Raw genomic sequence first — 50678 nt, forward strand, 5'->3', positions numbered from 1 at the left:
CACTGGGTTTACAAATCCATCTTTATACTCGACATGGAAAACCCGAAAGACTCCACCAAAAAACTGCTAGAACTGATACATGAATTCAGCAAAGTCGCAGGGTATAAAATGAACATACAGAAATCGGTTGCATTTTTATACACCGATAATGAAGCAACAGAAATCAAGCAATCGATCCCATTTACAATTGCACCGAAAACCATAACATACCTAGGAATAAACCTAACCAAAGAGGTAAAAGATGTATACACTGAAAACTATCTAAAGCTTATGAAAGAAATTGAAGAAGACACAAAGCAATGGAAAAACATTTCATGCTCATGGACTAGAAGAACAAATATTGTTAAAATGTCGATACTACCCAAAGCAATCTACACATTCAATGCAATCTCTATCAAAAGAACACCAGGATTCTTCACAGAGCTAGGACATACAATCCTAAAATTTGTATGGAACCAGAAAAGACCCCAAATACCCAAAGTAATGTTGAAAACAAAACCAAAGCTGGAGGCATCACAATTCTGGACTTCAAGCTGTATCACAAGGCTGTAATCATCGAGATAGTATGGTCCTGGCACAAAGACAGACACATAGATCAATGGAACAGAATAGAGAACCCAGAAATGGACCCACACATGTATGGCCAACTAATCTTCAACAAAGAAGAACAGCCAATGGAAAAAAGACAGTCTCTTTAGCAAATGGTGTTGGGAAAACTGGACAGTGACATGCAGAAGAATGAATCCGGACCACTGTCTTACACCATACACAAAAATAAATTCAAAAAGGATGCAAGATCTAAATGTAAGACAGGAAACCGTCAAAATCCTAGAGGAGAGAACAGGCAACAACATCTTTGGCCTCGGCCACAGCAACTCCTTACTAGACACGTCTCCTGAGGCAAGGGAAACAAAAGCAAAAATGAACTATGGGACCTCATCAAGATAAAAACGTTCTGTAAAGCGAAGGAAGCAATCAACAAAACTAAAAGGCTACGGATGGAATGGGAGAAGATATTTGCAAATGACATATCGGTTAAAGGGTTAGTATCCAAAATCTACAAAGAACTTACCAAACTCAACACCCAAAAATCAAACAATCCAGTGAAAAAATGGGCAAAAGACATGAACAGACACTTTTCCAAAGAAGACATCCAGATGGCTAACACACACATGAAAAGATGCTCAACATCACTCATCATCAGGGAAATACAAATCAAAACCACAATGAGGTACCACCTCACACCTGTCAGAATGGCTAAAATTAACAACTCAGGAAAAAACAGATGTTGACGAGGGTGCAGAGAAAGGGGATCTCTTGCATTGCTGGTGGGAATGCAAGCTGGTGCAGCCACTCTGGAAAACAGTATGAAAGTTCCTCAAAAAACTAAAAATAGAACTACCCTACGGCCCAGCAATTGCACTACTAGGCATTTATCCATGGGATAAATGTCCATCAACTGACGAATGGATAAAGAAGATGTGGTGTGTGTATATATATATGTATATATACACACACACACAATGGACTATTACTCGGCGGTCAAAAAGAATAAAATCTTGCCATTTGCAACAATGTGGATGAAACTAGAAACGTATTATGTTAAGTAAAATAGTAAGTCAGTCAGAGAAAGATAAATATCATATGATTTCACTCATATGTGGAATTTAAGAAACAAAACAGATGAAAATAGGGGAAGGGAAGGAAAAATTAGATAAAAACAGAAAGGGAGACAAACCATAAGAGACTCTTAAATACATAGAACCTAAGGGTTGCTGGAGGGAAGGTGGATGGGGGGGGATGGGCTAAATGGGTGATGGGCATTAAGGAAGGCACTTGTTGGGGTGCACCTGGCTCAGGTGGTTGGGCATCCAACTTTGGCTCAGGTCGTGATCTCACAGCCGGTGAGTTCGAGCCCTGCATCGGGCTCTGTGCTGACAGCTCAGAGCCGAGAGCCTGCTTTGGATTTTGTGTCTCCCCCTCTTTGCTCCTCCCCTGCTCGCACTCTGTCTCTCTCCTCTCTGTTTCTCAAAAATAAACATTAAAAAAGAGAAAAGGATGGCATTTGTTGGGGTGAGTACTAGGTATTATAGTTTAAGTGATGAAATCATTAAATTCTCCTGAAATCATTATTACACTATATGTTAACTAACTGGGATTTATTTATTTTATCTTATTTTATCTTATTTTATTTTATATTTATTTTATTTTATTTTAATGTTTACTTGTTTTTGAGAGAGAGAGAGACACACAGAGCACAAGCAGAGAGGGGCAGAGAGAGGAGACAGAATCTGAAGCAGGCTCCAAGCTCTGAGCTGTCAACACAGAGACCGATGCAGGGATCGAACTCATGAACTGTGAGATCATGACCCGAGCTGCAGTTGGATGTGGCTAAGCCAACCGGGCACCCATTAACTTGGATTTAAATAAAAATTTTAAAAAATTATACAAAACTTGTGGAAAAAGTGTTTAATCACCAAGAAATGCACATTAAAACAATAATAAAATACCTTATTTTACTTAAAAAAAAAAAAAAAAAAGAAACCCATCTTTAAGGCCTACTGAGAAGCTGATAATCAGGTTCTCAAACATCAGGTTCCCCAAAGTCCTGTTTCCTGAGAGGCTTGTGGGAACTCCTGTGGGGGTGATGAGGAGCTTAGACGAAGAGCCAGTGCTGGTGGGGGTCACTGGGATTGCAGGAGGCCATGGCTGGCTTTTTGTTCTCAGATGTCAAGCAGGTACCAGATCCTGAGTTCCTGATTAACTGGTCCTAAAAGATGACACAGTAAAGGGTCAGCCTGGGCCTCAGATCTCTAACGGTGCTACTAGGCGGGGAATTTGACAGGGGGCAAAAAATAAAAAGCAAGGGAAATGCAGCAAGGCCCAAAGAGGACATTTCCACATTTCTTTCTTTGGATGCCAGATACCCTGACGGGATGCATTCCTGAGTTTCCACCTGTAGCCAGTGTCAATTCCCCACTGCTGGCTTCAGCCTGAGCGGCTGGACTAGAGGAAGGCAGGACCGTGGGGCTAATGCTTTCGAGAACCCCTCCTCTGGACGGCTAGGCTCAGAGCCCTGAGCCGCTGCTGCATACCCCCACTTTCTGCCTTTGATCATATTTTGACTCTTCCCTTCCAGGCAGGCCCAAAATTAGGTTCCTTTTCCCCTAAGCCAAGGCCTGAAGATTGGGGTAGGGTGGGGTATGGAGGCTCACTGGCAGTGCTAGTCTGGGACCAGTATTGTAGAGATGACATTCGGTACCCTGAGGCAGTGTGGTGTACTAGAAAGAACCTGTGCTTTTAAGCCAGAAGGATCTTGGTCTGAATCCCAGGCCAGCTATTTACTAGTGATGGGGCTCGGGCCAGTCACAAACTTGCTGAGCTCCAGCTGGCTCATCTAGACATGTGGGGGCACCACCCACTTGGGAAGAGGGTCTGCAAGATTACCCACACCCAGTGTATGTACCGGCACACGGAGGCCAGGCGGGAACCATAAGCGACTTCACCTTCATCTAGTTGGGTTCGGCCTAAAAATACTGGAGCCACGACAGAGATGGCCATGGACCACAACTCCTAACCCCAGCTCTCTATCAGCCGGAACTAAGACTTCACCGGACGCTACCTGGGCCCTGAGGACCCTGCCTGTGACCGAGCCCGCTTTCTCCACACTCCCTCCGTCGTTTTGATCCACCACACGGCATCTCAGGCACAAGGTGCAGAAAACGAGGAGGGGGTGGGGGGCAGTCGCGGCCTCAGATTCTAGATTCTGAGCCTCCCGGGGCTGCTGACTCACCTGGGTCAATTCCCACTCCTCATCCTTGGGGACTTGGCTGTTTTGGCCAGTGAAGTGACAGCTCCGCAGGCCCAGAGTGCCGGCACTGGCGTGCAGACACAGCTGCTTCGCGATGTTATGGCGCAGGTCCCTCTGGGTTGTGTACTCAAAGTACTAGGAGTCAAGACAAGGGGAGGCGGAGAGTTTGCCCACTACCTTCCGGGGCCAACCGCCCTAAGATTCCAGCCAGAGATGGCCTTTGAGGGAAGAGAGTGACTGAGTGCCAAGACTGCCGCGATCCCCGCACCACCTTCGGGTCTCTTACCGTATCGAGGCTTTACCGGAATAATCATGGCTTAAGATTTTTTCTTTAAAATCATTAAAAACTGAACTCCATTTTACATGCGATCTGTGAGATCGTGGGCTTGATATGCTAGTTCCTTGGTTTAAAATTAAAAAAAAAAAATGCTCGCCAACGTACCACCTCAAATCATCACGCAGGCCAGCGGTACAGGAAATGGCTTATAATGATTTTGTTTGGATTGCGTATGTTGGCAGCCTGTTCCGTGTCCCTTGCCTTGCTTTGGCTCCGTGTCAGGTGCCTCTTGCTTACCAAACACTGAGGGACTGGGGGTGGGGGAGGACTGAGGACTAGTTATTGCTCAGGGAAGCTCTGGGCACTGGAAAGCACGGGGTACATTCCCAGGATGCCAGGTTATTGTGACATGTCGGTAGATGGTTGTTTTGGGGTCACTGCTGGGTGACAGAATCAGAGCGGTAGCTTCTGGGCAGGGGAGGCTTTGAAGCAGAGTGCGGGGGAGAGCAAGTGCTCAGAAAGTTTCCACAGTTCCTCTCAAACTTCGCTCGGTAGCTGACACCCTCCAGAAAGCCTTCCTGATTGACAATTGTCCCCTCCCACTCCCTCTCTAGCACCTACCACTGATGCCCAGTGCTCCTCAGATGTCCCTGCTTCATCCTTCAGACCTTGTCTGCCTGTATCATATATTCCCCCTCGGACTGGGAGCTTTCTGAGGGCAGGGGTGGTATCTCCTCCTTTCCCTGGATCTCCCCGACCCCAGTCCTCCGGAAAGGATGATTCTGAGTGGAGAAAGGGGTCTGTGAAAAGAGGAGTTGTTCAAGAAGCAGGCTTCTCTGGGGCCTGCCCGGTAAGGTGCGGCTGCGTACCTGGTTGCCACCAAGGCCGTGGCAGGTGTACATGATGAGGGGTTTCCCCCCATGGTTGTTCTCACCCACATCCAGGCACTGATCGACGCCAAGATTCCTGATCTGCAGAATGGTGAGGACAGAGGGGAATGAGGATAACACAGTTAGGAATTTTCTGGTGTGCGGTGTGGGGCTCAACTGGAATAAATTTGCAGGGCTGGATTTCCCCTCTGTGATTTTCCTCCTCTGCTCATCAACCCAGATGCCAGGAGTTCATAGCGAAGTGAGGTGCTTCGCCTAAAGGCTGGGCACAGTCAGGCTGGGCAAGCTCCCAGGCTGCCAGGTCCCTGGAAGAAGCCCCTCAGCACGTGCGAATTTCCTTATGAGCAATGGTTCTCAAAGTGGGATCCCAAGACTGTCAGTGCCACCTGAGGACTTGTTAGAAACAGAAACTCGGGGCGCCTGGGTGGCTCAGTCGGTTAAGCATCCGACTTGGGCTCAGGTCGTGATCTCGCGATTCGTGAGTTCAAGCCCCGCGTCGGGCTCTGTGCTGACAGCTCAGAGCCTGGAGCCTGTTTCAGATTCTGTGTCTCCCTCTCTCTCTCTGACCCTCCCCCATTCATGCTCTGTCTGTCTCAAAAATAAATAAACGTTAAAAAAAAAAAAAAAAAGAAAAGAAACGGAAACTCTCAGGCCCCATACCAGTCCTACTGAATCAGCATTCTGTGTGTGTGTGTGTGTTTGTGTGTGTGTGGGGGGGGTGGACAGAGGGAGAGAGAGAGAGAGACTGAGGGAGAGAATCCCAAACAGGCTTCGTGCTCAGCGTGGAGCCCGATGTGGGGCTCGATCCCGCAACCCTGGGATCACAGCATGAGCCAAAATCAAGAGTTGGATGCTCAACTGACTAAGCCACACAGATGTCCCAGCAATCTGTGTTGTAACATGCCTTCCAGGTGATTCTGATGCAGGTGAATGTTTGAGAACCACTGCTTATGGGCTGTTTTCCCCTTGCAAGGTTTGAGCTATCTCTAGAAGCCCCAAAGTGGCCTTCCAGTACTCCTTTGGATAAAGGAGTGTAGAGAATAAAAATCAATTCTTGTTTGCCATCCGTCTGTGGGGTAAGTGGTCTTGGACCACTCCCGGGGCTTCTGTGATGATGGGTGGGCAAGCTGGTTTTTAAGACTTACAGCTCCGTAGAAGGTGGGCTTAAGGTCGGGAACAAACATCTCTGGGTAGATGTTGTGCAGGAACCAGGAAAAGTTGCGACAATGTAGTCGTTCCTTCAGCTGCAGTCGTTCCGAAATGTCACCGAAGGATTTCTGTCAACCGAGCCAGCCCCCAAAGGGTGAGTACCACCAGCCTTGGCCTTTTTGTATGGTTGAAGTAGGCAAGAGTTTCTGGGGCCACTTTCTCCCAGAATGGGTCTCCTGCTCATCCCTGCTCAGATCCTGTTGGGGCTACTGGCTTAGCCCCACATCTAAACCCAAGCTCCCTGTCTTGGCTTTCGGATGCCCACCCATAGCTCCCTTCCTCCTGCATCTCCTGACTTTCCTATCAGTTTTCTCCCAGACCTCAGTACCAAGCCTCTCAGAGCAAAGCCCTTCTTAAAATGCCAAGACTCTCTAGGCGGGACCAACAAAAGCTCCTCCCATTCACTAGCCTTCAAAATCTGGCCTCTCTGGGCTCTAGCTCACAGGGTCTGAGGGGTAAAGGGATGCACCAGATGGTAGCGATGGGTGGGCCTCCACCACTCAGCCCTTGACTATGGTCTGGGATTCTGCACTTCTCTTCACCCAAACACGTCCCGAGCACCATTTCCTCTCACCTCTTGGGCCATCTTTGCTGCCTGCAGATTTCTCCGATAGAAGATCTCCTTGTAGCTATCCATCCAGACCTCAGCCAGGCGCACTTGGTTGCGAGCAATGACACTGATGCCCTTGGGGAAGGTGTGAGGGCTCTTGGTGCGGAACACGTGGCCTACCACAGAGCAGGGGATGATCTCCATTTGGCCCCCACACTGCCACACCTGCCACAAGAGGACACAAGATCGGGCCTTCAGGGGAGTAGTGGGTCACTGTCCCCTCCCCCAAGTAGCTCTGTTCTATTCCCAGGGTACTAGGGTCCCAGGTCTAAGAACTCAGGGCAATGTTGCTCTCTCTCCTAAGGGGGGGGGGGGGGCGGAAAGGACATTGACCAGGATTCTTCCTAGGCCGTGACTATGCAATTCCTAGCTCTAGTGTTAGTTCAACTCCGATTTAAGCAAATGGAGATATGTGGGGTCCTGAGGGTTGTCAGGGCCCACTTTAGAGAAAGGACAGTCGCCTGACTTTGTGTCTGAATACCTCCTCTAAGCTCTAGGCACTTGGCGTGCTGACCTGGGAATGCTGAGTTTATCCGCTCACCCAGGCGTTACTGAAAACTCAAGCTCCCTCAAACCAAGAGGCTTGTGACCCCATCAGAGCCCTGGCGCATCAATCATAGCAAGGGTAGTCAACTCCCGGGTGCACTGTGGTAGTCGCCCGGACTTCTAGCACATTAGCTGCCTAGGGAAGAGACTGAACAGAGATCTGAGGCTCATGGATGAACCTGCAATCAGAATCTTCTGATGCTGGTGACTGACCTGGCGACCCTTCTCTATGCCAGTGGGCTGGTTTAAGACATCCCTCCCACCCGTGTCCTCTCTTTTTTAGGTTTTAGATTAGTAAGCATGTTGTTATTCGTTTTAGTATAGCAGCGACAGAGCTCCATGCCCACAGTCACAGTCACACAGGCATCAATGATGTGATTAATCTGTGCAGGCATGGCGAGAGGTGACTTCATGAACGAGCTCATCTACTTGCTAATTACCTCTCCCCCGGTGCGGGGATCTGTGTGGATTTCACGGAGAGGAAATTCTTTCTTCCTAACCTAGTCCTGAGTTGCCTTTTCCTGGAATCCCTTAGAGTTCTGGGGTCCACGAGAGTTTGGGCCATCACCTTCAGTAACACAGAGCTTGCTGAGCAGAGGGTAGGAAACTTCCAAGGCTACCAGGGCCTGTGCCCTCTAACCTGGAAAGGGAAACCCAACTTTTCCTGAGAAAGGACAGAGACTGCTGACTGCCCTGTTCCACCTTCATGCTCACACTTTTCCCACAGACCTCACAAAAGATGTCTCCAGTCCCCAGGTGTCCAGGTTCTTTACCACTAGTATCCCTTCTCTCTGAGGAGGTCTGCCCAGTAATTTGGCCCACGTTGTCCAATCTGATTGCCACGGACGGGGGTGGGGGAACCGAGGAAAGGGGACAGACACCAGGACAGGAAACAGCCACCCTTCTAAGTCCACCTCCAGATGTGATATCCCCGAGGCTGCCGCTGCCTGAGAGACAGGGCCTCAGGCTGTCCCCCCGGGACACCGTGGCTCCCCCATGAAGCCCTCTTCACTCTCACCCGGAAGGACATTTCCACGTTCTCCCCTCCCCAGATCTCCATCTGATTATCATAGGTACCGATGTGCTCAAAGTAGGACTTGGAGATGGAGAAGAGGCCGCCAGCAAACGTCGGGGATCTGGGGAGACAGAGGGAGAAGCATCTTTTGGCGGGGACGACGCGTAGAAGCCTGGTGCGGAAAGCTGAGGACCCGGTGTTAGCTAAAGCCCGGCCACTCCCCGCCTCCTTTCTTCCTTCCTGGGATATGCAGCCCCTCTTCCATGGACTCATTCCTTCAGCAAATATTTACAGAGCTCTGTTGTGTTCTCTCCACCTTCTGGGACCAGGTCAAGGAGAGATGTGATTATCATCACTCCTTCTGAAAGGCACTGATGCGTTCGTTCGTTCAAGGTAGGATCTATTAAGCACCGGCCACCAGGGCCCAAGTGCACGTTAGTCACGCAGCCTAGAAAGCTCTGTCTGAGAGCTCAGTCTAGAAGCAGACGGCAGAAGCACCATTGTCTGCTTTGGGGCAGCAAAGTTCCTAGAGCACAGTAGTAACTCCGTTATCAGAAGCTGGGTGAAATGGTCTTTGGAAATAGGATTCAAACCACGAATGAACGAATATGACCTGGATGGACCCTCTTCTGTTTCAGAATCCCCGGTCCTTTCTAGGGATTAGAAAGGCGTGCTAGTAGGGCCTAGTCCTTCCGCACCAGAAATTTTAGCTTTCGGGAAAGCTGCCAGCTGCTTTGAACAAAGGAAACTGGTAACAGGTGCTCCTGGAAGCAGAGTAGGAAGTGAGGTGAAATTAAGCTCAATTTGGACTAACGGGAGCATTTGGAGGTTCCAAGGAGCTTCTGGCTTTCAGACAAAGGCAGGGAGGTACAGATCCACTGTAGGGGAAATTGGTAGAAACGTCCCATTTCTAGAATTCAGATACCACGTTGCTCATAAGACAGGCGGGGCCAAGAGTTGAAGGCAGGGTCGGAGCCTGAGGAAGACAAGGGCAGGAGTCTATATATAATCACTAGCTGTTGGCATCTGCACCCTGGCCAGCCTGGCTTGGATAGGGCTTTGCTGCCCTCAGTGGGTGGCTCCATGTGCTACAATCAAGCAGAAAGATCCTAAAACCTTCTCTATTCACCTAGAACCTATCAAGGTGCTTTATATGCAGCAGGGGCTCAGTCAGTGCTCACTGGACTGATTGGTCAAGGAGCCTGACCTTAGTGTTACCCTATGGATGCTCTTGCCACCCTGAAGTAGGAGTTGGCTCCCAGAGCCACTTTCTGGAAGGACTTTCAATCAGGAGTCATGCTCAGGCAGGCCTTCTGTCACTGCTTCTGACCTCTCCCAGGCATCCTAAGCCATCCCAAGTAAGGCCCGGAAAGCCTCAGAAAGCCCTGGGACTCAGGTGAGCACTTCGGAGCTAACCTACTTCTTCTTGAGGGTCTCCCTCAATTTATTTATTAAAATAAAATAAACCTGTGGTCTCTAGCAACACAACCAGCAATCCGGAGAGGGAAGGACAGGAGGTGAATGAGGGGCAGACCCAGCTGGGCATTAAACAGAGGGTAAACTTTTAAGCATCCACCCTATAGCTCAGGGGTGGGCAAACTATGGCCTATGGGCCAGAGCTGGCCTGGATTCACAAGGCTCTGGGCAAAGAAAGGTTTCTACATTTTTAAATGGCTGTTAAACGAAAGCAAACGAACAACAACAAAAAAACCCCAAACCAACAGAGAGTAACGTGCAACAGACTGCATGTAGCTGGAAGGTCCTAAACTATACGCTATCTGGCCCTTTACCAAGAAAGTTCAGGGCAACTGTACCCAACTGCAGAACACTTGTCCATTTTCTTTTAATACGTTTTCAGTCTTTTCAAAGGTAGTGACCTACAAGGGCTATTCAACAGTGACCTCTACCCACCATCTCTCAGCACCTCTGCAGGCGCCAGTCACAGCCTTCCACGTGTGGGGAGGAATAAACAGAGGACCTACAGAAAGCCTTCGGTCAGCGCCTGGCACACACTAAGTGGTGAGGAAGAGCAAGCAGCTACGGCGTGAGGCAGCGCGCGGTGTTGCAGTTAGCAGCATGGGCTTTGGGTCAGGCCGGCCCCGATGGCTTTCCTATTCCACCAACTGCTAGCTGCCTAATCTGAGGCTGATTGCTCATCACTAGGAGCCTGTACAACAGCCCGTACCCACCTCAGAGGGGGTGAGGATTAAGGAAAATATGTCAAGTGCTTCCTAGAGTGCCTGATAAATGTGGACGTAAGACGGTCCAGGTCCCCCGGGGCCAGCATGGGGCTCAGCAGGCCGTGGTCCTTACTTGATGGGGTAGGTCTCATCTTTGCGCCTCTGCTTCTCATGTGCGGGCAGAGCCTCCCAGCCAAAGGTCAGACTCCAGTCAAAGTTGCCACGGCTGTGGACCCTGCCCCTCGGGACGGGCTTGGAGAACTCGAAAGTGTTCAGGTCGATGGTGACGATGTCTGGGCTCACCACCACCGTCTCGTCCTCAGCAATGCGAGCCAGGAGGGGCTCCAGCCAGCCATGGAAGCACTCGCCTGCAAGCCGGGACCGGAAGACAGCAGTCAGGGTCGCACCCACAGCCACGCCCAGGCCCCACGCCCGCAGGGAGGACGAGAGAACCTTCCACACACTCCCTAGTGTTAGAGAAACGTAGGCAATCTCCACAGCTATAGGAAGCAGAGAGAGGTCTCCCGAGACCCTCCTCTCCGGCCCCCGCCCCCAACCAAAAGGCGAAGGTAACTCTGAAGAGAAGGATGGAGGGCTGGCGGGGAGTAACATGGTCAACTCAAACGATCCAAAGCACAGGGAAGGCCCCAGATGGGTGACTTCAGGGTTTCTAACTATCCACTGTGTGGATTTCAGAAGGGGGTGTCTCCTGTCCCAGAGGGACCGCACCCCAAGCTCCAGCTCCACTTGTGGAATAATAATCCCTTTCACTTGTCTGGCCCTTTGAGATCTTCAGGGAACTGCATAACTTTATTTGGACTTTGGAGTAGTAAATCTGTTGGTGAGTAAGGTCGACATCCTCGTTCCCACTTTACAGATGAGGAAACTGAGGCGGTTAGTGACAGAGTCAGAAGGCAAGCCCAGGTGTCCTGACTCCCAGTCTAGAGCTTTCCCTAATACATATCACCACTTCTAGGGAACAATTTCTTTCCAGACAACGGCGGGGAGGTGTTTGGGTTTGGGGCAATGGGGGGGGGGACCTTTTTGTCCCCATGTGGCCCTGCGGGAAAGCTCCACACAAACCGCTTCCCAGGGGTGACGGGAGGCCTGAGGGGCTGAGCTCAGAATGAGGTACAGAGCAAGCAAGGGAGGGAGAGAGGAGTCTGGGGCTCCAGAGCACAATGCCAGCAATTGTGGGGTCACCGTTGTTTTAAGGCCATGGGTGCCTGCTGATTAAACATCCTTGGGATTGGGACGAGAAGAGGGCACGAGAAGCCGAAGTGAATCCCAAGCCACCTCCAGTCCCAGAACGGCAGGGGCCTCGGGGATGCCCCGGCCCTGGCTCCTCGGTCCACCAGGGGGTGGGGGAGGGGAGCAGACACTCCCCCACCCCCACCCCCACCCCCTACCAGGTCCCCCCATACTCACAGTGGGCATCCAGGAAGGTGAGCACCTCCGCCTGTGCCACGCTGGCGCCCAGCAGCCGGGCAGTGATCAAGCCCTTCCGCTCCTCCTGCCGCACCACCCTCACAATCTGCAGCTTCTTTACGTACTGCTCCAGTTGTTCCTTCAAGTACTCTGGAAGGGATGGGGGCATCGGTGCCAGCTCACTGCCGTGTGGCAAACCTAACCCCCCTGTGAGCGCCAAGCCGGGCGCTTTCGGGCCCCCAGCAGGCCTGAACCCCTATCGACCTAAGCAATTCCACGGGCGCCGAGGATGGGAGGGGGTGGAAGGAGGAAGTCCCGCGTGTGGCCAAGCAAACCCTGCCACCCCGAGCCCACCGTGCCAGGAGACTGGCCATGCCTGTGCTTGTTGACCTAGGAACCTTCCCTAACCTCTGAGCCGGGGCCTCCGAGCTGTGTTTCTTTGGTCTCAAATCAAGTTTAAACTTCCGACAGAGGCTCCCAGCTGCCCCTTGGTCTCTGCATCCTCTGGGTCAGCCTCTCTGGGAACCGTGATTCCGGTCTCCTTTCCACACCTGGAGGTTGTGGCAGTCATGTCTCAGTATCTAGGACTCCCCGTCTCCCAGGCTCCTCTGAGCGAGCCGACAGGTAGAGCACACACCAATGTTGATTTCTGGCTTGCTGGATCAGCAGCCAGAATCGTACTCGAATCCTCCCTATTACCTCCTCTGCATGGAGGAATCTTTAAGAAGATGAAAAGACACTGAGCCGCTTTTCAATCAAATTTAAAAACCAGGTACCAAGGGCCGGCCCTGTGCTGGGCACAACGGTGAGCCTGTTACCCAGGGAAGTGGCGATTACAGGGCAGGTAATCAGTGACCTACCGGAGGTAGTGCAGGGCTGGGGGGAGCCTGCGGCAGATGCAATCATCCTGGATTTGGGGAGAGGTGGGGAAGGCTCTCTGAAGGGAGGGAGGGACGGCTCTGCTGAGATCTCCAGTTCCTTCTGAGTGCGGGCTTACTTCACGACCCTGTTATCCATTCTGAAATCCTCAGGGCTTTAAAAATAGCTCTATTCTGAAACAATCCATCCTGAAACCTATTCCAGGTCCTCCTTATGTCTTATTAACTGCTATACTGCAGTGGCCTACAGTTTCAGAAGAGGAGGTTGAAGGCAGATGTGACAGATGAGTGTGTCCTTTCTGTTTTGGGCTGTGGGATCAGCCCAGGGCTTAGGCCTTGCTTTACATGCAGTGTTATACAAATTGTGGGGCCCCAAATCAGTTTTGGGGGTGTGTGATTGATCTCTCTCTCTCTCTCTCACACACACACACGCGCTATGCCCAAATACCTGAGCGCCTACTATGTGCCAGTCATTGAACTAGGTGCTTGCATGCTGACTTTCTTACTTAATCTTTTCTACGAAGATTAAAATGTTCTGAAATATGGAGTACTGTCCCTGATGTTTATAAGTCAAAATTAGCCTCATTCGGCAGCTTGGGTCTAGCACTCACTCAGCAAACACATGCTAACACACTGCCCAGGTGTCAGACATTATCCAGGGCAAAGTCGGGCCTGGTGCGGCTCTTGCCCTCAAGGGGCTCCTAGACTCATCATCTAACCATAGCCCCAAGGGTCGGCTCTAACAGGAAGGAGGAGGGAGGAACCCCAACCAGGAGCCTCACCTTCTCAGCATGGCTGATGTTTCCCCTTAGAGCTTAACTGCGCTCAGAGGAAGTTCATGGTGGTGGAGATAACCCAAGGACAAAACATCACAGGAAGTGGGTTTTGTGGTAAGAGACTGCAAAGTGCTGAGCTGTGAACCCCACGGGGTGCTGAGCTCTACAAAGCCCTGCGCCCACGCCTTCCTTCCAGTCTCAGGTGGCTAGGCTGGACCTGGGGAGTCTGAGCATCACCCTCAGACCCTTCTAGGGGTGGGAGACAACTCCCCTCCTTCCTGTCATACCCTTGGACCCACTGGACACATGCCCCAGAGATGAGTATAGCAGAGCTGAAGGTGGAGACGCAGCTGAGCCCATCCATACTCTCTTACGTCCCCTAGACGTTATCCTCCTAATTCAGGTTCAAAACCCCACCACCCCAACCCAGCTCCATTCCTCATGGCTGGAGTCTATGAGACCCCTGTGACCTCTAACACACCTGCCTGACCCAGTCCCATGGTTTGAAATACCATCTCTCTGCAGATGGCTCCTAGGTCTTTTTCTCCTGGCCCTGCCATCTTCACTTGGGTGTCTAACAGAACCACAAACCTAACACGCCCAAAATGAAACTCCAGATTTCCTCCCCTCTCTAGTCTCCCCATGTCAGCATGTGGTAGCAGCATCTCTCCAGCTGCTTTAACCTAGGAGTCATGCTGGACTCTTCCCTCCTCTCACCCACCACAATCAGTGCATCAGCCAGTGCTGCCAGTTCTTTCTCTCCACCCCCACGGTCACCCCAGCAATGATGTCTTAGCTGGTCTCCTGGCCTCTGCTCTACACCACTCTTTCCAGTCATTCTTGACATAACAGCCGCAGTGAGCAGCAGAGTTATCTCTTCAAACTATAAATCAGATCATCGCACTGCTGGGGCTTAAAATTGCACTTAAAGGGGTGCCTGGCTGGCTCAGTTGGTGAAGTGTGCAACTCCTGATCTTGGGGTTGTGAGTTTGAGCCCCATGTTGGGTGTAGTGCTTACTTAAGAAAAAAAAATGCACTTAAAAACAAATCTGAACAGTATGGGGGCTCCTCAAAAAAATTAAACACAGAATTACACAAGATCTAGCAAAGGGTGGATGAATCAATAAACAAATGTGGTATATACAAGCAATGAAACATTCAGCCTTTAAAAGGAAGGAAATTCTACCATAGTCAATTGAGATTTACCCCAGGGATGCAAGGATGGTTCAATATATGCAAGTCAATCAACAAGATACACCACATTAACAAAAAGATGGTTAAAAATCATACAGTCATCTCAATAGATTCAGAAAAAACACTTGACAACATTTAATGTCTACTCATGATAAAAATTCTCAACATTAAGTCAGTAGAGAGGGAATATACCCCAACACGATAAAGACAATACATGACAAACAGACAGCTGACATTACACTCAATGATGAAAAGCTAAAAGCTTTTCCCCTAAGATCAGGAATAAGACAAGGGCACTCTCACCACTTTTACTGCACACAGTACTGGGAATCCTAGCTGCAGCAATTAGACAAGAAAGAGAAATACAAGACATCTAGATTGGTAAGGAAGAAATAAATCTGTCACTGTTTGCAGGCACGATATTGCATATAGAAAACCCTAAAGACTTCACCAAAAATCTATCAGAACTGATAAGGGAATTCAGTAAAATTGTGGCACACCGAATCAATAAACAGAAATCTGTTCTGTTTCTATACACTAATAATGAAATAGCAGAAAGGAAAATCGAGAAGACAACCCCAGTTAACACTGCAACAAAAAGAACAAAATACCCAGGAATAAATTTAACAAAAGAGGTGAAAGACGTGTATTCTGGAAACCATCAGACATTGTTGAAAGAAATCAAAGATGACACAAATAAATGGAAAGATCTACCATGCTTATGGGTTGGAAGAACTAATACTGTTAAAATGTCCCTACTACCCAATGCAATCTTCATCAAAATACCAAAAGCATTTTTTTCACAGAACTAGGACATATAATTCTAAAATCTGCATGGAACCGCAAAAGATCTCAAATAGCCAAACCAATATGAAAAGAATAACAAAGATAGAGGTACCACAATTCTAGATTTCAAACTATACTGCAAGCAATCGTGTGCAAAGCACAAAAACAGACACATAGATCAATGAAACTGAACACAGAGCCCAGAAATAAACCCATGCTTATATGGTAAATCTGTGACAAAGGAGGCAAAAATATACAGTGCAAATCAAATAGTCTCTTCAATAAATGGTGTTGGGAAAGGACAGCTACATGCAAGAGAATGAAACAGGATCGCTTTCTTACACGGTACACAAAAATAAAATCAAAATGGATTAAAGACCCAAATGTGAGACCTGAAACTATAAAACTCCTTAAAAAAAAGACACAGACAGTAATCTTTTGGACATCAACTTTAGCAATATTTTTCTGGATATGTCTCCCCAGGCAAGGGGAACAAAAGCAAAAATAAACAAGTGGGGCTACATGAAACTACAAAGCTTTTGCACAGAGAAGGAAACCATCAACAAAATGAAAAGGCAACCCACCGAAAGGGAGGAGATATTTGCAAATGATATATCCAATAAGGAGCTAATATCCAAAATATATAAAGAACTCCTATACCTCAACACCAAAAAACCAAATAATCTGATTGATTAAAAAGTGGGCAGAGGACCTGAATAGACATTTTTTCCAAAGATTTACTTTTCCAAAGTAAATCTTTTAATGTAGAGCAACTGTGCTGTAAATATGTTAGAATTTCACAACAGACGGCCAACAGACATATGAAAAGATACTTAACATCGCTACTCATCAGGGAAATGCAAATCGAAACCACAATGAGATATCACCTCACACCAGTCAAAATGGCTAGTATTAAGAAGACAAGAAGTAAGTGTTGGTGAGGATGTGGAGAAAAGGGAGCCCTTAAACACTGTTGGTGGGAATGTGCACTGGTGTAGCCACTATGGAAAACAGTCTGGAAATTCTTCAAAGAACTAAAAATACAAGTACCAAATAATCCATTAATTCTACTTCTGGGTATTTACTTGAGGAAAACAAAAACACGAATGCACCATTATTTGCGGCATTATTTACAATAGCCAACATATATATGGAAGAAACCTAAATGTCCACTGAATGATGAATGGATAAAGATGTGGTATATATACATAATGGAATGTTGCTCAGCCATAAACAATCATGAAATCTTGCCATTCGTGATAACCCAGACGGACCTAGAGGGTATCATGCTAAGTGAAGTAAGTCAGTAATAGAATGCTAAGTGAAACACTGTCTAATTTCACTCATGGGGAATCTCAAAATCAAAACAAACAAACAAACAAAACAACAGTAACAAAAAAGAGAAAGACTCATAGACACAGAGAACAAACTAGCAATTGCCAAGGGGAGAGGGGTAGAGGAACAGGTGAATAGGTCAAGAGGATTAAGAGGTATAAACTTTCAGTTATAAAACAAGTCACAGAGATGAAATATAGCATAAGGAATATAGTCAATAATATTGTAATAAATTTGTGTGGTGATAGATCGTAACTATGCTTATTGTGGTGAGCATTTCATAATGTGTATAATTGTCAAATCACTATGTTATAAACCTGAAACTAACAAAATATTCTATGTCAACTATACTACAATTAAAAACTTAACAAGGAAGGAAATACTGACACATGCTTAAACACGGATGAATCCTGAAGACACTATGCTAAGTGGAATAAGCCAGAAACAAAAGAAGAGATAGTGAATAATTTCACTTACGTGAGGTACTTAGAGTAGTCAAATTCATAAAGAAACAAATGTAGAATACTGGTTGACAGCGGTTGGGGGAGGAGGGAATAGGGAGTCACTGTCTCATGGGTACAGAGTTTCAGTTTGGGAAGACGAGGGAGTTCTGGTGATGGACGGTGGTGATGGTTTCACAATAATATGAAGGTATTAAATGCCACTGAATGGAGGGGCTCCTGGGTGGCTCATTCAGTTAAGTGTCTGACTTCGGCTCAGGTCACGATCTCATGGTTCGTGAGTTCGAGCCCTGCGTCGAGCTCTGTGCTGACAGCTCAGAGCCTGGAACCTGCTTTGGATTCTGTGTCTCCCTCTCTCTCTGCCCCTTCCCCACTTGTACTCTGTTTCTCTCTGTCAAAAGCAAATAAACATTAAAAAATATTTTTTAAATGCCATTGAATGGCACACTTAAAAATGGTTGAGATGACAAATTTTATGTTATGCATATTTTACCACACATACACGCATGAAAAATCCAAACACTGACCACTGTTTACAAAGGTCTTGGGATTCAGTTTTGCTCATCTTTTGAGCTCACTTCGTACCGGTGTTCTTTTTGTCTCCTTGCTCACTTCTCTTCAGCCATGCTTGTTGTATTTCTGCCCTATTAACACACCTAGGCTGAAGGCCTTTCGACTGGCTGTTCCCTTTGCACGGGACCAGAGTAGCCTTTCCTGGCTACCTTGACTAAAAGAGCTCTGTGATTATTCACGAGCTCATTATCCTGCATCTTTTCTTTTTTTTCCCCTCTAATTTCCTCATAGCCCTTATTACCCGAAATTATTTACTTTCTGTCTTTCCCATTAAAAAAGCAAGCTCTAGGGGCGCCTGGGTGGCTCAGTCGGTTGAGCAGCCGACTTCGGCTCAGGTCATGATCTCGCGGTCTATGAGTTCGAGTCCCGTGTCGGGCTCTGTGCTGGCAGCTCAGAAGCCTGGAGCCTGTTTCAGATTCTGTGTCTCCCTCTCTCTGACCCTCCCCCGTTCATGCTCTGTCTCTCTCTGTCTCAAAAATAAATAAACGTTAAAAAAAAAAATTAAAAAAAAAAAAAAGAAGCAAGCTCTAGGGGCACCAGGGTGGCTCAGTCGGTTAAGTGTCTGACTTCAGCTCAAGTCGATCTCATGGTTCGTGGGTTCGAGCCCCACATCAAGCTCTGCACTGACAGCACAGAGCCCACTTTAGATCTTCTGTCTTCCTCTCTCTCTGCACCTCCCTCACTCATGCACACACACGCGCTCTCTCTCTCAAAAAAATAAAATAAAATAAAATAAAATAAAGGGTGCCTGGGTAGCTAAGTCAGTTAAGCTGTGGACTCTTGGTTTCAGCTGGGGTCGTGATCTTGCGGTTCCTGAGTTCAAGCCCCACGTTGGGCTCTGTGCACATAACACAGAGCTTGCTTCAGATCCTGTCTCCCTCTCTCTGCCCCTCCCCCACTTGTGCTCTCTCCCTCAAAAATAAAATGTTAAAAAAATTAAAAAAAAAGAAAAAGTGAGCTCCAAGAAGATAGAGACCTTGCCAACCTGTTCACTGCTGTACCCCCATGGCCTGGTACAGGGTCTGGTGCCTGGTAGATAACTAAAAAAAATACTTATTAAGCAAATCAGTGAATGCCACCTTTATTTACTGTTTTCTTGTGGGCTGTCCCCCTCTTCCTTGGCTTCTGAAAAATCTAGAAAAGAACAAGAGAAAGCCTTTCTTGTAGGGAGGACTTCCTCACTAATTTTTCCTGTTTTGTTTTTATTCTGTGTTCATGCCTATCTGTGTTTTATTCAGCCTTGAATCTAACTGCAACTGGGAGGTTTTTCTTGATGAATCCATTTGGAAGGATAAAAGGAGAAGTAAACGAGTATGACACCCCATGGGAATATCCTACAATTCACGGTCCAGATAGAACATGTGGACACAGGGTCGTACCTTCAAACCTAAATCAAGATTCGCTGTCGGCCACTTTCCGTTTCCAGGTGTAAGGAGTAGACTGGCAGATGAAATTAACATGTGGAAACAGAATTTCTTTATGGGCAGAAACGGAAGAAAATATGGAAATGGAAACCTTCCCAGAAAATCCAGGACATAGAGTTACTACGAAGTCTTCTTATATTATAAAACAAGGACAGAGGTAGGAGATAAAGGTGATAAAGCAACTTTACCTGTTGAAATACACACCTGAAGTTGTAATTCAACTAAAATCAGAGGCTTTGAATAGTTTCTGACTTGCATTGCTTAGGAGTTTAGGAGGCCACGAGATGACCTGCTACTTCAGTTCTGAGAGGCAAGTGGAAGTGAGGGAACTCTTGGGCTAAACCAAAGTGCTCCCCAAATATCTCCTTCCCTGGGTTTTGCAGTGTATTTCCTGACTTCAGGGCTGCCCTTCACCTGCTTCCCTTCCTACAGCACCCCCTGCTGCCCAACGGCACCTCCTAACTCCTCTCTCCGTGAGCAACTTGCTGAGAGTCCTGTTCACTTCCTGACTCTCTGGGTCCTAAGTGTGTCTGATTTCCTCCCATCCATCTAGCAAATTCCCACAGGATGGAGGTGGAGGTTCTCTCCCCCTCCCCCTCCCCGAGGGGCAGGGCAGGACTTTCAATATAGGGATGCCCGGTTGGGGGCACAGTAGACCCATGGGCCTCGAGGGCCAGTTTCGAGAAGCTTGTAGAGCGTGCCAGACCGGGAGTGGACCTGGCCGCTGACCTGGCCATGCAGGAATGAAATATGTGCCTGGGCTTCAGACTCCAAAGTGGGAAAGAAAAAGTTCCCCAGCCTGGCACCAGGCCTCATCTCCCGCACCCTAGTATCAAATGCCTGTATAGTCATGGCCATAAATCTGCTGCCAGGTGCCTGGGTAGAAGGGCAGGAGAGCATGGACATTGTGTTTCAGCAGAGACACAGCCCTTGTTTGTGCGTGTGTAATGAGAGCCAGTTAATCTGATCAAACGGTCAAACACGGGAAATTGTATCCCACGGTGGACTGTGGAGATTTCTGACCACGGATCTGAGTTTCTTCCTCTTCCCCGCTGATCTGAACGTTGAAAGTATGTCTAAGAGTCCGAAAGCCCTCAGGGTGGAGTTGTTTATCGTAGGGTCCACAAATTCCCTGGAATCCCCTGCAAAAATGTGGGTGTGTGCACACTGATGTAGCAATTGTACACTATTCTAGGGAGGGGGCATAGTTTTAACAGATTCTCAAAGAGGCCAGGACGTAGAAAAATAAGAATGACTGCCTTAGTTTTTCAGGCAGGTGATTCTGAGATACTGGACCAGGCTCTGAGACAACCAGAGAGAATGGGAGCACGCATCTGGTGGCCGGCGAGGGGCAGGACCTTTGGAGGAGCCAAGGGGGTTACTGCAAAGTCCATCCTACCAGGCATAGGCTGCTGTGCCATTCATTCATTCATTCATTCATTCATTCATTCATTCATTCATTCTTCATCAGAGAGATTCATCAGAGAGAGCACAGGCAGTAGAGGGACAGAGAATCTTAAGCAGGCTCCGAGCTCCACAACCAGTGCAGAGCCTGGCAAAGGGCTCAATCTCACAACCAGGAGATCATGACCTGAGCCGAAATCAACGGTCAGATGCTCAACCGACTGAGCCACCCGGGCACCCCTGCTGTGCCCTTTAGACACCACCGATGCCAGGCTGGCCTGATGTTACTTGTCTTGCCTGGTCGGAAGGGTTGTCCTTTACGGACGCCCAACATTCTGGGTGTCAAGGTGAAACAGTTTGGAACTGCCACCGCATGTGAGTCAAGCTCAGCAGCTTCTGCGGGATGGGCAGCACAGGGTTGTGGGGAGAAGGGTTTCCTGTTTGAGAGGAAGGGCAGCTGGTCCACCTGCTCTCGCTCCAACCATTCCATTGCTACCGAGCTTCCCTGCAGGAATCTATCGAGATGCCCCTTCCATCTCTGCTAAACTCTTTGTTCCTCCCTTCTGGAAGACCGATCTCTAGCTCCTTGTCCACTAGACCCTCCCGTTGCATCCCTGAAATGGGTTCGGTCCTTGCTTTGTAAGTGCTGCTGCCAGGTGTCTGTTCTCCCCGGGGAAATGCGAACACCCTGACTCAGTGGGGCTCACACTCAGTTCCTTCTGCTGCCTTCCCTGGCCCTATTCCAATTTTTGGCATCAGTCCTACTCGAAGGCAGGAAGGAGACTGGGGAAGGTAAGGGGACAGCGGCTCTACTGGAATGGCCCCCGGGCACACACTGGGAAGTGTGGAATCAGTTCCTGCCCTTGAGAAGGGAGTGCGGGCCCTGGAGGCCAAGCTGGGAGAGCCACAGATGGCTGTGTGCCGCAGAAGGAGGAGGAGAAGATGCCCAGTGCCACAGTCCCTGTCCTCTTCTGGCCCATCATCCCACTCTCGGGTGACTCTAAGAACTTCCTCCCCGGAGTTGGGGTCCTCTGCCCCCCTTCCTGACACTTTCCCTCCCCCCAGAATGGCCACCCTTCTAAGACAAGGTCATTCTCCAGCTTAAACACCTTCACTGAGTCCTCTTTTTTTCCTAAATACTTTTAGCATGGCACCAATTTCAATGCAGCATCGTTTATAGTCATTTCCTACAACAAACCTAAGCTTCGGCCAAGGCAGACCTCTCAATTTTTCACAAACACACCTATGTCTCTAGAACATTCTGCTACGCCATTCTCTCTTCTAGAAATACCCTTCAGTGCCTCTTCTCTGCCTAGACACTCCTGCCTAAGGGCCCAGCTTCAATCTGGTCTCCGCTGTGGACGGTCCTCGGCATGCCATGCAGAGATAACATCTGGCTAGGTGCTCCCACAGCACAGCGTTCCCATACAAAGGGTGAACCAAAACTAATGCTTACGGAGCCCTTCCTCGACACCAAGCACTCTTTGGCACATGGATTGTCTCATTTCTTCCCCATCTCTGATTCCTCGCCCAACATGTGAGGGAGTCAGCTGTCTTCATTTTCAGAAGAGGAAACGAAGGTTCGGAGAGGGTAAGTAAGTATCTTGCCCAAGGTCACAGAGCTAGGAAGAGTCAGGGCTAGGATCTGATTTCCTGGTGTCAGACCCTCAAGTCCATGCTCTTTCATGCGTGTTAAGGCCGTGTTATGGGCCGTATGCCGCCGTGACTGGTGTTATAAGAGGCCATCTGACCTGTGGGGGTTGTTGGCCTTCTCACGGCAAGATCTGTCCCATGTCATTCGCCACTGCAGCCCCTCTGCCTAGGTCAGTGCCGGGCAGCGTATTCAGTGGCTGTCTGCGGAACTGCTTTGAAGGGTGCAAGTTTGGAGAGCAATCTCACCTGCCTCTTACCAACTACCGCAAAGAGAGCTTCCGAGGTAGATTCTCCCAAGAGTAGAAGAGGAGTTTAGCAGGTAGGAGACAGCAGGGAAGGTCCATCCCCACCGTCTGCCCCGACTTCTCCCCGCATTTCTGACTGGGGGGTGGGCCTGGCAGCTCCAAGGGAGTCTTAGAAGCCAGAACTGCAAAGCTCTTGGAGCTCTTTGGCTGAAGTGGGAATAAAGTCCAGGCTCTAGGAATGTGGTCTACCTGCCCCCTGTCCCCTACCTTCCTGTCCCCTCACCTGCCTTCTCCCTGCTCCTGGACTTCATGGTGAGCAGTGACGCCAGGCAACAGGTGGTGAGGGTGCCTGCTCCCTGGAGAGAACCTGCCCTCCTTCCCCGAGGACCAGGGGAGGCACTGGCCCCCTCCCCAGGGCCCCCTCCGGCCTTACCGTCGGTGCTGGCATCATCCACCAGTATGATCTCCTTCAGCAGGATGGCGGGGCTGGTGTGCAGGACGCTGTACACGGTTCGCAGCAGCGTGGACCAGGCCTCGTTGTGGAACACAATGATGACGCTGGTGGTGGGCAGTGGAGGGCAGCGGCGGAACTTCTGGTCGACACACCTGGACAGACGGAAGCATACAGATAGAGCTCTCCAGGTCCCCGGGAGTTCCAGGGGCGGGAGGGGTCTGTCCGTAGGTTTCCGTGAGCATCCTCTGCTCTCTGCGGTGCTTGGGCATGGCTGTTCCCTGTTCCTGGCTTACTCTGGTTTTCTACCTGCTCTGAGCCTCTGCACAGGTCCTAGCCGACCCACTCCAAAACCTGTCTGCCCCACAGCTGGCTCCGTGCACCAGCCGCGATGCGGAGGGGCTCCCCTGCCCGCCCCCCCCCCCCCCCCACCACCCGGCTTCTCTCATCTGCTCTAGGACGTCCCAGGGCTGACTCTCTCTTCCTCGGTAATGAGCGTACTGCATAGAGTGTAATCCAATCCAGAGGTCCCAGAGGGGAAGTAATAGAGCGCGAGTTTGACATCCGAGAAAGGCGACTACAATTTCCACACTCAAGGAGAGAATAAGGCTCTTCTCTTTGCAATGTACGGTTCTTCTCTAACCCATTTCCTCGTTAATTACCTGTCATCTGATGCTACTATCACACATGATTTCCTGTGGCCTCTTCTCCGCCTTCATCTACTCCAGCTACGCTGGGCACGTGGCCACACCGCTGCCCTCCTGACATTCCGCCTTGGGTGGGAGTGGGAATGGGTGAATCCTGGATTATCAAGGAATCACGTGGCCTGACGGCCTCTCTTATCCCCCTCTGCGGGTCACAGAGATTTCTCATGGACCCTCCAGAAGAGCCTCCCCAACTTCCTCCACTGGCTGCCCTCATGCCCGACGCCCCTCCCTGCTGAGGAGCTCCCGATAACTCCGAGTGGCTCCACCTTCTAGGACTAGAATAGCTGGTCCAAGTCCGAGGAACCCTAGGATCACAGCCCGGAGGAACCCTGAACCTGAGGATGGGAGCTGCCACATGAGAAAAGGCCAAAAGGGTGTATAACTCTTGCGTTGGGAAAAAAACAACATCTTTGACTTAAGGGCGGTGTGAACACGGCCACGGCAGCCTCAGTGTGAGGTGGCCGAGCAGGGATCCAAGTGCTGGTTCACTGCCCAGGACTGGAAGTATAAATGGCTTCCTATAAAGGTTGGAATGAATTCATGGCCCCGTGGGCCTTCATGGCAGGAAACCAGGAGGTGCTGGGACAGTCCTGACCATCTGGGCTGCCGTCAGGAAATGTCCTTTTCTCAGCAGCTCAGCGGCAGAGTGCTCCAGGCTCAGGCAGGCCTCAGCAGAGGGCAAGGCCACCGACTCCGCAGCCTGGAACCAGCCCTCCCAGATACCCTTGTGTCAGGCCCTGAGTCCCTCCTTCTGTAACCTGTCACTTTCATAACTGTAACTTCATAATTCATCATTTTACTCGCACAGTATCCCTGGGCCTCCGGCCTGACCACAATACCAACCACCAGCATAAGGGCACTGGCCAGGAAAAGAAGGGAGGGCTTAGAGGAAATCCTTGCCCACATCATAAGATCACCATCAGCTCTTTAACCTGGCATTTGGCCCGTGGCCATGACCATACCAGCCACGCTTTTGGCGGAGCCCTGGCCTCACCCCAGGACTTTGGGTGCTACTTACTCAGGGGGTCGGGTGTCCGGCCCCAGGGCCCTCTGCAGGGAGATCCGGTCACTGGCAAACGCATTGAAACAGTGTTTCTTATAGCCTTCTTCCTTCTCCTGGGTCTCCAGACTGGTCCACTTGTCCTTCTGAAATGCTTTTCCGTCTGCCCCAGGGCTATTGGGATCCTGTGGTGGCCGTTCCCAGAAGGGCCTCAGCTCTGCTGGGGTATAGAGCCCAGGTAGGCAGGACCGGTTTATGGAGACCGGTGTCTCCTGGGGCTCTGGGGCCCGGATCTGGAGCTTAGGCATCGAATCTCGAAGGTTGTTCACGGCCCCCAGCATGAGGTCCAGAACATGGTCCTTCTGGCTCACCAAAGACTTCAGCCACGGTTTCTCTGTGGCCTGTTCCGTGCTGCTGACATCCCTGTGCAGGATGAAGAGAAAGAGCACGAAGGCACTGCCCACCATGGCCAGGCGCATGGGCATGTGGCGTCTACGGAGGAGACGCATCCTCGGGGACCGATGGGGACCCCGGCTGGGTCAGCTCTGAGTGCCGGGCCCGACCCTGGAAATAGCTTGATCTGTTGCGGTGGCCACACCTTGGGGCCTCAGCCTGAGAAGGGAAGGGATGAGAGAGAGAAATGAGCCAAGGCACAGGTGTGGAAGGGGCTCGAGGTTTGAGGCCAGGCTCTGTTGCTCAATGCTGACAACACCCTGGCCCAGTCACTTCACTTTTCTGTGCCTGACTTTACTCTCTCCATAGAATGAGGAGGCCAGACTCAGTGTCTCTTTCCTGCTCTAAGACTGTGCCATTCATGGGTCTAGGACACCGAGACTCTGCATGAAGACGTTTAATCGACGTAACCACCTTGGGAAACAATGTGACATTATCAAGCAAAATCGGAAGTACACATCTATGACCCCGCAATTCTACTCCTGGTTTTACATCCCACATAACCTCCTGCACACGAGCCAGGAGGCACGCGCAGGAAAGCGTCTAGCAGCGTTGCCTCAGATGGCAAAAAGGAGAAACAATCCAAGTGTCCATCCACAGAACGAATAAGTGTGAAATACCCATAGAACAGAGGATTCTACGGCAGTGACACAGGACGAGCTGCTTCCACAAGCAGCTACATGGTGTAATTGGTGAGTCTAGACAGCAGGTTGCAGAAAGATACATACGGTATGAATCCACTTACAGAAAATTCAAACACCTAAAACTAAACAATATACTGTTTATGAATACAAAAATGAACATGTAGCGGGGCGCCTGGGTGGCTCAGTCGGTTAAGCGTCCGACTTTGGCTCAGGTCATGATCTCGTAGTTTGTGAGTTTGAGCCCCACATCGGGCTCTGTGCTGACAGCTCGGAGCCTGGAACCTACTTCCAATTCTGTCTTCCTCTCTTTCACCTTGCCTACTCACACTGTCTCTCTCTCTCTCTCTCTCGAAAATAAATAAACATTAAAAAAAAATTTTTTTTTAAATGAACATGTGGTAAAGCTATAAAGAAAAATGAGGGGGGAAAAAAACCCTGAAGGAATAATAAAACCAAAATTTCTGGAGACAGAGGAAAATGTATGGGAACAGAGGCGCACAGTGGACTTTTTAAAATTTTTTTTTTTAATTTTTAAAAAAATCTTTATTTATTTTTGAGAGAGAGAGAGACAGAGTGTGAGCAGGGGAGGAGCAGAAAGGGAGACACAGAATCCGAAACAAGCTCCAGGCTCTGAGCTGTCAGCACAGAGCCAGACGCGGGGCTCAAACTCACCAACTGTGAGATCATGACCTGAGCCAAAGTCGGACGCTCAACCAACTGAGCCACCCAGGCGCCCCACAAAGCATTTTTTCTTAAGTGGATGGTGGCTGCTGGCTGCTGGTAGAACTGTTATTCTTTATACCCTTACATATGTTTTATAAATATTCTTTTCTATCTACTCATATTTAATTTTTTAATGTTAAGTTTTGAGAGAGAGAGAGAGAGAGAGAGAGAGAAAGTGGGTAGGAGGGTAGGGGAGTAGGGGAGGAGCAGAGAGAGGGGGACAAAGGATCTGAAGAGGGCTCCATGCTGACAGCAGAGAGCCTGATGTGGGACTTGAACTCACGAACCACGAGATCAAGTCCTGAGCCGAAGTAGGATGCGTAACCGACTGAGCCACCCAGGCACACCTATCTACTTATATTTAGTTAAAAACAAACAAACAAACAAACCCAGGGGCGCCTGGGTGGCTCAGTTGGCTAAGCATCTGACTTTGGCTCAGGTCATGATCTCACGGTTCATGGGTTCGAGCCCCGCGTTGGGCTCTGTGCTGACAGCTCAGAGCCTGGAGCCTGCTTCGGATTCTGTGTCTCCCTCTCTCTCTGCCCCTCCCCCGCTCACGCTCTGTCTCTCTGTCTCTCTGAAAAATAAACAAACATTAAAAAAAACCAAACAAACCACAAAAAAAGCCCCGAAGGTTCTATAACATCTTCCAGACAGAGTTGGGCTTATGGGTTTACCAGCTTCTGTCCTCAGGCACGTGGTCCCATGGCTCAGAGGATGAGTGTTTGCCAAACTTTCTGTGGAGAACTCTAGATATTGGTGACAGTAGACCTGGGTACAAATTCTGTTCTGCCTCTTCTAGTAATAATAACACCTACCTTCTACGGTCGTTGTAAGGATTAAAGTACCATGTGATAATTCATGGGAAAATGTTTAGCAGTCTCTGCACATAGCAAGTTCTCAAAAAGTGTTAGTTTCTGTTATTAGCATCTTGCGTGACCCTTGGACAAATTCATCTCTCTAAGGCTCAATTTCTTCATCTGTAAAGTGGGAGGTAACTAATACCTAACGCACAGGGTCACCATGAAGATTAAATCAGCGATAATGTAGGTACAGTGCTCGGCAGAGTGCCTGGCACGTACTAAGCCCTCACTAAATGCTATCAATTATTTCTATTATTATAATTAATAAATCCCTGCTCAGCTTCCCAGCAATTATCCTTGAGTACCTGGTCCTTGGCCAAAGCCACACTCATTACCCATAGCATGTCTTGTTGAAAAGTAATTCCAGTTGAGCTACTTAATGCTGTTATTTAAACACACAAGCTCCTTCCTGCCTGTGGAGAAAAGCCTCATGTCTGGAGTCACTGGGATCTGTGGAATATGCATCCATCATGATCTCCAGAGGGAGCGGGGCTACACAGGTGGTTTTCTTTTACAACGTCAGATTCGACACCATCAGCAAAAGTCACATAAAACGAAACCTCTTTGAGCAACTGTTTTGTATCAGGAGTTGTCTAGGAGACAGGAGAGGAAATGTGTTAATTCCGCCAGCAGTGATTGAATAGGGCAGGTACTCAGCCAGCCAGATTGGGGATGGTGAGAAGTGGGAGCTGATGCACTGAAATAAGAATATGCGGATTATGACCTGCGGAATGAGGTGGCCCAGGCCACCCACATGGCGTCTGTAGGTAGCTCCCTCAGCATCTGAGGTCCCACTTGGGGGAAGTGAAACCCGTGGGGTTATTCTGATTGAAGGCTGAGTTTCTACACACCCACACAAAGGAAGCAGAGGCACAAGATTTGTTATTACTTATAGGTCCCAGAAGCGAGGGGGCGCAATGAGCCAGAGGGAAGGGCTGTCCTCTGTCTAGGGTCACCAGGAAGCAGGAGACAGACATAGCTAGCTAGCACCTATACTTAAAGGTGACCAGGGCAGAGGTCACTATCTTCTCCCAGGCTTAACTCTAAGTAGTTATTATTTTTTTTAATGTTTATTTTTGGAAGAGAGTGGGAGCAGGGGAGAGGAAGAGAGAAAGGGGGACAGAGGATCCCAACTGGGCTCCACGCTGACAGCAGAGAGCCCGAGGTGGGGCTCGAACCCAGGAACCGTGAGATCATGACCTGAGCTGAAGTCGGATGCTCAATGGACTGAGCCACCCAGGCGCCGCCTAAGTGGTCATTTTAAAAGATGCCCTGCTAAAAGCAAAGTGGGAACTTTTGGCAGGCATCCTAAAGTCGAGTCCTTATCTAAATGTCCAGGCTGTGGATGTGAGTAGGGTTATCATACTGTAAAATGCCAAGGCAGCAACTCAGAAAAACAAAGCCTTCTTTCTCCAAAGTTGTTTTTCGCATCACTGTGGGGAGGCAGAGATGGGCAAGTCCAGCCTTCAAGGAGCATACAGTCAATTGGGGAAGTCAGATTTTTTTTTAATTGAAGTACAGTTGACCTGGGAAGTCAGATTTTCAATGGAGATCAGCCAATGAGACAGGCATCCTTGGTGCCCAGGGAGAGTGGATGCAGGAAACTCAGCAAGTGGGGGAAGGTGACGTCTGTGAAGAGGTCTCACGGCGGGAGGAGCTTGGGCTGAGCACTGACTCACAAGTAGGAGCTGGCCAGGCCAGGTGAGTACCTTTCAGGCAGAGGGAACAGCACCAACTACGGCCTGGAGGTGGGAGAGAGCATGGCCAAGCAGAAAACTGCCAGTAGTTCCATATGGTGGGAGCACGAAAATAGCCGAGGATGGGCCTGGAGAGGTGGCTGCAGGTAGGTCCCCATGCCAAGGAGTTTGCCCTTGACCTGAGGTATGGGAACAACAAAAGATTAGCCAGGACCCAGCATTACAGAAAAACAGTATGACAGCTGGTGGAGGGTATCTAGGAGATTGATCTGATTGGCAGGTGGATGGCCAACAGAGAGGCGTGTCGGTGGCGGTGAGGGTCTGACCCAAGACAGCAGGAGTGTGGATGAGGAGGCAGGACCCGGTGCTAGGAAAACTCCCTTGGGTGATGGGATGGGACAATTTGCTCCAGTTGGGACACAGAGGGGTACAGAGTGGTATGAGAGAATTCCTCTCTCCAAGAGATCTTAAAATCTAGTTGGAGAATAAGAATTGCCAGCACTGGGTCCAGGTAGCACCTGTCCAGGGAAGACATGGGAACAGGAAAAAAAAAAAAAGGTCTTTCACTGAACACCCTTCTGCACTTTGAACCCTGACTACATTATCTATTCAAAAATTAATAAAATTAAAACTTAATAATAACAGCACAGGCAGTAAGGGCTAAGCTGGGAGACAGATCTCTCTGTGGGCTTGAAGGAGGCTTCAAGGAGGGAATGGGGATTCAGTGCAGACGCAGGTTTCTGCCCTAGAGGTTGAGCCGTGCTGGACCAGCACAAGGGGTTGAGCTAGACACCTCCTCAATTCTGGAACTGCCCCAGCTAAACACAAACAACAGGGCCCGTAAGTGGGGAAGTGTTTGCCATGACAGTGTTGCCCCATCCTGCAGGCTGCATCTTCCCTGATATTTTCTGTGTACCTTCCGACTCCAGCAAGAAAGAGGGCGCACAGTTAGGAACAAAGGCTTGGTAACAGCTTAGTTACCAGCTGCTGCCAAGTGCTCAAGACTCACCTCCTCCAGGAAGGCCTCCCTGACTGATTCACTCAGAATCACCCAGGTCACTCCAACTCCCTCGTCCTGGCATTGCCTCGTGGTCCTTTGCAGTGGGGTTCACCTTTGCTCCTTTTATTTCCCCTGGAGAAAGAGACCTAGGGTTAAATTGAGTCCTTCCCAGGCATCTGCTCTCTCTCAATCCAGTCTGCCTGTCTAAGCCTTGCTCTCCGAAGTCTGCAGTTCCTCAAGGTACTAACCACATCCTGAAATGAAACGAGACACCTGTGATTAGCCGTGGCAGGAAGGGACTAGGTCTCCAGCTTGTTTGCTCAGCATGTGGGCAATAGGAAAGAGTCCCTTAGAAGAGACACACAATCGGATGGAAACCAGAAGACTTTGGGATGAAGGATTCCTGGCCTCTGTGTAGGAGATTCCCAGAAGTGTGGTTAGCAGGACTGGGGAGTCAGCCCTCCACCAGCCTGGTGAAGGAGTCGTCCCTATTGTATGTAGTACTTGGTGAAGTTCAGGGCTTCCCAGGATCCTCACCCCAGTGTCTTCTATTGCCCCTACCTTGAGGCTCCCACGCCTGACCTTGAGGCTCCCACGCCTGACCTACAGGACCACTGGGCAAGGGTGCCCATAGCCCTCATCCACTCATTCCCCTCCTGCTACTGCTGCACATTCATTCCCAACTCTTTTCCCTCCAGCCACCCTTGGTATTGCCACACATAGAACCATCTTGGTTTCGGTACTGAGATGACACCGGAAATCCTCTTCTTCCAGGAAGCTTTCCTAGATCGAACAAATGCAACCTGCATCTCTGGCCCCACCAGCCAGAACACGAACTCACCTTCTGTCACTGGTATAAGGGACTTGAGGTTTTACCCACGCGAGTGCCTGTCTAAGCACTGATTACAACCCATCATAGGATTGTGGAATAAATTTCAGGTGTTGCAAATCGGCATGAAAAACATTCTTTAAAAGATCAGAATAAGATAGAACAAAAAAGAAAGTCTCAAAGTGCCTCATATGCAATAGGGGTGAGTATTGTTTTGTTAAAATTTCATGTCAGTTATTACATATACATACATAGAGTACAGCGAGTGTCTTAGCAGTTTGAAGCTTTAACAACTTCAGAAGGATAACTACTACAAACTTAACATCATTTGAAAATTTTTTACCTGATTTTTATGAATTTTGAATAACACATTTTTATTTTCATGCTGTTCTCCACCCATTGGAGACGATAAACATATCCCGACACAAAGTTAAAATGAAAAATGTGTTATTAAAAATTCGTAAAACTTTGGGGCACCTGGTGGGTGGCTCAGTCAGTTAAGTGTCTGACTTCAGCTCAGGTCATGATCTTGCGGTGAGTTTGGGCCCCACATCGGGCTCTGTGAGGACAGCTCAGAGCCTGGAGCCTGCTTCAGGTTCTGTCTCCCTCTCTCTCTGCCCCTCCCCCACTCACTCTGTCTCTCTCCCTCTCTCAAAAATAAATAAACATTAAAAATTTTTTTTAATTCATAAAACTTAAAGGTTAAGGAGATTTAAATTATTACCTTTTATGTTTTTTTTTAACGTTTATTTATTTTTGAGACAGAGAGAGACAGAGCATGAACAGGGGAGGGGCAGAGAGACAGGGAGACACAGAATCTGAAACGGGCTCCAGGCTCTGGGCTGTCAGTACAGAGCCGGATGCGGGGCTCGAACTCACGGACCGTGAGATCATGACCTGAGCCGAACTCGGACGCTCAACCGACTGAGCCACCCAGGCACCCCTAAATTATTACATTTTAAATGAGGCTTTTTCTAGGGGTGCCTGGGTGGCTCAGTCGCTTAAGCGTCCGACTTTGGCTCAAGTCATGATCTCGCAGTTTGTGAATTCAAGTTCTGCATCGGGCTCTGTGCTGACAGCTCAGAGCCTAGAGCCTGCTTCGGATTCTGTGTCTGCCTTGCTCTCTGCCCCTCCCCCGCTCAAGCTCTGTCTCTCTCTCTCTCTCTCTCAAAAATAAATAAACATTAAAAAAATGTTTAAATGATGCTTTCCTGTTAGTTTGTAGAATTCATACCTCTGACGTGATTACAGTGTAAAGGTGAGACTTTGGGGATACGCTGTCACATGGAAGCGGGCAGTAGGTCTTGTAAAATGTCTTTCTTAGGGGTGCCTGGGTGGCTCAGTTGGTTAAGCGTTGGACCCTTGATTTGGGCTCAGGTCATGATCTCATGGTTTGTGAGTTCGAGCCCCATGACTAACAGTGTGGGGCCTGCTTGGGATTCTCTGTCTCCCCCTCTCTCTGCCCCTTCCCACTTGTGTGTGCGTGCTCTCTCTCTCTCTCAAAATAAATCAATAAACTTAGGGGCACCTGGGTGGCTCAGTCGGTTAAGTGCCCGACTTTGGCTCAGGTCATGATCTCATGGTTCATGGGTTGGAGCCCCGCATCCGGCTCTGTGCTGACAGCTCGGAGCCTGGAGCCTGCTTCGGATTCTGGGTCTTCTCTCTCCCTGCCCCTCCCCCACTTGTGCTCTGTCTCTCTCTCTCTCAAAAATAAATAAACATTAAAAATTTTTTTTTTAAATAAACTTAAAAAAAAATGTCTTTCTTATTTTGGCCCAGTCATAGAAGTTTGAAAGCAGGGCTGCAAGATCTGTTCTGTCACACCTTTGTGAACTCCTGGGCCAGACAGGCAGGTTGTTTTCACCTTTGTTCTCACTTGCAAAGCCTAGCACAGGGTTTTTTCTGGAGTAGATGTTCCATAAACTCTTGTTACATGAGATGATGCCTGAGGGGTTAAAGTGAGCTGTTCAAAGCTCCGAGGGAACGCACTGCACTGGCTTCACCAAAAGATATTTTGGATGCGTTTACCACAGCAAGCATGTGAGTTACAGGATATTCTGTGGTCACACATCAGCGTGCTGCTTTGGCTAGGTCTGTCCGCGAGCCCAGCACCCTCATTTTACAGGAGAGGCCAGAGTGGCCAGGTGACTTCTGTAGTATCACACAGCCTGTGGCTCCCGGGGGCCAATGCCAGTCTCCCAGCTCCAAGGCCACTGCTCCGTTCCCACACTCTTACCTCCCGGTTGCAGGTCGCCTGGGGGAACTGGAGATGGTTAAGCTCTTGCGCCCCAGGGGCCAGGCTGTTCCCCCCACCCCCCAGCCTCCCCACCACCCACTGCTCCGCTCTTACACCGCCCCTCCCCTCCCTGGCACTTGCCCTCCCCCAGATCCTACCTAGGACTACCGGCAGATGCTTTAAAGATGCCAAAATTCTAAGTCCCAGGCAAAGTCTCAGCTTTTGTGAAAACCAGCGGCAGCCACCCAGAACACGCCCTTGCCGGCCAGGTGGCCTTTTTGTAACAAAGTTTCTTTCTGTTTATCAGCAAAGCTGCTCACCTCCGGGAGACGTGGCAGCCAGGAAGTAGGCAGTCGACACCACCACGGGGATGTTTGCTCAGGTTACTCACCCTACAGCTCAATTACAGGTTCTTCGACAAGTGCCGACTGTTGCCATTCTCTCACCGAGGGCACAGGTGTGTGGAGCTAGACATCACGCTGGGGAGGGGACAGGTCAGGCTACTGGCGAGGGGGAGGGGGACCCGAGAGGCCGTTTGGGGCCAGAGGATTCTTTCTTCGCCAACAGCACTTCTTGCCATCAAACACAGCACGCATTTCACTTCCTCTGTTCTCATGAGTAGCAAATTCTCTCCTCCAACCCACCCCCCTGACCCTTCAGATTACAGAAGGCTGGGAGGTTTTCACTTTCCCCATAATTACACCTTCAGGACATTTCAGTTGTTCCTGAAGACTCAGGCGGCAGTCCTGTGGCTTATTTTCCCAGAAAGATGCCCCGAAAGTTATTTCTGTAGCTAGTCTATCAAGTTTTTTTCCCCATGGTGTCTAGGTTCGTTTTATGTTTGCATAAAATGTTAAGCCTAAGTTACCCAAACACGGATATTCCATTGAAAAACCCACCCCAAACTGGCTCACAAGGTATACCTCGAATGGTGCTCAGCGAATGTTCGCTAATTTACTCCGAGGCTGTAAAAGCCACTGCAAATCAAAATAATACGTGACCGTAGTTGAGCAGCTCACAGGTTTTTCACCGGAGGACCTCCAGGCCTGTCGGGTGGGGGCAGGGATGTGCAACTGTTCTCACACTGAGCCTGGAGACTGCTGGCTCCTTCGAGGGGTGGGGGGGAGGGAGGATGGAAGGGGGGGGAGGGGTGGGGGAGGGGTTAACCGGAAGGGTACTCCCGAGGGCTTGGGCTGGTCCCCAGATTTGAGGAGGGGGTGGTGAGGGGAGAGGGCAGAACGGAGGTTTTTCCTTCTCTCCTCACCGCACGCTTTGCTCCAGGCTGTAGGACTGCAGTCCAGGACCACCTATCCTCACACACACCACACCCTGAACTCAGGGTCTATACCCTGCCCCCTCGGTGGGCCGGCCTTCCCAATTTCCCCAAGGCTGCCAGGAGCATCGAAATCTTTGAAACAGCCCCTGCCCTTGCCCCGCTCCCAGGCAGGTACAAGGGCTTTCAGTGCCTTCTCAACGTCAGGTTCACTCCACGCCCACTCCCCGGTCCTGCTGATTCATTCCCTGCCTCCTGGATCCTCCTCTTCCTCTCTCTCACTCAAAACCGTCTTCGGAGACTGAATCCTTATCTCCCAACATCTGGAGGATAAACAGAAGCTGCCGGCGGCCTCCTTTGCCTCAGGCCTCTCTCCCTCTCACAATCTGAACAGCTGTATTCTTATTCCTTCAGTGACATTTGATTGTAGCGGAGACAGGGCCTGGGCGGTCAGCTTCCTGCTTGCCACTCACCCTCATTGGCCTACCTTTTCCTCCTCACAGCCTTTTCCTTATATTCTTTTTTTTTAAATTTTTTTATTAATTTTTAAAAATTTTTAAATTTTTTAATATTTATTTTTGAGAGAGAGAGCACGTGCGCGAGTGGGGGAGGGGCAGAGAGAGAGAGAGACACAGAATCTGAAGCAGGCTCCAGGCTCTGAGCTGTTAGCAGAGACCGATGCGGGGCTCGTGAAATCATGACGTGAGCCCAAGTCGGATGTTTAACTGACTGAGCCACCCAGGTGCCCTTCCCTTATATTCTTGCTCAACAAGCTGTGTTCTATTCTCTTTCAAATTCTTCCTCAGGCTCCCCTCCTCCAAGAAGCCTTCTTAGACTAAGGTGCCTCTTACCGCCCTCAGGATCCTGGTGCATTTGTTTCCAAATTTCACTGCCCAGGCTTCCCCTTGTGGGACTTCCCCACTAGATTTTGTGAGAGAGGGAGAGCCGGTAGGCCTAGACTCAGGTTACCTACATCCTGTTTGCTTTCTCCTTCCCAGTCCTTAAATCTCCTGGGCCTCGGTCTTCTGCCTCCAGAATGGTTTTCCCCGACAAACCCACCGAGCCTTCTAAGCCCCAACCAACCCACCTAAGCCGTCTAAGCCCCACAGCATCCCACAGCCCTGGGGAATTTGGTTGTGCTATTCTACTGCCTTGTTCTGTCTGTCCTTTGTTCTCTCTTATGGGTAGAGCTGAGGGTGAGGATTGGGTTTCTTCCTTCCTTCAAATCTATCTAGGGCTCAGGACCAGGTTGCCAAGGGTGTAGGAGAATAATGTGACCCCACAGGGCTCTCAGGTGCCACAAAAGAGTCTTCTGACGGTCCCTTTTCTCCCCAGACTGAACCCAACCTTGTTCACCGTGCAAGCCTTTGACACAGCACAATTACAGCATTGAGCACAACACAGAGACAGGCACTGCCCTGCACTTGACCCCTCATTTATTCAAACCCTCACTCTCATTCCCATTGAACGAGAACGGACATTTTGGGCTTTCTCAGAGTGGGCCAGAGGGCTGGATGAAGAGCCAAGTTCACCCAAGTCTTTGGCACGGCCATTCATTGGGTCCCTCTGGTGTACGGACACCCTCTCTGATCCTCAGCTTCACTTCCAGGGCTGGCGAGGTCTGCATGAGCCAGAGGAGGCTAAGGGCAATACCACCACCATTTTAATATCACCGCTTACCACGTCAAGTCAAGGGACAGTTATCTTTTCCATTTTACACAGAACGAAACTGAAGCACAGGGAGGTTAAGTAACTTGACCAAGGTCACACAGCAAGGAAGGGGCAGAGGCAGGGTTTGCACTCAGTCCCACATCTCCAAAGCCCACTGTCTTCACCATGACCCCGCACTGCCTCCCACTTGGCTGGTGCTTGGAGCTTCGCCAAAGCACTTTCACATACACCTTCTCATTTGCTCCCCACCCAGGGAGTGTTTATGTGACTTGGCCAGAGTTAGGCAGCTAAATTAGAGACAGAGCTGAGTCAGCCGCCTGGATCCACGATACCTACTGCCTCCCTGCACAGGGAGACCCCTGGTCCTAGGGTTAGCTGCCCCCTCCCATTCCTGACTTCGGTTCTAGGCAATGGTTAACTGGACTAAGACTGTGGTCATATCTCCTGTTCGTTTATCTCCCACCTGAACGTGGGCTAAGACGTTTCTGATCTCAGAGGGCATCCAGCATGCATCCGTGCCTCCCCTTATCAGCCGTGATGTTCCTCCATGCTGCTGTGGGTGGGTGTCTGCTGTCCTGAGCAGTGATTACCAAGGACCAGGCCATCTTGGGCAGCTCAATATCCTTCACGGTTCTACCGGCTCCAGATGAGCTCTTCTGTCTTTGACAGTCCTGTCCTTTCTGTCCTGATACCCCTGAAAGTAGTTTGCTCTTGTTCTTTCCGTGTGTCTAATGGTTGAAGAACAGGAAGGAACTGTTGAGGAACTAGGGAAGTACCTGCAAGGATACTGGCTTCTGCAGGATAATTTGAACCAAAGTCTATTTCAACCCCCTCACCTTACCTTGTACTATCCATGGCATGAATTTGCCTGTCTCATCCTTTTTACCCTTCCTAGGAGGGGTAGGGGATGAGGCTCCTGTGTTGGAGAGGTGAATAGGGCCTGTGTAGTGCACACACATCTCTGGTAAAATGAGCCCCAGGTTCTTTGGTGTGTCCAGAGTTATTAACCTCACCCAGTGCCTGTGAACTGCATCTGTGGGTCTGGAGGGGCAGCATTAAAACCTTTCCTGGGACCGTAGCCAATAGAGTGGGTCTGTTTTAAGCTTTGCTGGTAAAATGAACCCCCCCTTCCTCCATAGGCACAGGACAGCCCATCCTACCCTCCGCAGAAGTCAGGGTCTGGGGTGACTAGCTTTGGGGGCAAGTAACAAACTGTTCCTCCTTTCAGTTGGCCTGGGGCTTGTCGGAACAAGTGACGGGGAAATAGGGAAGTTGGGGACAGTCACAGTCATGAACACCCATCAGACTCCCTTCCCATAAAAACCACACAGCTCCCACTCCCCAAAGGCCCAAGACTCCAGAGAGAGGACATCTGAGACCCCACCTCTACTCAGGAGCAAGGTGGCGCTGGCAGGAGGATGCCTCTCTGAAAGATTTCCGAGGTGGAGCACGTGGGGTGTCCCACTCTGGGAAGAAGGGGGACGGAAAGAATACGCGGACGTGGATGGGTAAAGGGAAAAGGCTGTAGAACCCCGGAGGGGCTGCTGTGGCTCGTCCCTCTCCCACCCCACTCCTCTTTAAGCGAGGCGCGGAGGTGGGGGGGGGGGGGTCGTACCGAGGGAGGAGCTAGAGGCCGCCACCACGGACGAGGACCCGTCTGGCCCAACCCCTTCATTTCACTACTGGGGGTGGCGAGGAGGAAGTGGTGAAGGAGAAGGTCGGCGGAGGAGGGAGGTGGGGAGCAAGGACCTGGCAGAAGCCAGTCCGACTGGGGGAAAGTCCCGAGCAGCGAGAGAGCTCTGAGTTCCAGGCCCGGCGGAGGGGGCGGGGGGGGGGGGGGGAGTCGTCTATCGCGAGGGCCTGCGAGGGTCGCCGGCAGCTTCTGCCACTTACCTGGCGCGCGGAGGGAGAGCCGCAGCCGCTCGGCGGTGTGGCTCGCGGGTTTCCCGACGGGACGTCCTGGAGGGCGGGGCCGGGGCGGGCCCTGCACGGCCGCTGGGGCGCGCACTTCCCGCCGCTCCCGGGCTAGGTGCAGGCGGCCACCCGCAGCGCCCGGAGCTCTGCTGCGGGCGGCCGGGAGGCCGGCGGCCCGCTGGGGCGCGCCCCCTCCCCCAGGCTTCCCCCGCCCCCGCCCCGCCGCTGCTAGAAGCTTCTCCAGCTTCTCCTGGTCTCAGCCCACCCAGGGGTACCGTCCCCGCGGCCAGGCTCTCGGCGCCGAGAAAGATCGGAGGGTCCTAGTGGCTCCGAAGACTCCGAAGACGACAGGCATTAAGCCGAACCGCCGGCGGCGCGGAGCAGTGTGCGCAGGGAACCGCAACGTGCGGCGCGCCGGCTCAGAGCGCTCAGCGCTCAGAGGCGGCGGCGCCGGAGGGCCAGAACGCGGCCGGGCGGCGGGAAGCCCCGGGGCTCCGTCCCAGGTTTGCTTCTCATTGGCGGGGTGGTCTCGGGCACATGACTCCTCCCCTCCATCCCCCGACGACTGCAGGTGTTAACTGTGGGCCGCGAACAGCGCTCGGGGCTTCTGACGCCAGCTCTCGAGTCAACCCCAATCCCAGCGAGCGCGAAGGTTATGAGCCAGAATGTACACGGGACGCGGCTGATCCCACAGCTAGAGTGCTGCCCTAAGTGTGGTTTCCGGAGCTGCAGCATCAGCATCCTCCGATAAGTTGTTAGAGACGTAGATTGTTGGGTCCCACCCCAGACCTAAATAATAGGAAACTCTGGGGGATGGGGCCCGGCAACTTGCGTTTTTAAAAGTCCGCCAGGTAATTTTGGTGCATGCTCAACTTTGAGACCCACTGAGCAAGCAGGGGGAGGGCTAGAATTAGAATCAATACATTCGGTTCCGAAGCACAGGCTCTGAATCCCCCTGCCTTAGCCTGGGGCTGCCCCAGAATTTCCCTCCAGCTGTACGGTCCTGTGATGTCATCTTTTGGGTCCTTTATCTCAGTAATAGAGAAGTAACGTGGATGACCACAAATAGCTAGTAATTTGGAAATTTTCTATGGTAGAAACTTGGACCACTAATTCTGGTTTTCTTTTTGTTCGAGTGTTTGTTTATTTTTTTTTAATGTTTATTTATCTTTGAGAATGAGAGAGGGAAAGAGGCAGAGTGTAAGCAAGGGAAGGGCAGAGAGAGAGGGAGACACAGAATCTGAAGCAGGCTCCAGGCTCCAACTGTCCGGACGGAGCCTGATGGGGTGCTCGAACCCACGAACCCCGAGGTCCGGACTTGAGCCGAAGTCGGGTCGCCCAACCAACTGAGCCACCCAGGCGCCCCTTGTCTGAGTGTTTAAATGCATTTGTGTTTCTAAGCCTGTAAGACCTGGGAGCCATCGTGTACACAAGGGGGTAAATCTGAGCACGAAGACTGCTCTCAACAAGAACTGGGAAGGGCAGGGAAGCCCCTTGGGGATCCACGGTGCACCTGAGGGAAGTAATCTTGTTTTCAAATCTGGGACCCCCGAGGCACAATTGAGTTATTCAGAAGGAGGCCGGAGGTTTTTGGGTGATGGAGTCTGGAGAGAGGAGATGAGGCCAGTGGAGGCTGGAGAAGACCTTGCCCAGGAACACTAGATCAAGGGACCATGAAGGATGGACTTCCCCAAAGGAGGCGAAAAGGGAGGCACCCATTCACTCTTGGCATGGTCCCCTCTCTCCTAACTCCAGGCCCTCCCATCCCCAACTCCCTTGCTTTCACATTAGACCCTGGGGTATAAGCTTCTGAAGACAGATCGTCTTTTTTTTTTTTTTTTAATTTTTTTTTTTTTAACATTTATTTATTTTTGAGACAGAGAGCGACAGAGCATGAACGGGGGAGGGTCAGAGAGAGAGGGAGACACAGAATCCGAAGCAGGCTCCAGGATCTGAGCTGTCAGCACAGAGTCCAATGTGGGGCTCGAATCCACCAACCGTGAGATCATGACCTGAGCCGACTTCGGCCCCTCAACCGACTGAGCCACCCAGGCGCCCCTGAAGACAGATCTTCTACAGAATTTACTTTGATTCTTTACAGACCCTCAGGGCTGGAAGTCCCACCCCTCCAGCGGCTACCATTCTTGTCACTTACCTTATTCGACAGGTGTCTTACTCAGATGAATGGCATCTCCTGTGAAAGACTGTGGGCTATCGTCCCTCATTTGTGCTTTCTGGGGCTAGACAGTCCTGTACCATCTGACCCTTCGGTCTTTGGGGTTCCTCTAACTCTGCTCTGGGACCCTTGGGGTTGTGTGATCCTGGCCCGGCCCTTGGGCTTTAGTCGGGACTCAACTTGACCTGAGGGTGATAGGCTCGGCTGGACTCACGGCCTCCGTTCTTCCCCCAAGTCATGGCAGAGTCACAACCACTAACCCTAACCAGGAGTTCCCGAGAGGGTGGTGTCGGGCTTCTCAAGGAAGCCTCATCAGTCTGCGTCGTGTGCACCGCATTCCAGAAGCAAATTACTCATCCCATTTTACTTCAGCTGACTCAAATTTCAGATATGACTTTGAGTCCTTAGAATAATTAGCTGCCTAATTTGGAGGTGCATGTAGTCTGCAGGATACGTGACCCACCCCTGATGTGTCATACACTGAGCTATTCTCTCCTAGCTGGAAGGATGGTGTGGAGGTCAGGAAGGTCTGGAGGTGAGCCGCTGCAGAATGGTGACCGTGACCTCAGCCAGCCACTGGTTGCAGCCGCTTAAGAAAACAGTGTTCTTTTTTCTTTTTTAAAAATGCTCATTTATTTATTTTGTGTGTGAGAGAGAGAGAGAGAGAGAGAGAACACAAGCAGGGGAGGGGCAGAGAGAGGGGGAGACAGAGAATCCCAAGCCGATTCCACACTGTCAGCACAGAGTCCAACGCGGGGCTCCCATTCACAACTGTGAGATCATGACCTGAGCCAAAGTCAAGAGTCTGACGCTTAACCAACCGAGCCACCCAGGCGCCCCAAGAAAACAAGTTTTCTTTAATTGAACTTACATAGGCATGTGGTTAAAAATTTTTTTTCAAGCACTATAAAAAGGTATGCGGTGCAAGCGACATTTTTTCCCCTCCTTAGACCTTTAGTCCTCTCCAGAAATCACCTCTGCATAGTCATCCACTCTTCCCCATCACTAAGCTCTTCTGTAGAACAGGTCTGAATTCCTTGCTCCTCAAGAAATCCTGTGAATTTCATTATTTTCTCACAGTCTTGTTTTTATTTCTCGGTCATTTTAGATTCTGTTTCTGGGCGTTCTGAGTTTTGCTTTTTACATTATTGTGCTTTGGGGATTCCCCCCAGAAGGCAGGAAATGTGGTGGAGAGCAGATCGGTTGAAGCAAGCGAGACAAGGGCAGCTGACAGGACATCGGCTCTGGCCCTTATCAGGTGTCTTCCTTCCACATGTAGTCCTCGGTGAGGGGGATGCCCACCTCTAGGTGGGGCAGAATGACCGAGACTTGCCCATTAGGGCAGGTGCTGGCTGCACTTTGCAGGCCAGGGTTACAGAGGAAGCTGCCATGACTTTGCCAGGCAGGTAGAAGTGGGGTTAATGATGCCCAACATTGCTGTAAAGCTTGAGCAGATAACTGATGTGAAAGCATGATAATTTGGTTCTTCTGTTACATCTGTTTCTTTATCTTCTCTCCCCATATTCCCCTTCCTCCTTCTCGTCTCATTTCCACGCCCCAAAGAGAAACACGCAAGGCCAGAAACGTTCTAGGATCCCAGGCAGAGCTGTCCCAAGTTCTGCCACAATCCCTCATGTGCTATAGTTCACTCACCTCTGGGTACCTCAATTTCCTTATCTGTAAAATGGGTACTAGGGTAAGGTGAGTGAGGTATTTGCCTTAGGTGCAAAGTTGAAGGGGACATCAAACCTCAGTTAATCGAGTAATATTTAATATGATATTTTAATACACCCAAATTAGTGCAAAAAACTTATCTTGAACAAAGTATCAACAATGGTTTTTTGAAATGTTAGAAAGTTTCTATTTTTTCTGTTTATTTATTTTAAGAGAGAGAGAGAGCGAGTGGGGGAGGGGTAGAGAACGAGAGGGAAAGAGAGAATCCCAAGCACTGTCAGCGTGGAGCCCAGTGCGGGGCTCAAACTCATGAACCGCGAGATCGTGACCTGAGCCAATGTCAGACACTTAACCGACTGAGCCACCCAGACGCCCCTGGAAATTTTTTGTAATTATGTTTTTTTTTTTTTAATTTTTAAATGTTTATTTTATTTTTGAGAGAGAGAGAGAGACAAAGTGTGAGTGGGGGAGGGACAGAGAGAGAGGGAGGGACAGAATCTGCAGCAGGCTCCGGGCTCTGAGCCATCAGCACACAGCCCAACATGGCGCTCAAATCCACAAACCATGAGATCCTGACCTGAGCGGAAGTCAGGTGCTTAACCGACTGAGCCACCCAGGCGCCCCTAATTATATATTCTTATTAAGCACCAGCTTAATATTGCAGAACACTTCAAATTATCTTTCAACAGCCCATTCTTCCCTCCCTCACCCAAATTCTTTATAATAAAGAGCTCTTGAGGTAAAGACACACTCCCTTGTCTCTGTATAACCCTTTATCAAATAAAGGCCAAGAGCCGTGTACATCTGCCCTCAAATGCTGCCCCCGGCTGTGGAGGCAGCGTCTGCCCAGACTCAAGAGCCTGAAAGACTCTTTGTTTAGGAGCTGTGTCTTTACAAAGCAGGTCCACCACTTGCCGGGTTTATCATCCTGAAGGTCAAAACCTTTCTCGGCGTCTCAGAGCCAGAGTCCAGTCTCTTGCCTTAGCTGCTATACGTGGGCCCTCATCACTTCCCCTTCCCCTTTGTTGACAAGTTTGGCATAAGCTGCATTAAGTGGAAGACCGGGTTTCCAGGCATGGGAAGACTAGAGATTCCCAGGGTGTGCGTTTCTCTCTCACCGTGGCTTTTGGAATCGCATTTTTCGGGTTCCTTGAGACACCAAGATGCTCCAAAATGTAGAGTTCTGTATACCAAGTTTCTGTCAGCCTCATTCTAATCTCACGGTCTCTGAAGAAGACATGGCCTCCAAGCAATAGATGGCTTCGTCCGTCATATCTATATCCTTTTGTCTCTCTAGCAGTGGGTTGTTTGAACTGACTTCTGATAGGCAGCAGCGCCACAATTCCAATGAGTTTGGTGCAGGGCTCGCGACAGAAGAGTGATCAGCTGACATCTTGGGGGTGCCCCGAAGTATCAATTTAAAATAAATGATAGTGACCTGCTGGGCCGTATAGAAGCCTGAGGCAAAAAGAAAAGGTGTACCTCATATACATTTAAAAAGATTTTTTTTTGGATGCCCAGGTGGCTCAATCCGGGAAGCATCTGACTTCAGGTCATGATCTTGAGTTTCATGAGTTCCAGCCCCGCATCAGGCTCCTGCTTGGGAGTCTCTCTCTCTCTCTCTCTCTCTCTCTCTTTCTCTCTCCCTCTCTCTCCGCCTCTCCCCCATTTGCATTTTCCCTCTCTCAAAATAAATAAATAAACTTAAAAAAAAAAACCAAAACTTTGAAGTCTACAGCATAGAAAATTTGCCTGAGTCTCCAGCCTGCTGGCCTGCCCTGCCAGTTTCTGACTTGCCAGTCCCCACAACTACGTGAGCCAATTCCTTAAAAGAAATCTCTCTCTCTCTCTGTATATCTTGTGTCTCCAGAGAACCTAATATAGTGGTTATGCATGAGGTGAGACTGCGGACATCGGGTGAGTATGGAGAATCCACTGGAAAGTATGGCTGGTCACAGGTTTAGGCCCAGCCTTCTAGGCCTCTGCCCCGTTTATGGCAGAACTGGCTGGCATCTTCTTCCTCTGTGGAACCTGGTTTAAAAAAGTTTTTTTTTTAAACATTTATTTATTTTTGAGAGACAGAGAGAGACAGAGCAGGAGCAGGGGAGGGGCAGAGAGAGAGAGAGAGAGAGAGAGAGAATTCCAAGCAGGCTCCTTGCTGTCAGTGCAGAGCCTGACCTGGGGCTCAGTCTCATGAACCGTGAGATCATGACCCGAGCCAAAATCAAGAGTCAGATGCTCAACTGACTTAGCCACCCAGGTGCCCCAATCTCTTGGTATTTTATATTTTGGATGCTGTTGTAAATATTACCTACTGCAGGAAACGCTTGGTCAGTTTGTCTGCTGTATAACAGAAGCCTCCTTCTATCATTCAATGAGTAATTTTTCCTCTCTTGGAAAATCACATGGGATTGGTGAAGGGTGACTGTGGACTCTTCTGGTTACATCACACAAGGGCTTCTCCTTAAAAGCACTAAATGTTGTATGGAAACCAATCTGACAATAAATTATATTAAAACAAAAAAAGCACTCAAGATGCCCAGGATCTATCTTATGTGGACCTTTGGCAAAAGAGAACTTTAATAATTGCAAAGAATAAAGCATCTAAATGCTCACAAGGTTTTGCTGTGAGAACATTTTCTGCCCCAAGTTAATGATATCTTATTGTTTAATAGCTTTCCTAAAAAAAAAAAAAAAGAGAGAGAGAGAGAGATGCGCATTGAACCTTCTGAGACAGAGGTAATTGGATCTTAGCCTGACAGTCATTTTACCCAGAGGGAAAAATAATAAAAGGAATAATAAACTGTCCCCCAGGTGACAGCAAAATCTTTGTTAATCTATTCCGAAAAGATAGAAGAGGTTCCTATCTTCTTAAACATTTGAAAAAACAGTAAATTTCATTGGAGAGGGTTGAAATGCTATCTGATATCATCTGAATGTTGTTTAATATTGTTTTAGGTTGAAAATGATTGAGAGGTGATAGAATAACTCAACAGTAGTTTTTTTAAATGTTTATTTATTTATTTTGTGTGTGTGTGTGTGTGTGAGAGAGAGAGAGAGAGAGAGAGAGACAAGGAGAGAGGGAGAGAGAGAATCTCAAGCAGGCTCCACGCTGTCGGAAAAGAGCCCGATGTGACGTGAGCCGAAATCAAGAGTCTGATGCTCAACTGACTGAGCCACTCAGGTGCCCCAATTCAACAGTAGTTCTAATGTCCTTTTATTTTTATTTTTTAAAAAATAAAAGGACATGATATATATTTTTTATTATTTTATTTGAGAGAGAGAGAGAGAGAGAGAGAGAGAGAGAGAGAGGGAGGGAATGAATCTCAAGCAGGCTCCACACTCAGTGCAGAGCCCTGGATGCAGGGCTCGATCTCACGATGGTAAGATCATGATCTGAGCCAAAATCAAGAATCCGGCGCTTAACCGACTGAGTCACCTGGGTGCCCCCTAGTGTCTTTTTAATATCCTGAACTTTTAAAAAAGTTTTTTTTTTATTATTATTATTATTTTTTTTTTTTTTAGTAATCTTTACACCCAATGTGCAGCTCGAACTTACTACCCTGAGATCAAGAGTCATATGCGCTTCTGACTGAGCCAGCCAGGTGCCCTGCACTTTTTGGCTCACTGCTTATTAATCCTGTGGAATTTTGATTTTCAATAGGTTACACATTCATATGGCACAACAATCAGATATTGAATAGTGAGGTGTGAGTTTCCCTCCTACTCCATTCCTGGTCGCTTAGGTTTGCTCCCCAGAGGCAGCCACTGTTACCAGTTCCTTTTGATTCCTTCCAGAGATGTAGCCCAGAGAGGGAGTCACCTTGATTGTAGCAGTTACCTTAACTAGTAAATTGTTTCACTATATTGTCTGAAATGGTTAAAGTTGTTATTAAAAGAAGTCAGCTTACTGAGCTCTCTTTGTGGCTCTGCTTTTTAACGGATTCTCTGGGGGTTTCTATTAGACAGACATACCAACAGCATATAAGATCGGCAAGGTGGAAACAGTTTTGGAGCGAGAACTGGGTTGAATTCTGGCTCTCCCAGCTACCAGATGTCTGATTTTTAAATCCAGCCTTCATGAAATGTAGCGCTCTCCAAAGGCAGTGTGTAGGTACAAAGTGGTCCTTCCTTCCCAGGTGTGGTAAATAGAGTAGGCAGAGGCCACAGAGGGCCAGGTCCCACCCCTCCACCCCCTTCTGGGTTTGGACCTGTGGATAAATCCGGAGGGCTTTGATCTCAGTGATTTCTAAACACCCCGAGATCAAGAGCAGAGCCTGAAAAGGCAGCCCTAAACTAGAATAACCTTTTCTTTCTCCGTGAAAGAGTGGCGGTCATGTTTGCTGAGAGCAGGTGAAAGTAGATTTTATTGTTTAAAATTAAAGATTTCCAGAAACTCGTTGAAGAGCTACTGATTATCAGTGAGGCCCTATGAACTCCCCACAGTGGTAAGTGGGTAGAACAGTTGGACACAGTGGGAATGTGCATGGGTTTTCTTAGAGGTGGGACCTATTGCCAGAGAGGGGGTTGGTATTTAGTGGGGAATGGTATAAGAAAAATCCATGCTTAGTGAGGGGGGGAAAAAAACCCACATATTCTTACTGGTCCGTGGTGTTTTATCAACTTGAAGGGATGCTCCAGAACATCTCAGGGACTCCTGATCCCTTTAACCACTCCATGGTAAAAAATGATCTGGGATGTAGATTAGCTCGTTTACCTACACGACACGATTATTCTTGCAGAACCTCAGAGAGGAACAGGAATGCACTTCTTCATATCTTCTACTAAAGAAGACGGGCCTGAAGAGGTGCCTTGATATATGCGCATTCTGCCAGACTACAGTAAGAGGTGACAGGCGTTTTGCCACAATAAGGGGTGAACTCAAACTTTGAAAAGATACTGGCTTCACTTATGAATGATCAAGACTTAAAATAGCCTGGGGTTCAGCTGTTCTAAGAGGTTCATGGAAAACTATTCCAGGCTTAACCAAACCCAGTGACTTAGCAGGTACAAAACAAGGATGCCTCAAGCATAGAGGCAGCGGGCCCCCTGCAGGGAGCTGGGGAGGGAGTTTTAGGGCCCTGATGGACTCTGTGACGTTGTTATCCTGTCTTGGCATTTGATATCTTGCTGAACCCACAGGTGCTAAGTTTCAAGGTAAATTAAGTTCTTGGCCCCACTTCCAACATACGCTCGTACCTGCATGGGCGTGTGTGTGTGTGTGTCCGTGCGTGCGTGCGTGCGTGTGTGTGCGTGTGTGTAGGCTTCCTCCCACCAACAAGTTGTTCTCAGACACCTGCTGGGTATCCTACAATTCAAGTCAGTTCTGAAGACAGTGACAGTATCAGATTCGCAGGTTAGTGGTTCCATCTTATAAGACTGCCCCCCTCCTCCACTTCAGAAGCCAGTTGCAAGCCTGTGTTGTTACCTGTGCTTCTGATGGACTGGTTATAAATCAGAGTTCCCAAGACCCCCTTTCTGGCTTTGATTAACTTGCTAGAATGGCTCACAGAACTCAGAAACATTTCACTTGCTAGATTACTTGATTATTGTAAAAGGATATAACTTGGGGATAGCCAGAAGGAAGAGTTGCATAGGGCAAGGGATGTGGGAAGAGGTGTGGAACTTCCAAGCCCTTTCCAGGCACACCACTCTTCCCAAATTGTGCGTTCACCAACCTGGAAGCTCTATGAACCTTGTCCTTCTGGGATTTTATGGAGGCTTCATGATACAGGCAGGGTTGATTAAATCATTGACCATTGGCGAAATGATTCAACCTCCAGCCCATCCCCCCTCCCTGGAGGTCACAAGGTAGGACCGAAAGTTCCAACCCTCTGATCACATGGTTGGCTCCCCTGGCAACTAGCCCCCATCTTTAGGTGCAGTGCAAAAGTCACCTCATTAGCATTACACAAGAGACACCTTTAAGCTCTCAACACTTCCCGAAATGGCAAGGGTTTTAGGAGCTGTGAGCCAGGAACCATGGGTGAAGACCAAATATATCTATTTTTCCTTTCTTTTTTTTTTAAACTTTATTTATTTATTTATTTATTTATTTAGAGAGCATGCTCACGAGTGGGGGAGGGGGGGAGAGAGAGAGAGAGAGAGAGAGAGAGAGAGAGAGAGAATTCCAAGCAGGCTCCACACCGTCAGCACCTAGCCCAATGTGGGGCTCGAACTCATGAACTGTGAGATCATGACCTGAGCTGAAATCAAGAGTCAGACACTTAACCGACTGAGCCATCCAGGTGCCCCCCCCCCCCATATATGTTTCTTATCAATCATAATACCTAGAGTGGTCTGGGCAGTTTACCCCTTGGCATTTATTGGTCCCTTGGTGATTAATCTAAGCTCAACCCTGTGGTCCCATTCTCCTTGCCAGGGATGGGCAAAGAAGAGTATCTGCTGGGAACCTCTGAGAAAGCTCTCATTCCTTTTGAAAAAACAGATTCAAGAATAAGACAGCCCCTCAGAAGCCTACCTGAGACTAAAGGCCACACAATGTCAGGGTGGAGCAGAGGGACAACAGAACCGGGGTCCCTGTTGACACTGTTGAGCTGGAGCTGATGCTGTTCACGGGGTCCATCCCTCCCTGGTGTCTCTGATATGAGAGAACCCAGTGGGCTGACTGGATCAAAGGGAAAACTGGGGGCACCAGCCCCAGGACCTCCTCTGTGGGCTAGACCTAGACATCCTCTGTGGGCTTTAAGATTTTGCCTTGAGTCTACGAAAACTAGAATTATCTACAGAACCCATAATGCAACGGGGGAAACAATCCTACTTGGGGAGTCAAAGGACCTCAGAGCCCCAATGGCTCACAAAGTCATGTCTGAATGGGAACTGTAGCCTGCTGCCCGTGTGAGCGGCTTCTCTGAGACCTTGTAGAGGAGTCCATTCTGGAACTGCGGCTCAGGCACTTCTCGCCTTTGGAAGCAGAGAGTTCGAGTCCAGGGAATGATCTAGAGGAGCCAAGTCACTTCACCTGGGTTATCCCATGGCTAGATGCTATGGGAGAGGCACAGCTCGGTATATGGGGCTGGGTGGCGGGGAGGGGCTGATAGAACTACCCCCAATTCAAGGAGACAGAGAGTGACTGCATGAAGTCCCTCAGTTGCTGGTGGTTCTGTAATGTGGGCAAGTTGTTTAACCTCAGAGATGATAAGGGTCTGCTGTGAAATTTAGATGAGATAATATTTACAAATCGCTTACTTGCTCAGAGATGATAAACACTCTGTGTTCAACAACAACAACAACAACAACAACAACAACAACAACAACACAGGCACGCCAGGCCACTCCTCTCTCCCCACCGAAGGAGAGCCATTGAACTCTACTAAATCTGCTGGGGCCACTCAAGCCTGAGTAGGACAGTCAGTGGAGCCAAGGTGTGGCTTTCTTGGTAGGTGACTATAACTCCACCTGAAAGTTTTATTTACTCATTTTCAGAGTTTCAGTAGGAGCCTTGCAGCTCCATGAGCTTGACTGACCCATGAAGTCTGGTCTGGGATTGAGAGTGGGCGAGAATGACCACTTGGATCCTGCTCAAAGTTCTTTCATTTTGGTTTACTCCTAAAGCAGCTGAAAGCAGTGCACAGGAGGGAAATGAGACAAAGGTACATCCAGCTGGGTGGCTGCCACTCCCCACGGCCTCTTGTGTCAATTCCCAGAGAAACACCTCACTCCAGAGTTTGGAGGTGTCAGCAGTCAATGGGGAGCAAGATGTTGGCCAGACCAGACAGCACAGGACTGTGAGTTCGTTACCTTTCTACCTCTGCCACGTCATACCCAGGAACAACAAAGATATCTCATAAAGCAATCATTCTGCTACTTGAGCCATGTCGCTCGGGTCTAAGTCCAAGCCTTGAAATTCTTCCTGTATCACCCTTGGTGCAAGCACTCCTTATCTGTACCTATGTTGTATACAGGTGCTTATTAGCCTGGAAGGAGCCTGGTGAATTCTTAAAAGCTGTATGAATTGTGAAAAATTCCCCCTTCCTCTGGGCCAGTGCAGAACTGTGTCAGGACACAAGCTGTACAACCACATGTTGGACAGAGTTCCCATTTCTGTCCAGGGCCTGCCATCGTGGACTCTGTCTCCGGGTAGACAAGGGAAGCGGGCTTCACTCAGGGTGAAGCCTGACTTATGGGCAAACTCTAGGAATCCCACTGCTTAGTCAGTGTTGCTGTTTCCCTAAGAATACACCCAAATCTGATGTCAGGAGCTGCATGGAGCCTGATGACAGCTTTGGAACCCGGGGCTGCCTGCTGAGCACAAAAATGTTAGTCTGTGGAAGTTGACTCCTGACCAAACTCAGGAGAGATTGGGAAGCTTGACTAAGCACAAAGACACACAGGGATTGGGACAGTCAAGTGTAAAGGACCACACCTTCTTTGTCTAGCATATCATCAGGGGACTACCTCCCTTTGATTCTTAGTCCATAAAATTCAAATGAGGCCCAACTCACTCCCCAGCACCAACAGTGAACCTGTGATCCTTTGGCCACAGTGTTTGGGTTAGGGTTAGGCATAGTACCCAAACCAGACTACTCAGAGCCTCCTCTGAGATATTTCCTGAAATCAGCATAAAAAACAAAACAAAACAAAACAAAACAAAAAACCCTTCCCTCCTGCCCATACTTCCTACCCTCCACCCACGTGACCACTGTGGAATC

The 50678-nt window shown here is 49.4% G+C and overlaps 1 protein-coding gene and 1 pseudogene across 7 annotated transcripts; both read right to left on the reverse strand.

Moving 5' to 3' along the window:
• Positions 1-2460: 2460 nt before the first annotated feature.
• On the reverse strand, positions 2461-38292 carry GALNT6 (polypeptide N-acetylgalactosaminyltransferase 6). Of its 7 annotated transcripts, none has more exons than XM_042992313.1 (12): positions 38136-38274; positions 30243-30365; positions 24872-25465; positions 23129-23301; positions 11967-12116; positions 10672-10906; positions 8362-8479; positions 6762-6962; positions 6124-6255; positions 4958-5059; positions 3794-3946; positions 2461-2770 (listed from the first exon to the last, which is right to left on the reverse strand). In XM_042992313.1, the coding sequence occupies exons 3-12, from the start codon at positions 25360-25362 to the stop codon at positions 2657-2659; spliced, it is 1869 nt and encodes a 622-aa protein (XP_042848247.1). In that variant the 5' UTR covers positions 25363-25465; positions 30243-30365; positions 38136-38274; the 3' UTR covers positions 2461-2656. The 7 variants fall into 7 exon arrangements, with proteins under 7 accessions (XP_042848247.1, XP_042848249.1, XP_042848248.1 ...); XM_042992315.1 differs by lacking the exon at positions 38136-38274 and adding an exon at positions 33690-34352; XM_042992314.1 differs by lacking the exon at positions 38136-38274 and adding an exon at positions 33619-33699.
• A 4317-nt stretch (positions 38293-42609) lies between these two features.
• Positions 42610-43385, reverse strand: LOC102965727 (annotated as a pseudogene).
• Between the last annotated feature and the right edge of the window lie 7293 nt (positions 43386-50678).

The sequence above is a fragment of the Panthera tigris genome, chromosome B4 (genome assembly GCF_018350195.1).
Source record: "Panthera tigris isolate Pti1 chromosome B4, P.tigris_Pti1_mat1.1, whole genome shotgun sequence".
NCBI lineage: Eukaryota > Metazoa > Chordata > Mammalia > Carnivora > Felidae > Panthera > Panthera tigris.

Excerpts from the sequence above, each read along its gene's own strand:
- GALNT6 (XM_042992313.1), bottom strand. The coding sequence starts at position 25,362 with ATGCGTCTCCTCCGTAGACGCCACATGCCCATGCGCCTGGCCATGGTG. Across the intron at positions 6,963-8,361 it reads ACGTGGAAATGTCCTTCCGG|GTGTGGCAGTGTGGGGGCCA; the intron begins GTGAGAGTGAAG and ends CTCTTGTGGCAG. Across the intron at positions 2,771-3,793 it reads AGGAGTGGGAATTGACCCAG|GACCAGTTAATCAGGAACTC; the intron begins GTGAGTCAGCAG and ends GTCATCTTTTAG.